The sequence below is a fragment of the Martes martes genome, assembly GCF_963455335.1.
Source record: "Martes martes genome assembly, chromosome: 7".
Classification (NCBI taxonomy): Eukaryota; Metazoa; Chordata; class Mammalia; order Carnivora; family Mustelidae; genus Martes; species Martes martes.
The window spans coordinates 41,085,025-41,145,972 of record NC_137894.1 but is presented as its reverse complement, the minus strand read 5'-3'; the positions used below and the strand labels follow the sequence as shown (position 1 = coordinate 41,145,972).

Below are 60,948 nucleotides of genomic sequence, written 5' to 3'. Positions count from 1 at the left end.
TCAAATGTAAGAGCTGGCAAAGAACTTGCAGATGATCTGGGCTAACATGTGTAGTTCCCAGATGCAGAAACTAGGATGGAGATGGTAGAATATTACAGATATGCCCGGGTCAAGACGATAGGCCTCTCAATCCATTTCTCTCTGTATCACAATCGCCCAGTGTCCTCCCTCATAGTGCTCTCTTCTGTTGTCTCTCTCTCCTCCTCTTCCTACTCTTTTGTGTTGCTGTTTGAAGAAGTGGCACAGATGATTTACTGTCGGTAGCTGCTCTTCATGTCAAGGAAGCCTGACCCTCAAGTATTGCATGTCATTGGGCCGCAGAGGGAAGCAGATGCCACTTCAGCTCCACCCACAGCCCGTCTACCACACTCCTGGCTTCCCTTCTGCTAGCTTCTGTGCTGTTTCAACTGCCAAACCTCTCCCATCCAGAGTCTGCTCTTGTACTTTGGACTTTTTAACCAGTCATGGTGTCCTTTGCCCCTCCCTTGGAACCTTGCTTAGGTCTCTCCCAGCTTCTTAAGGTCTTCCCATAGCATCCTGACATACCGCTGGTCTCTTGGGTTACAAAACTGGCTCCATACTGCTTGCTATTTGCTAATGTCCTCTTACAGAATGGGCAGGAATATTTGTACCCTATCAGTAGTGACAGCATTTGCATACATGTGTCCCCAGTGTAAATTTCCTTATCTAGTTACCTGAGTATATCGCAGGTTCACAGTATTCAAAATCTAAACTCCTCTGCAGCATTAGAAATATTCATCTGTTTTCCTATAAGTTTTATTTTGGTAATATTCTATACAGATTTATTTACTTTATTTTTTTCCATTTTATTTATTTATTTTTATTTAAATTTTGTTAGTTAACATACAGTGCAGTATTGGTTCCTGGAGTAGAATTCAGTGATCCATCACTTAACATACAACACCTAGTGGTCTCCTCAAGAAGTGTCCTCTTTAACCCACATCACCCATCTAGCCCCTCCCCCACCCACCACCTTCCATCAACCCTGAGTTTGTTCTCTGTCATTAAGAGTCCCTTATGGCTTGTTTCTCCTATCTCCTTTTTTTTCTTTTCCCTTTTCCCGTATGTTCATATGTTTTCTCTCTTAAATTCCTTGTAAGAATAAGATCATATGATACTTGTCTTTCTCTGACTGACTTATTTCACTTAGCATAGTATACTCTAGCTCCATCAATGATGTTGCAAATGGAAAGATTTCATTCTTTTTGATGACTAAATTATATTCCATTGTATATATATACCACATTTTCTTTTTTTGTTTTTTAAGATTTTATTTATTTATTTGACAGACAGAGATCACAAGTAGGCAGAAAGGCAGGCAGAAAGAGAGAAGGGGGCGGCGCCTGAGTGGCTCAGTGGGTTAAGCCTCTGCCTTCGGCTCGGGTCATGATCTCAGGGTCCTGGGATTGAGCCCCACATCGAGCCCCACATCGGGCTCTCTGCTCAGCAGGGAGCCTGCTTCCTCATCTCTGTCTCTGCCTGCCTCTCTGCATACTTGTGATCTCTATCTGTCAAATAAATAAATAAAATCTTAAAAAAAAAAAAAAAGAAAGAGAGAAGGGGAAGCAGGCTCCCCGCTGAGCAGGGAGCCCGATGCGGGGCTTGACCCCAGGACGCTGGGACCATGACCCGAGCCAAAGGTAGAGGCTTTAACTCACTGAGCCACGCAGGTGCCCCTATACCACATTTTCTTTGTCAGTTCATCAGTCAGTGGACATTTGGGCTCTCTCCATAGTTTTGGCTATTGTGGATATTGCTGCTATAAATATTGGGGTGCATGTAACCCTTCAAATTTGTAATTTTTTTAAATATTTTATTTATTTATTTGACAGATCACAAGTAGGCAGTGAGGCAGGCAGAGAGAGAAGGGAGGAAGCAGGCTCCTTGCTGAGCAGAGAGCCTGATGCGGGACTCGATCCCAGGACGCTGGGATCATGACCTGAGCCGAAGGCAGCGGCTTTAACCCACTGAGCCACCCAGGCACCCAAATTTGTATTTTTTTTTTAAATCCTTTGGGTAAATACCTAGTAGTGCAATTGCTGGGTTGTAGGGTAGCTCTATTTTTAACTTTTTGAGTAGCCTCCATACTGTTTTCCGGAGCAGCTGCACCAGTTTGCATTCCCACCAACAATGTAATAGGGTTCTCCTTTCTCCACATCCTTGCCAACACCTGTTGTTTCTTGTGTTGTTAATTTTAGCCATTCTGACAGGAGTGATGGTATCTTATGATGGTTTTGATTTGTATTTCCCTGATGATGAGTGATGCTGAGCATCTTTTCATGTGTCTGTTAGACATCTAGATATTGTGTCTATTCATGTCTTCTCCCATTTCTTAATTGGATTATTTGGTTTTGGGGTATTGAGTTTGGTTCTCTATAGATTTTGGAATCTAATTCTTTATCAGATATGTTATTTGCAAATATCTTCTCCTGTCCCATATGTTGCCCTTTAGTTTTGTTCATGGTTTCTTTTGCTGTGTAGAACTTTTTATCTTGATGAAGTCTCAGTGGTTCATTTTTGCTTTTGTTTCCCTTGCCTCCAGCGACATATCTAATAAGAAGTTATGGCTGAGGTCAATGACAAGTGTTCTTATAAGAGACAGAGGAGGAGAAGGTCCAGAAACAGAGAAGAAGGCCACGTGAAGATGGGGAAAGATTGGAGTGATCTTGCAACAAGGAATATTGACAGCCACCAGAACCTGGAAGGGACAAGGAAGGGTTTTTTCTTAGAGCCTCCAGAGGGAGTACGGCCTTGCTGATACATTGCTTTCATACTTCTTGCCTCTAGAATTGTAAGAGAATACATTTCTGTTGTTTTAAGTCATGAGGATTGTGGTAATCTGTTATGGCAGCCTTAGGAAACTAACACAGGGTACATGAGCATAAATAGCATATTTGAAAAATGTTTATTATGTATTTATCCTTGATTTATAGTTCAGATGGGTATGGAATTCTAGTTGCAAAATAGTGACTTTATATTTCTTTCCTGATACATTTGTAAGTTGGCATTCCTCTGTAAATAAGAATTTTCCTTATCCCACCTTTTTTTTTTGTTGTTGTTCATAGAGCATGCACGCATAAACAGGGAGAGCAGCACACTGGGGGAAAGCAGACTCCCCGATGAGCAAGGATCCCCATGCAGGACTTGATCCCAGGACCCTGGGATCATGACCTGAGCCAAAGGTAGATGCTTAACTGACTGAGCCACTCAAGCATCCCCTTATCCCATCTTTTGTGTGTTTTCTTAAACTACCCATTTAGATAATTCAAAGTAATGCAATAAATTTTTATCATTATTCAATGTGATGCTCAGATCATCCCAAATTTTAACTAGGAGAGGCTCCTTCTAATTGGCTTTCTGTCTTTTCAATAAGTTGTTTAACACAAAGATCACCATGTATTTTCTCTGCCCCATTTCTGGAACTGGCCCTTTCTCCTCAGAGAACTGTTTCATTTACTGGAGAATGGTATTTAGAAACTTAAGATCTGAGTGTTGAATATAATGCCATTCTTATTTCTTACCCTTCATGTATGACCTTTTAAAATCTCTCAGATCTTTTAGGAATTGCTCACTGTTTGCATCAAGTGTTCTGAAATTTCATGGTGATGGGCCTCAGGTTTGTTTGATTGGTTGGTTGGTTGATTCTATTTATTGTGTCTTTTTCAGTCTAAAAACTCATGGCCATTAGTTCTAGAAAATTGTCTTCAGTTATTTCTTGATGATTTTCTCCCTATAGTTTTGCCCGTTTTTTTCTTTCTAGAACTCCTATTATTTGAATGCTGGATTTTACAAATAGTTCTTTTTCCTTTTCTGGCCAAGTTTTTAAATACCAGACAGTATTATATACTGGTTATATATAACAAGGCTCAAAGATATAGCAGCTATATGGCTAGAGAGAGTCTAAACCATATACTGTAGAGGACTTGGGGCCAGCCTGTGTCTTACCGAAGCAGTGATGGTATGTGAAAAATATGGTGTGGTGGAAAAAGCAGTGATTTGAAAGGCAGGCTCAAGACCTCTAGCCTCAGGTCTGCCATTTACTGGTCTAAGGGTTATGGTAGATTGTCTGTACAAGTGGTTGCCAACAATTCCATCCACCCATGTCAATACATGTCACTTCCTTCATGAAGAGGTGGAATCTTTTTTCCCTTCTCTTGAATCTAGGTTAAATGACTTGTTTTGACCCAGTGGAATACAGAGGAAGTTTTGTGGGCCTGGCAGCTTCCACTTTCATTCCTGAAAGCTGTCAACCACCTTGCTGCAGAGAGGACCTTTTGGATCTTCCAGACTCTATCTGGGTCTCCCTAGGCAATCCTAAATAGACCAGAGATGAGCTGACCCAGTGAACTCTGCCCTTTGCAGAATCATGAACATAGAGTTGTTGTTGTTTTATGCCTCTGAGATTTGGAAGTAGTTTATTTCCTAACAATAGTAACTGAAACAAATTACTACCTGGATGTGGAGTATTGCTGTAACAAATACCTAAAATTGCCAGGCAGTAATAGAAAGTAGACGGTTAGTGGAGGTTGAAAGGGTGGTGAGGAAATTGCTGTAGGAGGTTGGAGGAATGGCAGCCTAGCTTATGCTTTGGCAGAATGTTTAACATTACCATTGCCTGTGATAACATGAATGATAGAAAATATGCCCCGTGAACTCTGAATCGAGCCAACGAGATTTCTAGGCAGAATCCTGAAAATGCTAATATATATATATATATATATATATTATATACACATATATATAATAGGAGAAAAGTGCATTAAAGAAAGATGTTTGGCTTTCAAGCAGAAATTGCTAGCTAGTGAAAGATTACAGAGTGAGAAATGGCCTCAGAATAAAGATCAAATTGTGTGTGGCTACAAAACCTTTTTTTTTTATTTTTAAAATTCCACATAGGGGCGCCAAGATGGCGTGGATGGTTAGGAATCCAACTCTTGATTTCGGCTGGAGTAGGGTTCTTATGGGTCATGAGATCCAATGCAGCGTTGTTGGTCTCTGGGTTCAAGGGAGTCTGCTAGAGATGCCCTCTTTCCCTCTCCCTCTGCTCCTTGCCCCCCAACTTCTGAGCGCTCACACTCTCTCTCTCTCTCTCTCTCCAAAAAAATCAATGAATAAATCTTAAAAAAAAAAAAAAGATTTCAGAGAGATTTAATGTGGTACTTTGAAGACCATCTCAGGTCTTCTAGGACTCTTAAGTGCGTTGTTCTAGCCGGATAAGCACAAAGTAGAGAGGTCTGTTTTTAGAAGGAATAATACATGGGAATTTTGGAGCATGGAGTTAAACCTCATTAAGATTTACAGAAAACCCATAATGTTTTTGAGAAAATTGTCTTGGTTATAAATTTTTGGAGCATAGAATGAACCTCAGAAGATTTATAGAAAATCCACATAAAGATAAGTTTTTTTTAAATAATCATGTTAATGAAAGAATTGACAGCTTTGTTGGACACAGAAACAGGACACAATGAAAAGTCTCTGGATCTTTGTGTTTCTACTGGCATGAAGCAGATTGAGAGAACTACTCAGCTACAAATATGGGCCATTCTTAAGGAAAAGGAGATATTTCAGACAGTAGTGAAGAGGACAGAGGGCAAAGCCCAAAACTGATCAGATTTGAAGCAGGGATCTGCAAATTACAACTCATAATGCCAATCCAGCCTGTCACTGTTTTTGTATAACCTATAAGCTAAGTGTCCTGGTAGCTTCAGCTTTTCTTCTTGAAGAGCCACACCATTACTGCTCTGGTGTAGAGATGAAGACTATTCCTCTCATCTCGAGGATGAGAGACTAAAGACAGAGAGGCCAAGCCTGCTCTCAGACATTCTAGCAGCTGAGTCACAATGGTTAAACCCCTTTTGATCCTCCAACCCCATATGAGCTGCCCCACTCAACATCATGTGGAACACTCAGGCTATCCCCACTGAATCCTGTCCAGATTGCAAAATCATGAGCAGAGCAAATAAACGGTTATGTATGTTTCAACCACTAAATTTTGATAGTAACTTGATACATTGCAACAAGTAACTTGAGTGCATTATTTAATCTCTGGACTGGGCAGAAGACTTTAGTTGGGTTCCAGCTTCTCCATGTATAAAAATTAAGGATTAGACAAATTAATCTGAAAACCTCTCTCTGATCTAACATTCTATTACTCTGAATTATTCTATTATTCCGTAATTTTTGTGAGTGCCTATCATTGCTAGCTAGTTACTGTTAGCAGTGTTCAGATATGATAGACAAAGTGTAAATAAAATAGAGGCTTTAGAGGACAGCATGCAGAAGAGTAGACATAATCTGTGATCCATTGTAGTAAACATTCTCCCCAGCTATGGGGGGAAAAAGAAAAGAAAAAGAGAATCTTTTCACAAAGAGATTAAAAAGCTCTTTTATACTGGCAGAATTGGCCCCACGTTCCTCAGATAGCAAACCATGACTTTTAATAGCTTCATTTTTATAACATCAGTGTAAAGTTCTGGAGCTTGAAGCAAACTGGCTATTTCACAGATATGTATGTCTGAATTTGCTAGAGTCCCAAGATAAAACAACAAGAACATTCTTTTGGAGACATGGTGAATTTTATGTAATGCATATAATTTGAATTGAATCTTACCTTCTGTAAAGGGCCCACCACACATAAGTAGAAGTAAGAGGCTGTGCAACCTCCCCTGAAAAGAATAGAAGGGAGGCAGAAGCCTGCCCACCATTATAGTCAGCCTGTGTTCCCCTCCTGTTTCAAAATGTTCAGACAAGTGGGCAGATAAACATGATTTCTGCCTGTAAAGCTTCCAGCCTACATTAAAAAAAAAAAAAAAAGATTTTATTTATTTACTTGACAGACAGAGATCATAAGTAGGCAGAGAGGCAGGCCGGGTTGGGGGGGGTGGGTGTGGAGCAGGCTCCCCGCTGAGCAGAGAGCCTGATGCAGGTCTCCATCCCAGGACCCTGGGGTCATGACCTGAGCTGAAGATAGAGGCTTTAACCCACGGAGCCACCCAGGAGCCCCTCAGACCAAATTGACCTATAAACATAAACCAGGGGGCTCCTAGGTACCTGATCAGTGGAGCCAGCCCCCCTTGATCTCAATAGGGTTGTGAGTTTGAGCCCATATTGGGTAAAGACATTACTTAAAATCTTTCTTAAAAATGCAAATCAGAAATTGTATTAAAAGAGTTGATTTATACAAACAAAACAAAACAAAAAGAGTTGATTTATTTTCTGTGTGTTCTGATAGGGCCCATTAGGTATCATTATAAATGAATGAACTGGGTAACCGGGAGCTCAGGGCTGAGCATCCAGAGACAAGCCCCCCCTCCCCTGCCTTGTGGGGAGTTGGCTAGGTGACCCTGAGCATGGCTAACAATGTCTTTTGGCTTTCCTTTAATTTTATGGTTCTCTGAAGGGAAATGATGCTCAACTAGAAAGTAAAAACAGACCTCAAGATAGGTGGAAGATTAAAACACATAAGCATCAGGATTAGAAGAGGAGCTAGCTCCCTGAAATGTGTGGAAGGAAGGAATTCAAAGGTGCAGGGAGAGGTCTTCAGGATTCTGAGCCAAACACTCCTGCTAGTTTGAATTCTGCGTACAGTTTTGAGCTTGTTTGCTTACATGTTGCCAGTGTGGTTCGTGGAAATAGAGAAGGGAAGAAAAGCTAGAAACGGAGCAAAACCGAGCGGAGGGAACTGGCAAAGAGGCTGCAAAAGAACGGCAGTTATGAAAGACGGAAGGAAGGTAACTTCTTTGTTGGAACTTGAGGCTCAAAGCCACCGGCCCCACCCAGCCCTGACGGCCTGCCACGAGGACGCGCAGCACTGCCAGGGCGCGGGGTGCTGAGCGCAGATGCGGGAGGCGTGGAGAGAAGCTGAGAGGACGGCGCTCCGGAAAAAACGGGCTCCTCTCGGAGCCTGAGGGGGTGGGATCTTGGAGCCTGGCTTTGGCCTCCCACCCGTTTCTCTCATCCCAACCCTGGCTGCGGGCCTGGCTGCGTGCTGTAAGGCCCGGACGAGCCAGTCTCCACAGGACAGGACCCAGCGGATTGACCGCCCCACTCTCCTCCCGGGAACTGCTTGCTGGTTAGAGGTTAAGCCAATATGTTTGGAGATGGTAACTGGGAGCTGGAACTGGATGCCAACAGCCCCTCCTCAGGGGAATCTCGATTTATGTTTCCTGGAACAATTCTTTCTCCCATTGCATCGACGCTTAAAAAAAAAGTGACTTAACCAAGCTAGGGGTCTACTAAAGTCTTGCTAATTTATTAGCCTAAGTCAGGGGCTGAGAACTCGACGTGGCGCTAAAAAAGTAAAAGGAGGGAAGGGTGGAAGAAACAAGGCCGCTGATGGGCCTCAAGGAAGCCTCCGCAGTGCTTTAATGGAGAGTAGGGCTGAGGGCGCGGGGGCCGTTCCCGCAGGTCGAGGCTCAGAACGTTCCAGGGCGAGGCCGCCCCAGTAGGCGGGCGGGCCGGGGAGGGTGAGTCACCCTGACTCCGGGTGGGAGCGGGCAGGGGGAGGCGGGGCGGGGCGGGCCTCCCTTCACAGCGAGAATGTGGCGGCTATAAAAGCCCCACCCAGGGCAGCCAGCTCCGCTCTACAACTGGGGACGCTTGCTGCTCTCGGCGCCGGGCCCAGGTAAGCGGGGTGTGCCCCGCCCTCCCGCTATGGCCCCGGGGCCGCCGCTAGCGCCGCGCTAGTGGGGCGGGGAGCAGCGGGAAGAGAGGAAGACGGCCTTACAAAGAGCCTTGGGCCACAGGAACCCGGGAGGCCGTCCAGGGACGGGGGCTGGAGGGACGGTCCGTACAGGGGTTCTGCGGAGAGCAGCGCTGTAGCAAGGTGGTCTGGGTAAGAGTGAGGGGGACTGGTTGTGCACTGGCGTTGGGGTTGCAAGGCAGAGGGAGGGGAGTAGGGGCATCCCCCCGAAGTGCTCCCAGGAAGCTCGGAGAGGGGTCCCGGGGAGGGGAACGGAGGAAGGCCCCACATTCCAGACGCGCCGGGCGCCGGGGTAGGCAGGGTGTGGCTGCTCGGGTTGCCTTGGGTCCCCAGCCGAAGAGGCTTGGGGGCATTTCCCTCCACGTTGAACAAAAGCTTAACGGCCATCTAGAAAGTAACCTCCCTCAGTTTTACTTTGTTTCAAAACAAAACAAAACAACAACCAAACCCGCATTTGTGGAACTTGTAGGACCAGCTGGAGGGAAGCAGTGAGGGGAAAAATGAGAGGTGGGAGTTTGTAGGGATTGCTACCTCTCTCCCCAGTAAAACAAAACAAAAGGAAAAAAAAAACACCTCAGCGCGTTCTCTTTTGTCTAGATTATCTTCTAGGAGAACAACCTCTGATTTCAGGGTTATCTGGAGAGTTTCCCACTTGGTTGACCATTTTTGCGTCAGGAAGTGTCCCCCAGGGTTGGGGGGAGAGGAGGAAGAGGGTTGTCACTGACTGTTACTCCACATGATGCAGTAGTGAGTCAGGAACGAGGGTGTAGAAAAGGGCGTCGCCCGGAGACTGCTCCTCGAGCTCTGAGGCGGGTCTCAGCCCTCGCTGTGGAGGGCTGGATTCCATCAACTGGCTGTTGAGAAGGTAGGGGGAGAACACCAATTTCCTTACCTGGGAAAGTGTCCTAAGGATGCCCATTCTTACCTCCACTTGCACAGTTATTGTGGTAAACGTCGAAAAACATGTTCTTTCAAAAATAAATATGTAAAGCACACTGAAATCATTGGGTGCCGTGCCACTGCAGATGGTCACTTTTATGTTGAGTTGCTCTTTTTAAGCTGTGAGTATTCTGAATCTGTGAAAGAGCAGTGGCTTCATGGGTGCACACTGGGTCTTTATCTAAAGCCTTAAGATCCTAGAGTCCAGGGGTCTGGGCATTCAGCTCTGACTGACTGTACCGATGGATTCTGTCCAGAAATATGTGCTACTGTGCTGGTCTGGAACTTGGTGGTTTGGAATGCAGAATGACCTTCTCACTGAAACAATATTATAAAGGTTTTTAGGTTCCCAGGTTAGCCCAGAAATTGTACTTGAGGTGCACTGTATCTAAGTACTGTATTGATAGTACATGCTTAATTTGGTGGTGGCGGGGAAAGGTAGGGAGGAAAGGTGGGAGGATAAGGGATGAGGATATGTGGGTAGGAAGAACAAATTTTTGAAATATTATTCTGGAACTTTCCTTAGTTTTGAGATTGACCCTGATTATTTGGAAAATTATATCTTTGCCCCCCCCACCTTTGTTTTTTCCAGCTTCCTCCTGTGTCCTTAGCATCCCTCTTCTCTAACATATTATAAAAGCCATTACTCTCATCATTTCTGCTGCTGCCCCTTCTCCTTCCCATTTCAGTGTACTTACACCCAGCTAGAGGCTAGCAATTTGAATCAATATTCAATAAGTTAGGAACGTTTGGTGGTCCTGAAATCCTCAGCAACCTAAACAGATCTGTGTTCTGTGAAATGAGGCCATGGAGTTAAGGAGCCACATAATTACAACATTGAGGTCTTGTGAATGAAGGAAGATTTCAGATGAGGCCTGGTTCAGAGAGGCAAATTCCAGAGAGGAGTCTGCTGGCCAGTGGTGTTAAGACATTCCTTCCCTTCTTCCAAGTCTATCGATTATCTAAAAACTTAAGGGTTTCTCCGAAAGTATCTATCACATCTGTAGTGCAAGGGTGTGCCCGTCAATGTGCATTTCTTTAGTTAAGGATTTATGATTTGGAGACCTAGATTTTGTAATTTCCCACAGTGCTAAATGGACTGCCTGTGGCAAATGCCCAGGAAATACTGCTTATTCACTGGCTTTGATTAGGTGCTTGTTCTTGGATTGCACCTCAGTATTTAACATCTTGTGTCTTTGAGCTATTAAAGTACTGTATTGACTGACATTAGGGTGGCTGTTGTGGCCATTAGTTTCCTGACAAATTTCTGATTTAAGTAGTTTTCCTGGCAAGGTAGGTATCCTTCTGTAATTGCTATTGATTTTGGAGGCTGTAGGCTCTTGCTGCACCATTGGGCCTAGAATCTTGCACTGACACACTCATGAGCCTCGTTCAGGGCTGTGGGCCTGCTGAGGCATTTTTTTGTTAATGGAGAATGGCCTTGTCACAAGGAGGTGTTGCAGTCTCTAGTGGTTTGCTTTGAACATCTATTCATTCCACAGTATTTATTGAGCATCTATCAGGTTCTACTTGCAGATAGAGGTACTGGTATGCAAGAGTGAACAAAACAGACTGAAAAAAGCCAAAACTGAACCAAAAACCTGCTCTGTAGACTTGAAGTCTGTTGGGGAGAGGAAAAAAAAAAAAAGACCAAGTAAGTGAATTATATAGACAGTAATTAGGTTTTGAACTTTACATTTTTCCCAGATTAATATTTTAGCTTCCAAACTTGGCAGGGTCTCATTTTCCTCTTTAATTTAGATGTTCCACAAAACTGAGTGTCATATTTAGCCTGCCTTGTGGTAGTGTTTCTTAAAGTTATTGTGACTTAACCTGCCTTCCAGATTTGATTGTGAGAGTTAAACAGAAGTGGAATGCTCCTTTTTTTTTTTTTGCACATGCGAATCTACCTCCCTCATTTTGCCTGGTGCCACACCCCATTCTAGTTAGAGGCTACATCAGGAAATTCCAGTTCTTTTAAAAAATTCTTTCCACCCCTTCACTGGCATGCTTTTCCTTCTGTTACCAGAAGCAGTCTCCATCTACTTAGTGGGAAGCAGGTCAGCAGTGGGGGTCAGGAGATGCCTAGGCTTGTTTTGGGTGGTTCCAAACTGAGATTAGCTCTGAATCTCTCTTCTGGAGTATACCCTGAAGCTTGAAGACATCTGCCCAGTCTTGTCAGAGAGAAGTCAATACATCCAAGTAGTCCCAGTTCTAATCCCAGGTTTGGTGTGGACAGTTCTGAATCAGGGGAATGGCTGTGACCTGGAGTCCTTGCTCTTTGTCTCTCTCCCACACCCAGTGTACACACTCATAGCTCAGAGGAAATTGGGAGTCCCAAGGCCACTTGCAAGTTCTTCCTCCTTTCTCCTCCTTCCTTGTATTCCAAGTGCCCTAGGAGATGTAGGTTACATTTGCATGTTGTCCAGGGGACAGAGCTAGGACCCGAGTGGCCCTGGAAGTACAGAGTTGGGGTGCTGGGGTGGGAGTGGGCTGTCTTTCATGATGAGGAAGAGGCTGCCCGTGAAGTGACCTGCCAGGCTTTGTGAAGATTTGCAAGGAAACTGGCAGCTTAAGCATTCTTTGGAACTGGAACTGCATTTAGGATGTTCATTCTGAGCAAGAGAAAGAAAATGTAGCAAGAGTGTATTGAAAAAAGAAGCCATGATGATATGGAAAGACCTCATGTGTGTAAACCATCCATAAATGCCACTGAGCACCTACTGTTTGGTAGGCACTGTGCTCTGACCTATAAGGAAACAGAAGTGGATGTGACAGAAGCCCTACGGGCAGATAAAATGGAAGACCATCTTTATATACTCATTTTTGATATTTCACAGACACACCGAAATGGGAGCACAGAGCAGGGAGAGGTGCAGGAGAAAAAGTACAGTATTTTTGTATCCTGAAGTCTCATGAGGGTGTCAGCTGCTCAAGATTGTGTGTTCCCAGAGAACCTGGGTCTTGAGGTGGTAGAACTGTGCTGAGTGTATTCAGAGGAATTACCACCCCAGTGTCACTGCAGTGTGTGCAGGTGCGCACTCGGTGTTGGGGGGGGGGGTGCTGTGTAGAAGATATTTATGGAAATGTAGGTGAAGTCCAGAGTGTGGGAGATTTTTTTTTTTTTGAAGGTTTTATTTATTTATTTGACAAATGGAAAACGCAGGCAGAGGGAGAGGGAGGAGCAGGGACTCAGTTGCAGGACTTTGTCCCAAGACCCTGGAATCATGACCTGAGTCTAAGGCAGACACTTAATCAACTGAGTCACCCAGGCACTCCCAAAGTGTGGGAGATGTTGAAGGCTGAGGTTAGGCTTTTTCTTTTCTTCTTCTTCCTCTTTTTTTTTAGATTATTTATTTATTTGAGAAAGAGAGAGAGAATGCGAGCAGGGAGAAGAGGGAGAAGCAGGCTCCCCGCTGAGCAGGGAGCCGATGCAGGGCTCGATCCCAGAACCCTGGGATCATGACCTGAGCCAAAGGCAGTTGCTTAACCGACTCAGCCACCCAGGCGCCCCGTTTAGGCTTTTTCTGTAGACACCAGGTCTCCATTAGAAACACAGTAAGTGGGCCATAAAACATTGACATTGTGCTGTAGCTCGAAGGCCTTGATTTCCCAACCCTGAAAGTGTCCCATGCCAACTGACTTCATTCTTCCTGCCAGTCTCTTTCCACCCACTCCAAACCCATGACCAGGGACTGACGGAGAACCTCTGAGAACACGAGGTTGCCACGTAGGTCTGTTGGGAGCAAACAAACACATACTGATTCAGATAAGGTAGCGAAAGGGACAAGCCAGAGCAAGTGCTGTTGTGTCCGTCCTGCTCAGTTTGATCAAGGCCACTGGGCACAATTCCAGGCTTTCTGCAGGATGACTTGGCCCTGTGACTCAGGCATTGATCAAGACCATAAATCCCAGGAGAAAAAGTTGTGTTTTCAGGAATGTTCTGTTGAATAAAAAGTGCTTGGGGCAGGGTGAGGAATAGACACAGTACAATATGAATTCCATTCCCAACCCCACTCATGCAATTTTTTTCCTCCCCTTTTGGTTTAAAATTCCAATCTGGTCCTATAGACCAGGAACGCTGCACAGGGAAGGTTTTGGTGTGGAAACCCAACCGTCCGTGCTGCCACCCACAAGCATTTTCACTTTAAAAAAATCCTCGTTTGTATCATCCAGTTCCTGATTGATTCATCATGGTTGCTAGGGCTGTGTTTTGTGGTAACACATCAACACCACGTTTAAACTGTAAAGTGGGTGTGTCAACGAAACTGCTAGACTGTGCTCAGATTTCAGATTTGCCTGTGTAGACCAGCCCATTGCAACATGTTTTTGTTTGTTTGTTTGTGTGAATTAATACTTGGGTTTTCTGGAGCTGGTTCTTAATTCATTACAGTAGAACTTGTTTTTGCTGTTTGCAAAGTGTTGACTTTTGGGTTTGCTTTGTTTGTTTCAACTCTTCTTTGCAAATTTTGTTTTACTTTCCATTTTGGGGGAGAAGTTTAATCTGTTTCCCTTGTACTATTTTTACTACCACGTGTTTGATGTGAAACAATAAAATACAAAAAAAAATAGGTAGGGTTTTAAAAAAGTAAACCTTTAAGTATCTTTAAGACAGTCCTTCCGTTAAATGTAAATGATTGTTTCTCAACAGCTGCACAGATTTTGTTAATGTCTAGCTTTGCACTCCAAGGGTTTTTCCAGTCAGGCGGCTAACAGTCTTCATTCATTAATATTTTCAAGGCCAGAGGAGAAAACTGTTCCCTTCAGGGCGCCGGGGTGGGGGAGTGGTTGGTGGTGGGGGAGTGGTTGGTGGCCGCCAGGAATGAGTGAGTGCATTCTCACTCCAGTGGTGACTTATTTCAAATCAGTTTGAAGTGGGTGTGGCTCTTTCACTGTTTCTCTATCCCTCTAGTTCTTTCCACTTTCTTTCTCTCTCTCTTTCCTTCCTTCCTTCCTTTCTTTCTTTCTTTTTTAGATTTACTTATTTTTTGAGGGGGGTGGGGAAGCAATCTCCCTGCTGAGCTAGGAGCTAGATGTAGGACTTGATCCCAAGACCCCAGGATCACGACCTGAGTGGAAGGCAGCCGCTTAACTGACTGAGGCACCCAGGTGCCCTTCTAATTATTTTCTTAAAGAAAAAAACAAACAAACAAAACAAAACTACGCACTAAAGAGCTGTTCTAATGATCTTGTCTAGTCAGCCAGTGCTTCTCTGGGAATGGGAGGTGCTGGTGTGTGCAGATACTACTCACCAACAGATTGAATTTGCTGGCTTTTCCCCCTTCTTTTTTACAAGTTGAAACCAGTTGGAGATCTGGGTGAGGTCGAAGTGCTGGAAAGAGTGATGCAGACTGCTGTTTTCATGTGCTTTGAGAACTCCGCCAGGAAAGGAGTGGTGGTTCTGCTTTTAACACACTTTAAGAATTTTACACTGTGATGAGGAGTCAGTGGGAGTGGAATTTTCACATGGCTCATAGACTTCATTTTATTCTCAAAGCACTAGGTAAACTAAGGCAAAGTTCCTGCTTATAGTAAGAAAATTCAGCCTCCAGAGCAAATGTGATGAAAAGATTAGATGAGTTCTGGGGAACTTTGGCTTTCTGGCTCTCCCGTATTTCCATAGCCACGCTTAAATTGGCACCATTCAGAAGCCAGTATTTTAGACCCCCCACGGGGCACTACAGTAGACACAGCTTGTTTTAAACTTGTCCTCTTGGTTCTCCCACCACCCAGGGACAGACACTCTCCTCCATTCTTTCTCCCCAGTCTTTCCCCCATGTTTGTCTGGCTGGAACCCTCCAGGGTAATTGCCCTTCTTAAACCTGTCAGTACCTCACCGTTGATCTCTCAGCTGATCTCCTTCATATTACTTTTATCTTTTTCTCTGTCTGAGTCTTCTTTGGAAGGGAGAACCTTTGTGGTGAAGTTGCCAGGGTGAAGACCTGAGAGCCAGACAACCCAGATTCTGGCCCTGCCTCGATTCTCAATAGTTGAGTAATCTGGGCTAACGCCTCAGGTGTCTCTCACTGCAACAAGATGAGTAGAGAGCTGGAAAGTGCTGGGGGGGTGGAGTCTGCATTTCACCATTTTGTGTGTGTCTGCAGGCCAAGAGTGTGTGCTTGTCAGGGGTTTGTTGATTGATTATTTGAAGGTTACCAGTGTTACTAACCTACAGTAGCCCTTCCAAGACTTTCTTTTACTGCTTTCAAGGGTAGCATTGCACTGACATGTTCTCATTAATCAAATATATTATGTTAATGTTTTAATAAAAGTTCTGAGTGGCAAAGCCACTTTCTTCTAGAAACTAGAAGCTCTTTCTTCTAGAGACTACCCAGTCCTCCACAAAATGACTGCATTGCCAAAGGATTGGATGTAATGAAGAAACAAGGGCCGAATTCTATTTGTAAGGTGAAAATTTGTTTGCCATTATGCTTGCATGAAATAGGAAATATTTATTGGATACCAGAGAACTTGCACAGAGCTATATAGCAAGCTTCATGGAGATTCTTTTATGGTTATTGTGACATTTTTGCTTTTCCTGTAGAATGGTTATAAATAATACAAATATAAATTTTACTATGCCAAATACCGACTTGTTTCTAAAAGTTTGCTTGGCACCTGGAGTGTGCAAAGGCTCTCTTAAGTTTGTGGGGAACCAGGATGCTGTGAGGGAGGTGAGGTAAAATATACTCCTGCTTTGAATTGTACTTAGACATTTGCCATTTGAATTCTTGGTACATGTGGGAACTCAGTACAGTGTGCTTTGCAAAGAAGTCTGGTGGCACCAGAAAGTGCTTTTGGCATTGGTAGGTGGGAGAGAGCATGTGGGATGACAGCTACAACCATCCCATGAGCAGAGGCCAGAGTAGTGGTGACCCCAGAAATGGGCACAGTCTCCTAACCAAGAGGAAAGGTGAAGGTAAGGAGATGGGGGAGGAAGCAGGGATCAGGGCACTGTGGATGAAAGGAATACAGCTTTTGGGGAGAAGCAAGTAACTATGGGGGTCAGGCCACTTTTGCTGGGGGGGTTAGATAGAAGGCGATACTGGGTTTCTGTGCCAGTCTTGGAAGGCTGGCCTGAGCTGGAATACGAGAAGACTATTGAAGGATGGGTTTTGAACCATTGGATGAGATATGTAGGGATTTAATTGATAGTAGCATGTGGGATTGATGTGATGAAAGAACAGCACAACTGTGAATGAAAAAACAAAGATTTGTGGGGCCTTTAAAAACCCCTGTTTTCTGCCTCTCCTCAGTGTGTTGTGGTTGTGGGAGGAGAATTAACAGGAATGGAGAGTGTATATTGGATTGTCTTTAGCTTATTCAGTAACAAGGGTCTCATGTGAGACAAGCTTAGGCAGCTGTCTGCAAAGCCAGTGCTCAGGGCTGGAAAGGCAGCTTGAAAGAGCCCTACAATAAAAACTTACTGTGCCTCTGTGGTTGAGATTCCCGAAACAGCAGAACCCACGTGAGGCACCTGATTTAAGAACGAAGTGGACTTTTAATCCACATTTCTTTGTGAGCAGAAACAATTCTGTTTGCAAGTCTGACTTACTGATCCTCTCTTTGGGGTTTTCCTTTTGTTTTGGCATTTTTATTTCTTAGCTCTTTACAGTGGGGACTAGAATTCTGTAAGGCAGATGACAACAGTTTACCCCTCACTGCAGACCTACTGCAGTTCTGATGAGGCTCAGGGGTGATGGTCAAGGTCAGGATTGGGTGGTTAGTATCCTAGGGAATTCATCTCCACTTTGGTGATTCTCAGGCTGATGGATATGACGAGACCCTGTGGAATATTTTTTGGCCCAACTAGAAGTAGGAGATTTCTTGCTTTTTCTGTCAAGGCAGACTCAAATTTTCTGTCCTGACAAGAAATCTCAAACTGAATTTTCACATGACCAGGCTACTGCAAATGTTTTTGGACTAGGATTGGACCATGGCACTAGGGGATCCTCTAGACCAGTGCTGTCCAACAGAAATAGAATGTGAGCTGCATTTGCCACTGTGAATTTCCTAGTAGGCCCATTAAAAAAAAAGGAAAAGAAACAGGTGAAATTAAATTTAAATAATGTATTTTGTTTTACCCAATAAAGCCAGCATATCGTAAGTACAATATATAATCAATAAAATCAAAACAGAGAGATTTTATATCCTTTTTCTCATGCTAAGTCTTCAGAATCCAGTGTGTAGTTTACACTTACAGCACATCTCAGTTTGGACAGGACACCTTCCAAATGCTTGATAGCCATGTGTGGCTGGTAGCTGCTATATTGGACAGTCCAGTTACAGAGATGTATGGCCTCCCATACCAGAGTGGTATATTTGCTACAACCAATGAACCTATATGGACACCTCACTGTCATTCAAACTCATAGCTCATATTAGGGTTCACTCTTAGTGCTGTACATTTTGTGGGTTTTGACAACTGTATAATGGCATTATAGTATCTTACAGAGTAGTTTCATAGCCCTAAAAATCCTCTGTGCTCCACCTCCTCATCCCTTCCTCCTTTCTCTCTAATTCCTGGCAACCACTGATCTTTTACTGTCTCCATGGTATTGTCTTAACCAGAATGTCATATAGTTGGAATCATACTGTGTATGTAGTACGTAGCCCTTCAGACTGGCTTCTTTGGTAATACGCATTTAAGATTCTTCCATGCCTGTTCATGGCTTGATGGTTCATTTCTTTTCAGGTCTGAATAATAATCCGTTGTCTGGATGTACCATGGTTAATTTATTGAGCAAGATCTTTTACAATCAGGATTATATCCCAGCAGTGGAACATATTTGGGGGTAGGGGTGTCTGAGAGCTGTGGGTATAGGGGTAATTGGAATAGCCTTAATTTTCTTTTTGCTTTGCTTAAAACTATGCAGTGGGCGTGCCTAGGTGGCTCAGTCGTTAAGCGTCTGCTTTTGGTTCAGGTCATGATCCTGGGGTCCTGGGATTGAGCCCCATATCGGGCTCCCTGCTCAGCAGGGAGCCTGCTTCTCCCTCTCCCACTCCTCATGCTTATATTCCCTCTCTCGCTGTCTCTCTCTCTGTCAAATAAATACATAAAATCTTAAAAAAAAAACCAGAACTATTCTGTGATCATTAAGAAGAGAGAGGGGGTGGTCTAGGAGAGGGAGCTCAGGATGAAAATCTTGCAGAGATATGTCCATAAGCACAAATAAGGGCGAATCTTCTTACATCCCTCCACCTCCACCCAACACAGACTGGAATCTGCTTAGTCCACAGTGTTCTGATAAGTTAGCAAATGTCTATGTCGAATACTCCCTCCAAGCCAATTTTACGAAAATATTTAGACCATGCAAACTGTTGGGAGAATGGAAAGCTGGATTTGCATGGACACAATTTCCTTGATCAAAGAATATTAAGCAAAGAGACTGAAGCAGGAGTTATTACAATTCAGATGTTGAATCCACAGCTCTGCTCTATTTTCCTTCTTTTGGGGCTGATGATGCTGAATGACCTATCTTGTCTCAGTTGAGATAAATTTCCTGCTGCTTGGGCACTCTTCATTGGCAGACATTGGTGTATCAATTCCGAGAACCGTGTGATTGCAAAGCTGGAAAGCCAATTCATCAGGCTATAGTGTCGCTGCCTGATTAAGTGTATTAACTGGAAGATGACTTCATTTCAGCCCTTTTGAATCTTAAATACAAGGGATTGGTTTTTCTTGGGATGAGTTGATGTCAGAACATCTGTCCATGGTCTTTTTCATACATAGCTGCATATCTTCTAGGCATTGGTGAGCTAAGAAAATAATGGATAATAATAAAGGTTCTATTTAGGAATGGGCCAGTGTGCAAATGCTGTTGATTTCAGGTCCTTTTCAATAGGGAAAATTACTGGTGAGAAACACAGAAGCAGTGGCTGGTTGGACAGGCTTATCCCCCCCCCCCCCTTTTTTTTTTTTTAAGATTTTATTTATTTCTTTGAGAGCGAGCCAGAGAGGGAACACAAGCAGGGAAGGGTGAGAAGGAGGAGCGGGTTTCCCGCTGAGCAGGGATCTAACAACCATATGGGGGATCCATCCCAAAACCCTGGGATCATGACCTGAGCCGAGGGCAGATGCTTAACAACTGAGCCAACCAGGTGCCCCAAGCTTATCACTTTTTATAAGAAGTGGAAGACTCAGTTTTATCATGTTCAAACAAGTTGCGTGAGCCTTGGGGAACATTTTGTTTTTGTATTCACAAATCACATCTACCCCAGTTCTGTTTACACAGAACACGAGAAAGACTGGCTACTTCTTCTCTTTTTTTTTTTTTTTTAACTTAAGATTTCATTTATTTATTTGAGAGAGAAAGAATGAGAGAGAGATCTTGAGCGAGGGAGGCAGAGAAAGAGGCAGGAGCAGACTCCTGCTGAGCAGGGAACCCAATGCAGAACTCGATCCCAGGACCCAGAGATCATGACCTGAGCTGATGGCAAACCCTTAACCTACTGAGCCACCCAGGTGCCCAGATGGACTACTTCTGTAGTCCATCCAAAACCTAAAGGCAAACCATCTCTCAGCTTAATTTGCCCAATCATAAGATAGGAATTGCATCTATTCGCAAAAATTGCTCTAATATCCTCAGATGAAATGGTCCAAGAAATAGAGATTAGTATAATGAATCACTGCGCTTCAGGGGAAAAGAAAGCCTCTTCATATATACTTTTGTTGTACTTTTTTCCTCCAGCTTCCTTCAAAATGTCTACTGTTCACGAAATTCTCTGCAAACTCAGCTTGGAGGGTGATGTAAGTATATCATTTTGTGTAATTTTTGCAAATTAGACGTCTCTCTAGATAACTATGCTACTCTCTTTCCTTGTACATCTAAGGACAATGAGAACAAATATACACAGTTATTCCCCTCTCTTCATTCCCCTTTTCTTCACCATTACTTTTACTGTTTCTAGTAGTTCTATTTGACAGAAATGTTATGGCACTAGAAACTTTTTTGGCATCACCTTAAAATTGGACAGGCATTAGTGACACTGGGGTGGCTGGAGTTTTATCCTGCTGTATACTTAGTGTGTCAGTGGTGGTAATTGCCATGATGATACTTGAGTTTTAATGTCATACCCTGGCACTTTATTAATGATTGGCATAAGCTACAGCCATATCAAAAATGATCCTTGTGTTTTGGACTTACTACAGTGTCTGTGAAATTATTCTAGACAAGGACTTACATGATTGTTGTTGTTTTAATTTAACACCCAGGAAATCTTTATTCTAGAAAAACTAAGATAGTTGTATGTGTGTTTTTTGTTTTGTTTTTGTTTTTGTTTTTTAGCTAAATAAATATACTAATTCATCACGTTTCCTTTTTTGCTTTGGCTATCAGGGAGCTCAAAATTATATCTAATTGTCTTTCACAGGAAATATGTGAACCTGGAAATTCTGATGCTTTGTTTTATAGTCAAAATTTTCTTAAACTATATGTGAAATTACAGGTCATTGCAAATACTTTCAGAATCAAGTAGAATATAAATTATGAATATGTAAAAATATTTAATAATTCCATACATCTTTTGGGTCATCCTGGCAGAAAGGGCTTTTACAAAAACTCAGCAGTAACCCTGGTTTGTAGGCATATCTTAAGGTACTTCAAAATGCGCTCTCACTGAAATTGAAATACATCAGAGCACTTGACAGCAGTTTGGATTAGGTGGTACTGCTGTATTCTCTCTGGTACCTGCCATCAAATGTTCAGATAGATGACGTCTATGCAGACACAGGTTGTATGGAGTATAGAGCCCATCTATTTTTAATCTTCCCTTGTGGAACTTGTACACACTGTTGCTGGCAACACTTACAAGCTGCATGTTGAGGTCCAGACAAGTCCAAGAGCTAAACAATTTTTTTTCTTAATGGATCTGATCATTAAATTGTTTTTAGTATCAAATTTCAGAAAAGGCTTTTTGTGTGGCCTTTGAAGTTACTTTAGTATAATGCATCTCTCTGTGGAGAGATGGGACTGCAGTAGAAAATGTCATATTTCCCCCCATATTTTGAAGGAAGAAAAAAAATCACTTTTCCTCAATAATTTGATTTTGAGACAGGTAGATTCTATGGGTAATAGGTTCGGTTATCCATTTAGTTTTGTTTCTAGAAGTTTTATTAAAGATATGCAAAACTTTCCTACTTCTTGTTGTTTTTGGAGTAAGTTGACATAGCACCTAGGAAATGAAGCCATATGTGATACGGCTCAATAAGCAGACTGCCTGCCTTTGTAAATAATTGATGGCATTGTTAATAAATAGGGAAATGTTTTTCTTAGATTTCCATCCGCATTTTGTAGCCACCATAACAAATAGAGTATTTCAGAATAGCCCTTTGTCCTTACTTTTTTCTGAATGTATGTTCCATCTCCATTGATTTAATCTTACTGGAAGGTTTAGTAAAATTAGACGGAAAGTACTTTAATAATCCACTGGGCTTCAGAGGTATGCATGTTAACTGGGTTCACTATTTGGCCAAGATGGTCACAAGTACATTTTGAAATACTCTGTCCTCCACTTAGATTTCTGGCTTGTCCTGGGAAACATTTGAGAGGATGTCATCTTAGTTACTTACTTATATATAACTGCACTACTAATAAAACCAAATGAATGAGTGCTGGAATGCCTCTTGATGTTTTGCCTGTGGGTGGAAAGGTAAGTCAGGGCACCTCAGGCTCTGACTCTTCCCAGAAACTGAACTAAGGCAAGGTCATCACATTACGATGGGCATTATGTACTTGGGGGAGGTTGTGGGGATGGATGAGTCTTGAAGTTGAAGGTGGATGGTTCTACTGACAATCGAAACCACGCTGTCCATCTTCGGGATTGGGTAACATCTTTGGGATTGGGTAACAGGGTGGAGGAAAGCTGTAAGAGCTCTCAAGGAAGGAGAGAAGTTAACCCTTCTGATAAAAGGACTGATGTAGACGCATACTACTGTCCTTGCTTCAGTCTGGGATGGAAGTGGGTCCATCAGATCAGGCAGGGTAATGGGCTCTGAAAAGCATTGGAAAAGGAGGAGAGTATGGTTTAAAAGGCCATAAGAAAAAAAACTTTAAAGAAAAAAAATAGGGTGATAAGAATAGGGTTAAAAGCATAGTGTTAAAGACAGTAGAGGAGAGGGAACAGAGGAGAGAGCAGGGAGCAGGAACTTAGCGAACACAGAGAGGATGTGGGCCAGGAGGCCTGACCACCTTGGTGCCCCGGCTTCCCTTACTTGTCTGATAGTCTGAAACAAGCAAGCCAGCATTTTACATTTGCATTTTGAAGAACTGTGAGCTCAGCGATACAGGCCCGGTGGAAATTCAGATGCCTGTGGCCAAAACTTGGCTAAAAACACTTGTCATTCAGGCCTTTCCACATTTTCAGCTTGTTTCAAATCGTTGCTGGCCCAGTTTAATGCTTTTCAAAGTCTTCCCAGATAAGTGGTGGTTTCCAGTGCCCAGCTTTGGGTTGTCTGCTTTTGAACTTGGACTAGAAGTAGGAGAAGTGAAATACAGATAGCATTTTCTAAACTAGCTGAGCTTTTGAAGATGAATTCTTATTAGAAACAATGAAGTTTCTTACTCTCTGTTGTGAAGGCACATTAATACTTCCCTGGTTACATAGTCTACAAATGATTTGAATTGTTTAAAGATTTAAACAATAGAAGAAATCTATTTCAGGGATATTTCAGCAGGAGGATTTTAAATGTGTATGATTTGAGTATGTTTGTCTTTTAACCTCAGCACTCCACACCCCCAAGTGCATATGGGTCGGTCAAAGCATACACCAATTTTGATGCTGAGCGTGATGCTCTGAACATTGAAACAGCCATCAAGACCAAAGGTAGGTGACATTTGTCCTTCTCTTGTCAGGATGACAATGACTGAGGCATTTTTAGTTGTCTCTTCATTCTCCCTCAAATCTCTGTTTACTGGTCATTTGAAATTGTCCTCAAGCTTTAATGGAGTGGATCTAAACCTTCCCCATCTCACTTCACCCCTCTTTCCCTCCCTTCCTTCATCCTTTCCTTTTTGCCTTCCTCTTCCTTCCTCTCTTTGGAGAGAAGACTTAAAACATGAGAAAGTTGTTTTTTTTTTTTTTTAAGATTTTATTTATTTATTTGATAGAGACACAGCGAGAGAGGGAACACAAGCATGGGGAGTGGGAGAGGGAGAAGCAGGCTTCTCATGGAGCAGGGAGCCAGATGCAGGGCTTGATCCCAGTACCCTGGGATCATGACCTGAGCTGAAGGCAGACGCTTAAGGACTGAGCCACCCAGGTGCCGTCATGAGAAAGTATTTTAACCTAGTGACAGGGAAACAGGCCTCAGCTGAGAGCTGGAGGCCTGATTCCCTGGGTGTGTGTTTTGGCCTCAGGTCTTTACTTTGAGGCCTCAGTACCTCTTGTAATAAGGAAGAGGTTGGTCATGGTGATCCCTAACTGGCCTTTTTTTCTTGAATTCCCCTGATTTTCAGTACATTTGTTGGAAAAATGCTGGGGAAAATTATACTGCTTTGCTTTTAGATCTATTGAAGAAAAAGACTCAGATTTTTTTTAACCCTACTGGTTACACCATTCCTTAGACCTGGAGCTTGAATTAGAAGAGCAGTCAGAATGAGTGTATTTCCTGGAGTTCCAGGATGAGTAAGAGAGGGCCAGAAGGCATAAGAGCTTCCCTTCGAAATAAAGCAGATAAAGCATTTGATTGGGTGGGGCTGAGTAAGAACTTGTTCAGGTCATCATTGTGCTGTTTTTTTGTGTCTATAAAAGTCAGTGTTCAGACTCTCTGGCTTATGTTAATGAAGCGTGTCTCTCTAGGATGACCCCATCCCCCAAATCCCCGGGCATTCTGATTAGTGTGGTGATGCTTGTGATTCACCACACTTTTTCCCCTTTTAGACAAAGCACTTCTTTTCACTGTGAGGCTAGTTGAGATGTGTACATGACCCAGCAGCCAGAGCAGCTGCTGATTCATACCTCTGCTAAAGAGCCATGGGCGGTTTGGTCTGGGAAGTCCGGTGTTTTAACTTACTGACACTTGTACAATTCACATACGGGTGACCGACAGACTGGGAACCTCAACCAGGATGGCTTAGGAACCCAAAAAACGAGAGTGATCACATGTCCTGGCTTATTTTACATCTGCATTATTTACTGATTGTGCCCCTTTTCACTCTCAGAATTGTTTTGTCTTTCTAAAACCCTTGGAGAGGGTCGCCTGGGTGGCTCAGTGGGTTAAGCCTCTGCCTTCGGCTCAGGTCAGGATCCCAGGGTCCTGGGATTGAGTCCCACATCGGACTCCTTGCTCGGCAGGAAGCCTGCTTCCTCCTCTCTCTCTCTCTGCCTGCCTCTCTGCCTACTTGTGATCTCTGCTGTCAAAAAAAACAAAAACAAAACCAAAAAAACTTAAAAAGCCTTGGAGAAACTGGTGACTTTGTTTCCAGAGGTAGGACGGAAAGGAGAAAAATCGTTTATGTCCTGTGGCTCTGACTGGACACAAGGATTTGCATCATCCTAAAGCAGCCTTACAGTTCCCTGGGGACATGGCAGATCTCCCAGAATGACTCCCTGGACAACTGGAGGGAGAATCAGGAAGGAAGCATCCAAATTAGACCTTTCAAAAGTCTTCTCTTTTTGATGCTTCCAAATGACCATACTTGTTAAAGGCCAGGTTGGGAAGTCAGCAAGTCAGTAATCAGAAAATGAGACTGAAAGGTGCAAGCTCATCTCACCATAGTTCATTCTCTTTGGCAGAGGTGGGGTGTAGTGGGTGAGAGATTGTGCAATCATGGTTCTTCACATCTTGGCTCTGCCACTCATTTACTAACTATCTGACTCTGGAAAAACACTTAACTTCCTTAAGCTTCAGTTTCCACATACAAAGTGGGGCTAATCAGAGTTCCACCTCACACAGTTGGGCAGTATGAAGTGGTGCCTGCCATTAGACAGTGCTCGAAATGTGTTATCTCAACACACACACACTCACACACACATGCACATACACACACAGGCGCCTGCGTGCACATGCCATGATCCACTTTCCTAAAACTCACCCTGTCTCACTATCTGGGTGTGCCTACATTCCTGGGGTTTCCCAAGAGCCCCTGCAGAAACACACAACTCCCCTCACAGTTAACTCATCTGACAGAGATGGTGCCTTGTACAAGCTTGAGACAAAGGCTGCTTTTGTCCTTGCATGAGAAAGCTTTTAAGCAACCTGGAATGTAAAGATTGCGCAAATGAGCTCTGGTCATAGCTGAAACTCCCAGGGTAGTAAAAATGCCTTCAGGCTCCTTCTGAGTTGGTTGGAAAATACTGTAGTTCCTAAACAGAGACGTCTGGAGGGGTAAGATTTGGATTCCTGCATTCCACTGTGGTCAAAAGCAGCTGACATCACCATGATCCTGGTTGCCACTATTGATTGAGTGCTCATTATAGGAAAGCATTGCACCAGGCACTTTAGGAATGCTCTTCTTAGGTGAACTTCAAATTCATCCTGGTGTAGTGTTATATCCTCTGCACAGTTTTTGGGTAAGAGAGTTTAGGTCTCTTGGCCTTGGTTTAAATTGGGGTTTGGTCAACTTTGTCCAGCCCTAGGCCTGTGTTCTTAACACCTCCATGTTGTGCCACCCACCTGAAGACCGGACTTTTTTCCTTTGCCATAAGTTATTTTCAGACATGAAAACATTTTGCAGTTGTGATTCTGTTGATATCAGATACGTGATGTATTTGTGGCCCAACTTTAGGTCCCCTGTCTTCTCTTCATACTTAATGCTTAGTGACTTCCACTTAGGACCACTTACTTATTTTTGGTGCCTAGTAATTGTAGAAAGTAACTGAGTTTTCTTGAATTAATTCTGTTAGTCTTATAAAATAATTTTTAGATTGTCAGTGTGTTTGGGAACCTTATATCCTTCTAGGAAATTATTGAGGAGAAGGAAAATCATATTCATATAGAGCTCAGTGTACCAAAGATGTTAATATCTGCATTGGTTATGGTAACAAAAAACCAGGCTAGTTGGGGAAAGACTTAATAGGTTCTGGTAACTCCCTCTGTATTACACAGAGTATCTGTAGACTATGAAATGTGAAAAATAAAATTTATGAACAATTTTTAGTGAAATATAGTTCACATACATACAATTTGCCTATGTAAAATGCGCAATTCAATTTTTTAATGTGTTTACCGAGTTGTGCAACTGTCACAGTTTTGGAATGCTTGTTTTAACATGCATTCACCTTAAAGTTGTTAGTTGTAGAGCTGATTCTTTTTCTTTCTTGTGCTTTCAGCATATTCTGTTTTCCAAATTTTCTATGAGGACATGTATCAACTTCACAAATGGAAGGCAATAAATTTAATTACAAATAGAAATAAAGTCAGTCATTGGAAAAGTAACATCCCTTTGTCCCTTTCCTCTTCCTCTTGATATTTGTAGATAACTCATTCCACTTTTAAAAATGAGCTAATTAATATTTTACCCTCCCGTTTAAAATGCCTTCTACCTTCAGTGTAATTAAGAGGGTTGCACCACACTTTCACCCCACTCCCGCCTCAAGTCCTTTACAGGAAGAACACAATGCTTCATAATTGCTGTTTCCTTGACATCAAAGAAAACAAAGGGTGAACCTCGAATACCTATAAACAAAGGCCAAAGCCCATGAAAAGATGACTCTCTGGGCCTCCAGTCTCCTAGGTAGAGTAGCCCAGTACACGTGCAAGCATGTGCCAAGTACAGAGTTCTCTGGGCATTATCTGCTCTGTCTGACCGACCATGGAATTCCCTTTGGTCTGAGTGCTCTTAGGAAGGAGAGCTGAGAGCAAGTCTGGAGGGTCCTTCCCTTACTATGAAACAAAAGATGATATACTGGACCAGGCCTGGCATGGGGGGATTAGAAAGAGGGGCCAAGCTGAGTGAGATCTGGACTGGTCATGGGGATGGGAAGCAGTTACTATTACTCCTTCCCCTCAGCCTTATACTCTCTCACCTGGGCTGCATGGCTTCTGTCCTCTTCGTGGGTCTCCTTGCTTCATCCACTGCAGAGTCTTTCTCTAGCTTCATCTCCAGGCTATTTGGAAACTTTACTCTAACAGGAGTGTGCAGCCCCCATCTCGTGGTAGTGTTAGCCCACTTCTCGCACCCAGGTGCTTCCCACTGACCTCTCAGAGTGAGCCCATACACAGCCGCTTCTCCATGCTTTCTCTGAGGAAGAGGCAGAATCAGTTATTCCTTGGTCTGTGTCTCAGATACTTCATGTGAGGAATTTACAGCTCTTGTCATATTGTGTTGTTATTTATGTATGGAATTGTTTCTCCCACCAGAATGTGAGTTCCTTGAGGGCAAGGATTTTATTTCATTGAACTTATTTAATTTTATTTACACAGCCCCTGAGACTGTGTGAAAAAGTAAATATTTAACCTGTATTTAAATAGTAGTCAAATGTACACAGATCCCATACCACACAAGGTGAGTGCAGAGAAGGGAAACACGTGGCTGGTGAGATGAGGCCACAGAGGACATTCCAGAATCTGGACAGTAGCCAGAAAGGGTAACAGTCCCCTAGTGAGCTTTGATCTGTTTTCACAAAATGAATTTAGCTTATGCTCATAAGTCTGCTTTGTTTTTAGTTTGAAGGGATCTCTGTATTTCTTGAATATGTTACCTAAATCGAATGCATGGTTGTTTTGTGTATACTCTGGCTTGAGGTAGACTATGCAATTACTTACCTTAATTTATGTCTAGTTAGAAACTGAATAAAGCCATGCAAAAGTAGTAATATTGCTTAATTAACAAGAGGTTTCTGAGACTTAAATCTGTAGGAGTCTCTTGGTCTAGATTGGCCTTGGGTTAAATATATACTGTGGAGTGTACAACACAGCTGTGAATGGTTTACCATATGGGTCCAAATAACTAGAAAGGAAAGTCAGCTAAATTAGAAAAGGATGAATCCAGACTACATAAAATAGATTGTAATTAGAAGCAGCACAACCCCAGAGTTAGTGTAAGTGCCAATAGACTGGTACAGCTTTGGTCTCTCTCTCTCTCTCTCTAAAGGGGAGGGAAATAAGTTGCCCTATTATTATTGCCAGTTTTGATTTTAGCAGTATTTGTGTTCTCCGGAAGGGATGCAAAAGCGAGTGTTTTTCCCCTCCCCTTACAAGCACAAGAGAGAAGCATAACTGCAGCAAGTTTTTGCACTTATTTTTTTCTTACACTTTTAAAATGGAACCATGTTTTCTAGCATGGCCAAAAATACGAACATCCCATGCCAGTGGAAAGCAGGCCAGGATGTGTATTTTTGGTTTCACCTGCACACCTGGAGGAATATTCGTTCAGCTGAGACAGCAATTAGGAATAGAGTCTCTTGAAGATGCCAGGAGGCAGATTGGCTCAGAAAGGTGGCTTCGCTCCTGAGGGGGTAGGGGGGAAAGCCTACCAGAACCCTTAAGTCTGAGGGACAGTGTCCTTGTGATAAAGGTCCCTGTGGCTCATGCAGCCCAGGCCTTCCCATCCTCCTGTACTGGAAAGGAGGGAGGGAACCTTCTCTTCACCGATGCCTTTCTCTTTGTGATTAAGTTTACTTTCGACTGAGTTCTCATCTTAACGGCAGTGCTGGGAACAAAGAGGGACTGGTGCTGAGTCATGGCCACCTTTGCTCTGAGCACAGATTTTCAGATTTTCCTCAAAACGATCTTTGTCTGCGCTGGTGTATAGATGCCAAACCTGAGCCAAAAAGTCCATAAAACATGGGTGAAGGAGTCCCTGGTGCCTTTCTAATGGTAGGCATTGACTTTTATTGCCTGCCTCTCAGCAACTTTTTTTTTTTTGTAAAAACCGGTACCTCTTTCCCCTGAGGAAATTGGACAGTTGCTGCCACCCAAGGACACTGGGTGTAGTAACCAGATTCTTTTCTGGTGTCTGCAGTGCTAAGGCAGTAAATAAGAACTTCTTCACTATCAATTGAGTTAAGGGTGGGGATACTGGTTTCTCTTGCATCTGTTCAGATTTTAAAATTTTCTGTCTCATGAGGCTAATAGAGTAGCTGGGCACAAAATGGTGCTTGCATTTTGCATATCAGCCTTCATTTACAATTTGATTTGGTTTGAATTTTGGATACTGGCCTACTTTGTGTTTTCCTGCTGGTCCTGTGGAATATTTCAGAACTATAATTATGCATGGAAGGCAGACAGGGTTCTAGATTATTGAAGCATACAGTCAGGTTGCCAAATAGAGGGCACTGAAATCCTTCCTGAGGGTCTCAGCAGGGGTGAGATCAGAGTAGAATGGAAATAGAAGAAATTTGATTTGGGGACCAAATGTTCTTCTCAGGCACTTAGCTAAACCACACTTGGCGTGAGTCAGGACCACAGCCACACTGTGCCAGTCTTGGGAGAGGTGCTGGGCTCCCCAGCCCCCTCCTACCCCATGCAGTCCTTGTTTTCTCGCTCATCTCTCAAGTAGCTGCCACAGCCTTGAAACCAGGCTGGTAATCTAATGTGTGCTAATGGTGGAAGTGTTCCCCAAGCCCCCATTGCCCTCCACTTTCATTGACCCAAAACAGAATGCAACCAAGAGGCAGGCCTGTGACAGAAGCTGACTGTGGAGAAGGTAGTAGACATGGTCCGAGTCATTAACTGGGTCCATCCTTTCTGCATCTGCCTGAATGTTCTCATAATCTCTTTTACAGAGTGAGAAACCAAGGCACAGGGAGGTAACTAATGTGCCCAGATAGTATAGTTCTGACCCCCACATCATTTCTGAAGCATCTGTCGCTGCCGCTGATCTAGATGCCTCCCCTTTTCATCTGTCTGCCATGTGAATGTCCAGCTTCTGGTGGGACCCTCTGGATACAGAGAGCTCATGGCTGCTGAGTGATCCCCAGGAGTGACTCTGAGAGCAGGAATTGCAGACCAGGCAGCTCTGTGGCTGAGGGTGGGAAGGATATTTTGGGCAACTGTGTGTGTACCTCTCTGTCCCTGAAGTCACTTCCAGTAGACAGATGGCTTGTTGGCGTATTAATTTTGTTGGGAGGGGCTGTCCCTTTCTCACCATGTTATTAATGGCTATCCATGGAAGAGTGTTTCTAGCTCTTTCTGTTGAAAAAACCTCAGTTGGGCTATCTCTTCAGTGGCCATGCACTATTAGTGGGTGACAAATCCTTATCTACAGATGATTAAATATGTGTATGTTTGGATATACTAAATAGTAAGTCCAGTTCTATAAACATATGGACACGTTACTGTCCCAGATCCTGTTTAGGAACTATTTGGAAGAGTGTGTTATGAAGAAGTATCAAAGTATAATTTTGTAAAGGTACCAGCATGACTCATAGAGATATGGGATGAATACATCAAACATTTATTTAACTCGAAGGAGATAAGACTGGTTCAAGGGACATTTGAAAGACTGGGTGTTAATGGGCACTGAGGGAAGAATGTTGAGATAAGATTGTTGGTGAGACCATTGGTATCCTACAGGGCACTGAAGCCATAACCTTTAGACCATAATCTCCAAGTTAACTTATAACCCCGCAGAGCTTGTGGCTCACAGTAAGTTGAGTGAGAGCATACCCTAGAGATGCAGTCTTGGATTGCCCTGTTAGCCACGCTGGGAGGCCCCTTTAGCCACTCTGTCTTCCTCTTGCCTTATTTTAAAATTTTGGGTACTTTTTTATAACAGGAGACAGGATAGCCCAATGCAGGGAGCCCGAGTCTTGAATCCCAGTTTGAGTCCCAGCTCTGCAAGTGACTTGCTTGTGTGACCTTGGGCATGTCTCTGCCTTCTGTGAGCTTTTGTTTCCTCGTGGGTAAAAATGAGGATGACGGTAACACCTGTCTCTTACGGATGTGGTGAAAGTTACATGGTAGAATTGTGTAAAGCACTTAGTAAATGCCTGGCACATAGTAGGTGTTCAGTGAGTGACTGATGCTATTATAATAAGTAAAACCCACACCCATGGATCTCCCCTCTGTGGCCTGCCACTGACCTTCGTGTTGCAGAGATGATTTCTTCTGAGGTTTGATACCCATATCCCCAGTAATCTAAGCCTGGGCATGTTTTTTCCCATCATCTAGATAAGGAATCTTTTTTTTTTGACCAGTCAGCCACGCCCTGAGGGCCTCCTGAGCCTTCATGAAACAAAATGAAATCCATTTTCTTTGTGCAGTCAGTGTGTCTTGGCAGATGTGAGTCAGCATCCTGTTCAGAATGGCCTCTTGGTTCCTTGCCATGGACAATAAAGACACATTTTCCATGGAATGCCAGATGTGGAGCTGACTTGGGGTTTCCACCCGTAGAAAGGGGGAGGAAACTCCAGGAGGCTGATTTTGTGATTTTGGAGTTAGCATTATGTTAGACTGCAAGTGTTCTTTACGTTTGAGAAATACAGTGGACGGTTTAAGGGACCCGTGACCCCAGAGTTTCCGGCTGAGCCCTGCTGTCAGCAGCGCCTCCCTGTGGTATCACTTGGCAGAGGTGTCTCTTCAGTGAGCTCGCAGGTGTTTTTTCTTGCCTGGGTTATTTGGACAAAGGGAAGCATTTCTTTCCCTGAAATTGTAATCGACTCTGCACCTCACAGGAGCAATTGGTAGAAGTGACTTAAAAGTCTTCTATCTAAGCAGCGCGCTGACTGCCTCATGTTGACTGGCATTCAGAGCAGTGACTGACCTTCCGGAGGCCCCAGTTAAAAGAGTGTTGTTGGAAACATTTTTGTAGTTAGGTGATACACTTCCTTTCATTTTCATGAAAGGAACGAATACTGATGAAATTTACTGTGTTGTTTCCCTTCAGGAGCCAAATTTGTGTCTTTGTTCCTTACCAATCTTAAAAATTTTAACTCCTATCAGTTTTGAAAAGAAATTTAAAAAAATCTGCCTGAAACACAGAACTTACTGTGTTTTCACCCACGTTCTGTAGGGACCCCTATCTACATCACTGTTTCCCATTGTGAGCCTTTGCTTAGGTTACTTTGACTTTCCACATGTAATACAAGAGGAGTGGGATGGGAAAAGGAACATTATTCAGGTTTGTTGCTTTTTTTCTTTATGCTCTTGCCCTGACCGCCCAGTTTCTTTTAGGCCCTGGACCCCTTCTGCCCAGCAGATGCTTCGTTATGCACTGAATGAGATCTGAACGTGGGAATCCAGAGGGCCAGAGCCTCATCTCCCAGGCATCTGCACCTATGTTAAAGTCATCAAATATAAAGCTTTCCCGGTGTCCTGGCTCTTGCTATGCCTTGTTGACGACGACTGTGCTGACATAGGTGGCTGAGTGCTCAGTAATCATCCTTCTGGCCCCATCCTGGGCAGAAGTGGTGAGAAACCGGATGACCCTTGTGGCTTCAACCTGCACTGAGCTATTTTCCACAGGAATAAACTGCCTCACCAATTATGATAGCAGGTTGAGAGGAAGCAGCAGTGTTCTGAAGATAAGATGGTTAAATCCCACTGGCAGAAATGTATATTCTGGTGGTCCGACACAGGACATGCCTTAAGTGGCTTTGACTAGGCAGTTGATCTGGGGGTCCATGATTCCCCCCCAACCCAGTTCCATTTGAAACTTGCAGACAGTGGTATGAGAGAAATAGCTTATGTCGGTGAGGTTCTTAGAAGGGGGAGGGGGTGTCCACTGGCAGAAATAGCTCCTGTGTCTTTGTAGTTGCTGGTATTAGCATTTGTGTAATGGATCCGATTGTTCATGTGAAGGGTCCCAGCACGTTGGATGTTGCATCTCAGCAGGCTGTTTGCTTGGTAAATAATTTAAGTAAAATACGTTTAGATTCCCTCAGACTGTCATAGTTGCTGCCACCTACGTGAGATCCAGGTTAACCACTCGGGCTCTTTACAGGGATTTCCAATAATTGGATTGAATTTTGACTCTGTTGGCTGGACGCGTAGCTGCTGTGAACAGAAAGGCAAAAAGCTGTCTCACCGACTCTAAGAGTGTGGGACTACACTGCAGTCAGTGTAGTGAACTCGTCAGGTGTTTTTTTTCTTACCTGGTTTACTTGGACAAAGGTAAGCTTTTCTGGCCCTAAAATTGTAGGCGACCCTGTCCCTCACAGAAGCAGTTGGTAGAAATGACTTAAGTCTCTACGTAAGCAGATTTCTAAAGATCTTTGCATTCCTCATGCTTATCTGTCTCTGTTGGTGATTCTCAAATAAAAAGTGACCAGAGAGCTGGTTGAAATGCTGTTTGCTTGGTCCATAGATCTAAGGAGGCTTTAATCAGTAGATCTTAGGTGTGGCCCAAAGGACTGTGTGTTAGTAAGTGCCTCGTGGGATTCTAATTCAGGTGGACTTCTGACCACATTTTGACACAAACATAAACTTTGCATTTGTTTCCAAGGGAGAATTATTTTTGTGGGTCAGTGTTGTTGGTGTGTGTTCAGGTCAGCAGCTCTAAAATTGCTTTCAGAAAATACTAGATTTGAGGTTGGAAGATATGATTGATTTTGTTGTTCTCTGGCATTTTCAGATTTAAGGAAGAAGGTTTTTTTGTTTTTTTTTTTTTAATTTTATTTATTTATTTGAGGGAGAGAGAGAGAATATGAGCAAGGGGTAGGGGCAGAGGGAGAGGGAGAAGCAGTTTCCCAGCTTGGCAGGGAGCCAGATGTGGCGCTCCATCCCAGGACCCTGAGATCATGACCTGAGCCAAGGGCAGAGGCTCAACTGAGTGAGCCACCCAGGCGCCCCTTGAGGAAGAAAGTTAAGTGTGAAGCAAAAACACATTTATAAGCAATGGTTTTCCTAACATGAAATTAGAGCCATAGAATATTTAAGAGAGAGTGAGAGAGAACACATGTGGGGGTAGGCCTACAGGATTGTATCTGTTAGTGTTTCATGGAAGCAGAACTGGAGGTCATTGTTCAAGTGCCTTACTTGTGCAGATGTAGAAACTGAGATCCAAACAGGCCAGATGTTTACACATGTAGTAGTTTCAGTTTCTCGAGCATCAGCTTCTCCATCTATAAACTAGGAAGAAGAAGGCCTATCCTTACCGGGTAGTTGTAAAGAATAATAAAGCAATCTGTGTTAGGATGTTGCAGAAACCAAAGAGAATTATATAGATGTTGCAATTATTATGCATATTGTGTTTTATTCTAATTGAAGTATGTAGAACCATGCTGGGATTCTCTCAAGGTAAAGTCACTAATTGATTCTAGATCAATGACTACATGTCATTCACAGTGTATGTAAAGAACCCTTTTTATGGCATTATGGTGAACTTTGAAAGTATATATAATCAAAAGAAAGAAACCTTTACAGTGTCCATAAGTCCATAATTCTACCACTCACATGATCACTATTAAAATTTTGATATAAAGGCTTCTATTTTCTTGTACATGCACATGTATTTTACAAAAATTGAGTTTTACTGTATATATTGCTTTGCCACGTGTTTTGTTTTGTTTTATTTTACTTAACAGCATATCATGAACATTTTTCCATGTCAGTTAATATTTTATGCCATCATTTTGAATGACTGTTGTATCCTATTATTGGGACAGAAGAACATTTATTTAACCAGACTCTTATTGGACATAGGGAGTGTTTTCCCTCTATTTTTTGATACTATATATAATGCTGAAATAAGCATCTTTGCAACTGAATCTCATATATAGCAATTGTAATTCTCTGTTGACATTGGTCCTCTAAAAATTGGAGGTAGGGTTATAGATGCTGCCCTTAAGTGATTAATGTACTGGTATGAACTCACTCTGAAATGAGTATATAAATACAAAAATAAATGTTACCTATTTTTATACCCAGAAGATCTAACTTGGCACATTCTGATCTAACATGTTTGAGAGTTGAGGGTACCTTCTCTGTCAGTTTGCTCATTGCCTCTGCCTCAAAGCATTACAGTTTTGATATTTCTGTTGCTTGGGGACTCCTGATTTCCTTTAGGTCAGGCTGTTTGCCATTCACATGTGACCTTGTGGACTTAGCTCCTTTCTCCTTTGCCCAAGAGTTACCTATCCAGTTATGGCAAAGACTCTTCCTTTTACTAAACAAAGTTTATAATCAGTCGGGAGGGAGACCTTTCATTCTCTGAATTCTTAAAATCAGGCTTTCTTCAGTTAAATGACATTTTAGGAGTATTTCTGATACAAAATTGGAAACTTTCAGATACAAGAAGGCATTGCTTATCTTTGTAAATACACATGTTCCAATTAAAATAGGTACTAAAATATTTTGGTGGCACTTCAAAACTCCCAATTTAGATTTAATTTAGATTAAAACACTTATTCTTTTTAATAAAGTTATAAAATTGATTATTAAAATTACCTATTGAAGATTAAAAGCAGTGGAACATTTATTTTCCTTAAAAAACAATTTAGTCTTCAATAAGTATGATTGTATTAATCAATTATGCTATTAAAATACAACTGCCATATTAAATCTGATTCATTTGTCATGACAGTTTCTATAATTATAGAAATTATACCTAGCTGCTCATATAGCCGTAATCCTGCAATAAATATAAATAATTGTCTCTATTAATTCAGTTCGCAGTTACTGTCTATTAAATCCCCGGTTAAATGGCAATTTGGGAACCTTCATTTAAAATCCTCCTAAATCTTTGTTGTTCCATCTGGCTGCCAAAGCCCCACAAACACACCTCCTACGGTTGATTCCAGAAACCAGTTTATGAATAAAATAGTTTTTTTAAACTCAGATATTCAAAAGGTCCATTTAGGTTTGAGGTTTATAGCTGTTAGGATAAAAATTGGGTAAACGCATTTGGTGGAGGGTACTGACAAGGAGGACAACACTTGATGTCCTGGTGTTTCGGTTTGAAAAACCGTATATAAATTTCAATTTGATAAACTGCTTAAAACCCTCAATGTAAGCCCAAAGGACTAGAGCATGTGGATGATAACTATTCCCAACTTGTATTTCCATAGGTGTGGATGAGGTCACCATTGTCAACATTTTGACCAACCGCAGCAATGAACAGAGACAGGATATTGCCTTCGCCTACCAGAGAAGGACCAAAAAGGTATGAGCAATTTCAGGGGTGGGGGGCATTCCTTTTAGAATTTCATTTCCTTAGCCATTGCTTTTTCTTTTTATGGATTCTGGTTCGTCCTGGCAAGAGCATTCTAGAACTCTTGGGTATCCAAGGTTTTCCTCTTACATCCTTGTAAGAGTCATCACTCATACTCATGATCCCTGCAGTGCTTGGAGCACATCCATTAAGACCATGCCCTCCTCCAGCCAGAGGGTGTGGAGGGAGCTCTGCTGGGAACATAAAGTTAGAAGGGACTAGGAACATCAGCAATAGCAGGTATCGTTTCTAGAATGCTTGCTCTGTGCCAGGCATGTAGTTCTCTACATGTAGCAACACAGTTCATCTTTATGACTTCTGCTAGCTCTTGATAAGATGTTTCTAATTTAATCTTAGGACACTAGCCTTTAGTTAGCATTGATCCTGATAGGCTCTCCTGACTCTTAAAAAAAAATACTTGAGGGCACCTGGGTGGCTCAGTTGGTTGGGCGACTGCCTTCGGCTCAGGTCATGATCCTGGAGTCCCAGGATCGAGTCCCACATCGGGCTCCCAGCTTGGCAGGGAGTCTGCTTCTCCCACTGACCTCTCTCCTCTCATGCTCTCTCTCTCTCTCATGCTCTCTCTCTCAAATAAATAAATAAAATCTTCAAAAAAAAAAAAATACTTGAATTCTTAAGAGGTTTGCTGCAAATGGACTTAGTAGTTCATTTGGTCTACTAGGCTATCTTCAACATGCCATGCGCCCACTATTTAAAGAGTCTTTGTGTGCTTTTTCCCTTGCTTGTGCACTAGTGGTTAAGGAACAACCCAGCATTTGTTCGTCCTTTATTTTGTTGCAGTGTTAGGAAATTTTATTTTTAAAGGATGGGATGCTTTATTTTTAACTTCTTGCTATTAAAAGCTTTTGATTTATTCTTGGACAGTGCAGTAAGCGTGGCTTCCTGCAGCTTCTGTTTGACTTAATAGCTTTCACTCGTAGCCACAGTGGAGGTGAGCTGGAAAGATTCTGGAAAAAACATTTCTTTTCTTGGGGTTGACATGACCACCAGGGTTCTGAGAGTTGCAGGTCAAGCCCTGCTATGGCTCCCACCCCTACCTACTCAAACAGTTGGAAAGGACATAAATAGGGAAGAATCCGGCTTCTATCATCTTACGTGCATTAAAATTCTTTTTCCAACTAGACTTATATAATCTTTTGTAGTGAGGCATAGAGGGGAGTGTTTTATTTCTCCAGTTTCTAAAAGGATCTGGGACCTGGTAGGGCTGAGTTCCAGTTGGAGCAAAAGGCTCACTTTTTTGGATAGTGTGCTTATAGTTGCTCCTTCATTTGTCACTTATAGAGTGGAGTATTCGAACACACTTAGGTGTATGTGTACACAGAAACACAAAAGCCTGGATCTTGATTTCAAATTAGATAGATGGAGAACAAAGCTCTTACATACTCTGTTGGATGGAAGATATTACCAGAATCATGATAGTGTTCATTGACCACACAGGCTTTGTTTGTGTTGGGGACAGCTTACTGTCCTACTGATTTTTCTTTTTTTTTTCTTCTTCTTCTTCTTTTTTTTTTTTTTAAAAGAAAGGGAGAGAGTGGGGAGGAGGGGCAGAGGGAGAGGGAAAGAGAGACTCATAAGCATGCTCCAGAGCCTGATGCAGGGCACAATCTCAAGACCCTGAGATCATGGCCTGAGGCAAAGTCAAGAATCCGAGGCTTAATCAACTGAGCCACCCAGGCACCCCTGTCCTACTGATTCTTGATGTCTCTGTCTTAGGCTAAGGAAAATTGTCCATGTATAGAAAGTCACATAAATTACTGAGATAATTTCTGAAGGAGATTTTGGAAGCAGAACATTAGTGTTTTGAATGAGTTGTTTGCATAATCAAGGAGAAAGCTCTGTGTAGAGAGTACATTGGGGTATGGACTGTGGCTGCCTCTGTCATGAACCTTGAACAGCATAGGCAAAGCTAACAGAGGTGGAGAGGAACTGAGGAAGAGGATTGGTCTTATGGTTTTTTTTTTTTTAAGGTTTTATTTATTTACCTGACAGAGATCACAAGTAAGCAGAGAGGCAGGCAGAAGGGGGTGGGGGGGAGTAGGCTCCCCACCGAGCAGAGAGCCCAATGGGGGGCTCAATCCCAGGACACTGAGATCATGACCTGAGCCGAAAACAGAGGCTTTAACCCACTGAGCCACCCAGGCGCCCCGGTCTTATGTTTTTTTTCCACATTCTATCAGATGCCAAATTTTCCAGATAAGGAATGGTAATGTTTTATTTATCAAACATTTCTAGGATTTCTGTTATATGCAAAGCCCGGTCCTAGACATCATAAGAGACAGGAATTTCAATGCCAATAGGAATTTATAATAGAAGTGGCACCCAAATGCTATTTGAAGTTTGAGCAGAGAATGAATGGGTAGAGGGGTGTCAAGGATAGGCTAAGTTTGGAATGACCTAACCTCAAATTTCCAAATTGGAAAATTGGTGCTATAATTGGAAGGTGTTGCTTTTCAAGTCCCTTTCTAAGTGCTATGTGTTACTAGGACACCAGGAATCAGAAGAGAGTAGGTGGGCGGAAGACATGGGCCAGGTGATTTCCAAGGTCCATCTCAGTTCTCACTGCCTAGGAATGATCTGAGAAGATTATCCCAGACTGCACAACACCGCCTGGCACCTGCAGATACTTCTAGGAGATAACCGTTATAGATGCCCTGGGGTGCTGCGGGCAAGCAGGAGAAAAAGAAGGGGAGATAATAGGAAGGAAAATGTGAAAAGAAAGGAAAATAATTGCAATAGGAGAATTCAGGCATCACTCAGTGCTCATGATGTGTAGGAAGTTTAAGCGCCAGTTTAAGTGGCTATAAAATGACCTATTGCATTGGGGTATTTGTCTGCATACATGGGGGTTGAACTCAGACCTCTGACATAACAGTCTATGTTGAGACAGTGGAAACTTTAAAAATTAGTACAGAGCAGGGAAACCCAAGGGGGTGAATGCAGGACGTCAGTCTCCCATCGTCTCTGTCAACTCTATCCCAATTTGATGTGGGCGGATAGATGTTCTCTCAGTCTGGGATGAAGCATTTTGCTTAGGAAAGCTTCGTGATCCAGCTTCCACCCATGGTGGGGCTTCTGGTTCCTCCAGAGACTTTTAGGAGGTGCATCTGCACCAACATCTTTTACTCTAACCACCCTCTTAGAGGTGTGGTTAGAGGCCTTGTGTGTAGAGGTGTGTGTGGAGGCCTTGACCTTGGAAAATGCCTTATCTTCATGAGTGCTTATCACTTGCAAGTGTGCTGTGAAGCACCCTCACACTCCTAGCTTTCTGAGGAATTGCATACTGCCCTGGTTTCTTTGTAATGACTGGGGGAAGATGGCTCAGTCAGCTTGGATGCTAAGGGATTTTGTCAGAGCAAAGGCCGATCTCGGATCTTGTGGCTTTTGACATCGGAGTCTGTTGAAGGGAATGCGGTTGAGACAATTGAGTCTGAGATCCCAGAGTGGACAAGGAATCACAATCCATTTTACAAACACATCCTGCTTTTGTTTTATTCACCAGTTTTAAAGGGAATATCAGTTACCAATCACATTTTCCATGTTCTTGCAGGAACTTGCATCAGCGCTGAAATCAGCCTTGTCCGGCCACCTGGAGACAGTGATTTTGGGCCTCTTAAAAACACCTGCTCAGTATGACGCTTCTGAGCTGAAAGCCTCCATGAAGGTAAACATGTGTGAGATGCAATCTCTGTCAAATCCGCCATTAATATTTGTGAATTACAGCTCTCTGGGTATAATTAGGTGATTTTCAGTTTTGTTGAATTCTCATTTGGAACCATTTTTTTTTTCTAATGAACTGAAGCTATAAGTCTTAGGATTTGTACCAAAAATATTTCAATTACTCTTTTTAAGACTGTAAAGAAATTTCATGATGCTGGGAAGTCAGTTATCCAGCTGCTACTGCTTGGCACCTGGGCAATTGGAATACCATTTGGAAAAACTACTTCCTTGATTACACTTCCTCCTTAAAAAAAGATTTGTTGTGATATTAAGGCAAAAGTAAAACTCATAGCTGTTGTCAAGTGAAACTTGCAAATTCTGCCCATGTTCTCTCGGGTATTTCTTCTTCTGACCTTCTCCTGTCAGTCCCATTGTTTAATTCAAATTTAGGCAAATCAGGACATTATAGTACATATAAAGGGTGGTTTCAGGTTGTAATTAGTACCTGTGTTTTGTTCAAAGTATTATAGCACAGATTATCTCTTTTATTTTTTGTTTTTGTAAAGTTATTTGGAATTTTAGGTTGCATTAGGCAGTAGAAATTTCAGGTTAGAAACTCCCTGAATTCTGTGTGTACCTAAAACATCAAATATTATATAAATGTGATAGAGGCATAAGCATAAATGCATTTTACAGGAAAACATAACCCTTTCTATAGTATGTGCCTGCAACACTTTGAGTAATCTGATACTGCCCTCTGCTGATGAAACTGGGCAAAGTCCCGAGTAGGGGGGAAGGCCGCAGTTTTCATTTTTTATTTGGAGTCCAGTTGCATTTTCTGTGATGCTCCTGTTTCTGAATTATGAAGAGACCAAGCCGTAAGCCTGTCACCAGAGCTGATGTCACAGTTCATGTCATCTCTTTCCCCAGAGAGCACCTCGAGAGTGAGGCAGCTTCGCATGCCAGGCGTTTCCATCGCCCAGGACTTGATAGCTTAGGGCTGCTGCAAGATTTGGGGAATCTCTTTCTTCCTTCAGTTCTCCAGCCTCACCCAAGCTCTGCTCAGTTTATTTGAGCGGATTGGCTCTGAGTTTCCCTGGTAGGCTATATTGCAGTGAAGGTAGATGATGAATGATGAAATGTCACCAACATTTAATGATCCTGCTTAATAAAAAGGACAGTCCTGAAAACCACATCTTGGGTTTTCTGGAGCCATGGATGAGTTAGCCTGTCCTAGGTTTCTTCTGACTATCATCACTTCAGATCAGTTTATCTTACTTTCGTCAAAAATCTATTTAGTTGTGATGTGTGCAATTTTACTAGTATCTATTACTCGGTATTAGTGACTTGAAATGGACCTGCTCAAGCTGTCATTCACCGCTGTAATCTCTGTAACTGGGCCCAATGAAAGGTGCTTTGACTACTGAATCTTTGACCTTGTGCCAGCTCTTCCATTAGCTATCACAGTTGAGTACCCTTCTGAAATCCATAAAGCTTGAAGTGACATTAACTGAACTATGCTTTTCAAAAAAAAAAAATCTGTTTTGACTTCTGGCAATACCAGTGGCACTATTGGCCATATGTTATGGTGGAAGTTGACCTTGTGATAGGACAATCTGTGGGAAGCACAGGCCAAGTTTTGGAAATTGCCAAGGTCACCTCTGAATACAGAGATAAAAATACTGTTAGAATCCTCAGATGTTAATACTGGTTTATCAGCAGTGAAAGAAAACATCTTATGTTGCCACACGTGTTTTACATTTCAGCAGTGTCAGAATATAGCATTTCTTCCAATGCAGTATCATTTTTAGACTATGTTTGTATCATCTTGAGATTGAAAACCTGCCCCTAACATATTTGAAGGCACTTAGTAGTCACTCTATAACATGTGTATAGAATGTTGTGTAGACCTTTTGCCCAGGTAGGAAGAAAGTTTGGCTGTGCCAGAACCTCTACATATCATGATTAAAAACTCTGAAAGAAGAGGCTTTGGCTCATAGATTAGATTAAGAATAAAATTCAAAATTAACCATTAACCTGAGGTTTAGCTTATATTATACAAACCGCTTTTCAGGGGTGTATAAACTCTAATAAGTTTAATTAATAGCTGACACACTTTTCATGTGGATAAGTAAGTTTCTTATTGTATTAACACCTTATAATTGATTTACATTTTAAACAGTTGTAATTCTACTTAGTTCAAAGTAATATTTCCATATTCGGAAAGACAAGTATTAGAGAATCCTGATTATTAAATCTTGACTTTGATCATGAAGCCAGCTTTGAAATACATGTTTCATTGAGGCCTTTCAAGCTTTCTGGCACGTTCAAAAGTGTATATATTAAATTTGAATACATCACCCATCAAATTCTTCTTCCTTAATAAAGTGTTGGTGTCTAGGTTTATTTGGCAGTTCATTATTTCCTTTTGCTTCCCTAAAATGCCCGAAGAGTGCATAGTAATCAAGCAAAAATGGAAGTACAAGAATAAAATTTTTAACATTAACCCAATTTTACATTTCAAAGAGGTAAAGCTAAAAATTTTATCTTATCTGTACATTTCCCTGGTAAAAGACTTATTCCATTCCAGTGATGCTGACTGCAAATGACAACAAACTCTCTATATTCCCTTATTTTATATTACTGAGCAGAATTGTGTAGTAAAGAAAATTTTCCCATCTATTAAAATAATTTGAAAAATAGAGAAAAAATAGGAGGAAGAAAAAGTTACTCATTCTGTAAACCCATTACCAAAAGGCAACTGTATTGACATAGTTGAGCTCAGATGTATCACTTATATCATCTTTTATTCTCGTGAAGCCTTTTTTTAAGAAACAGAAAATAACATTACATTGTGCTGTGGAATATAGGACAGATCCCCTCCACTAAGAATATGGAAAGGAGCTTGCTAACTGATCCAATCCAAGTTTGCAGTTTCCTGATTGAGATCAGAGAAGGACGCTAATGGCTAAGAGGATTTTCCCTGCTGATGTCTCTTGCCTGGTTCACAGGGATTGGGGACTGATGAGGACTCCCTCATTGAGATCATCTGCTCAAGGACCAATCAAGAGCTTCAGGAAATTAACAGAGTCTACAAGGAAAGTGAGTAGCCCTAGTTCTTTGATGCAGCTTCTCAGCCCAATGTCTGTAACCTCATCATGGCTCCCTGGATAGTGTTGGGGGCAGGATGCCTGGATTACCTATGCAGAAATGCTGTCTGGACCATCCAGGGGTTTGCCGTGGTCCAAGTCCCTCTACCTTCTTGTGGCCTGTGTTGGTAATTACATTCCACTAGACCGTCTATAAAAGGATAGGCAGGAGGGGAAAGAGGGAATCAAAAAAAATTTTTTTGTAAAGGGTCTGATGGGAGGCATAGAAAGCATGTAGTTGGATTTAATGGACTGGGTGCTTCCCACTCTCTGCTTAAGATATTCCCAGCTCTGGATTGTGGATAATTATTGCAAGAGGCATGTGGCTCTATGTGCACCAAGCACTAGAGGAGGCTATGGGTAGAATCAATGATGCAGCTTACATGTGTAGCTCTTAACTAGGTTTCAATGTAGAAGCTATTTTGAATAATAAAATACAGATTCATTGAAAAAGTACTCTAATTCTTACTAATTTTGCCATTGTACATTTTCTCGTTCAGTGGATAGCAAAGTACAGTTGGGGGGGGTGTGTGTCTGTGTGTGTGTAACCTTCCAAATTTTTTCATTTTGAAAGTGAGTTTTCATAGTTAAGTTTGGGAAACAGTATTCTAGCTATGAAAGAGGTCACTGATCAAAGGTGAGCTTGAGGATGCCTGATTTGTTCTAGCTCTATCTCCTGTCACTGATAATAACATTTGCTCTGATTTTATGAGGCTAAAAATCATAAAATAAATCATGGACCATCTGCCCTCATTTGGGTGGATATGTCCATGCTGCCACAGCTGTTTCTGCTTCTCAGAGGCTTAGTGTAGCAGGGGCGGTTGGGATGGGTGGGTGGCTGGCTGCACAGGCAGGAAGCATAAAACCAGATGTGTTGTTTTCCAAGTGTACAAGACTGATCTGGAGAAGGACATCGTTTCTGACACATCTGGTGACTTCCGCAAGCTGATGGTTGCCCTTGCAAAGGTTGGTTTCCGGTTTATTTCTTTGTCCTTGTTTCCTCCCAAGGCAGGTCCTGTACCTCATTTTATACCTGGGATCGAATTAACTCAATCCTCTGTGCCTGCATCAGAATCTCCAGCTGCATTTCTGACAGGGGGTTTGCACTGTCACTGCAGAGTTGTCATTTTTGTATAATAGGATTTCTTATCCTGGGAAACCGCATGGTCAAGTGGACTTCGGGGCCAGAGGAGGAATAGGCAGCTCTGAAGTCCTGGCCTGGATTATGTGCCAGCCCTCACCGCATGACTTGGGGAAGGTCACTTTGCCTCTGTCAGTGGCCATGTAGGACCCAGTGGGAAGGGATCCTCTTGTTTTTCTGTCCTTCTCTCTGCTCTCACTTCTTCTGAGAGGGTTTGCCTAGGTAGTCCTTTGCCTGGAGAGGGGATCTTTGTTTGCTAATGCTGACACAGAAACATGAATGAAAGGCATTTGCCTTCTGAGTCCGAGTCCTGACCAGTGTGCAGTTCAAGGCCTGTGTGCCAGAGGAAGGAAGAGAAAATATTTTCTTCAGGAACCTCAGTGACTAATGATTGACTGGTACCCTGTCTCCTGCCCGCTCACATACCTGTTACTGTAACAACTCCGTGCAGCCTTCCCCAGCAGTTCCACGCCCTGCGTCCCACCGACCACCCGTCTTCCCGGAGTCCACTTTCAGTAATTCACTCCCTTGATCAAAGCCCATTTCTGCCACCAAATCGGAACTCCTACTGCCTTGAAAACTTCCTGGACCCTGTCCCTCCCTCACTTCATCTTCCTTCAAGGATTCCTTCCTGCTTACCTTCTGCTCTAGCTGCCCTGTGGCGTGCTCAGCCTCTCTCTGTACTGTTCCTGCTGTGGGGAATGGCTTCCTCCTCCTCCCCTTTACTAGCCTCATTGACTCAGGCCTCAGTGTTCACCTCAGCCCTACACCGTTGTCCACAGACTTTGCTGACGGTAATGACAGATCTCTGCCTTCTGCATTTTATGTCTACATAAGCCATGGATCACTGTGTTGTTTTACCTTTTGTTCCATGCTGATTTTTCCATCTGGATGCTAAGCTCTCTGAGGGAAGGAATTAAATATCATTAGTGCTTTTTTTGAAGGTAGAGGGAATTCTAGAAAGTGCTTGTCCCAGGAGGGTGTTGGTGATGGTGAGGCACAGCTCCCCTCCCCCCACTTCACTGCCTCAGTTATTTACTAATCCTTGGTCTTATCTAGACTTGAAAGTGAAGAAAAATTTTAAATGTGTGTGTGTGTTCCATAAATTAAATAATGGTTTTCATGAGTTGGAGAGAAGAATGAAATTTTCAACATTAAAATACACAAAGAAACCTATTTGATGTTCTTTTGTTTTCTTCTGTAGGGTAGAAGAGCAGAGGATGGCTCTGTCATTGATTATGAACTGATTGACCAAGACGCCCGGGTAAGTATCAAGGTTCTTGTTTGAGTTTCTGTTTTCTAGCAGGTCTCTAGATAGTCTATACAGTAGTTATCGATCCTTTGTAACAATTTACCTCCAAACTGAGTGGCTTAAAACAACAACACTTAAATCTCTCAGTTTCTGTGGGGTGTGGCTTACCTGGGTGGTTCTACCTCAGGACCTCTTATGAGGCTGGGGTCAAAATATTGACCAGAGCTGCATCTTCTGAGAGCCTGACAGCTTCAAGAGGATCTAGTTTCAGGATCACCCAGCCATGTGAATGTTGGAAGGAGGCCTTGTATTTCTCTGCCTGTGCCTCTCTAAGGGCTTGTTTGAGTGTCCTTGTAACATGGCAGCTGGCTTTCCCAAGTGAGTGATCCAAGAGAGAAAGCAAGGAGGAAGCCAAATGCTTATCACCTAATTTCAGGAATCACAGTGTCACTTCTTTTTTTTTTTTAAAGATTTTATTTATTTATTTGACAGAGAGCACAAGCAGGGGGAGCAGCAGGCAGAGGGAAAGGGAGAAGCAGGCTCCCTGCTGAGTGGGGATCCTGATGTGGGACTCAATCCCAGAACCCTGGGATCATGACCTGAGCCAAAGGCAGACCCTTAATGACTGAGCCACCCAGTTGTCCCTCACAGTGTCACTTCTGTCATACTCTTAGTTAGAAGTGAGTCACTATGGTGTAGCCTATAGTCAGTTCAAAAGGAAGCAGGTGCCATTTTTGGAAGGGAGAAATGTCAAAGAATTTGTGGGCTTCATTTTCACTTTCTGGGAATAGTAGTTATTTTAAGATAATCCCTCTTGATGCTGTTGTTAATTACAGGACCAATACCTGACTCATGTGCTTATTTAGGCTTTACCTGTATGGAAGTACCAGATTCTGCAGGGTGTGATAAGACTGTGTGCACTCTTGTGTATTTGCTACAAATAAACACCAATAAACAACATGGCAGAGTGGAAGAAGACACTATATGCCCTTTCTGGTGACGGAAAAGTGGAAGAGTAACGGAGACCCTACTTTTCCGGTTGAATAGCACTTCTGCTGGTTATAGTGCTGTAATCACTAAGAACTGTTTGTTAAGCTAATTCAGATCACTGTGAACTACATACCTTTCCCAAACAGTTGTCAACTATCTCAAGGCATTTTATAAGAGTTTCAGAACAAAATTAATTTAAACTCATTTTGGTTTTAATATTCAGTATGTTTTGAGGTACCTGGATGGTTCAGTGGGTTAAGCATTCAACTCTTGGTTTCAGCTCAGGTCATAGTCTCAGGTCATGAGATCGAGCCACACTTTGAGCTCCATGCTTGGCACAGAGTCTGCTTGAGATTCTCTCTCTCCCTCTCCTTCTGCTCCTCCCCTCTTTCCCACTATACCTCAATAAATAAATAAAATCTTTTAAAAATAAAATAAAATTTCATTATATTTCACACAGCACCTTTAACAGGAAGTAGAGAAGTGTTTTAAATAAAGTAATGTTAGGTTTCACAACTTCTAGATAATGGGTGTTCACTGAACAAATATCTTATCCTTGTGTAAGTCTTTCTACCTCCCTCCTTGCCATTCTTAGCAAACTAAAAATAAGAAACTAAAAATGAGACTTCCTGAGTTTCTAAGAAATGTGGGTGTGGGTACCTGCTCTGTAGCTGTCTTCAACAGACAACCATTAGCTTATTTGCTATCGAAAGTACCAACGGAAGGAGGGCTGGATGTGCTAATGAGCGTTTGCTTGTCCTTCTGCATAGGAATAGAAGTTCTTGATTCTTCCTTTGTCAATCAAGGAAGTAGATGTGTACAGCACACACCTCACAAACAATCTAGTCTCATGCTGTGTTTGCGCCTAAGGAAGACGGCTCTTAATTAAGACTTTTGACTTAAATACAACATATTTGCCCATGTCTTCAGCACAATCATCCTTCTCGTTTGGCATTTTCAGTGTATGGGTTTTGAGTTTCTTTGCATGACATTTTTTATGACCTTACCCTGGATCGTGTAGTCAGCTTTCTTGGTTGGTTGTGCTTGTAGGATCTCTATGATGCCGGAGTGAAGAGGAAAGGAACTGATGTACCCAAGTGGATCAGCATCATGACTGAGCGGAGTGTGTGTCACCTCCAGAAAGGTGGGTTTTGTACTGAAGAAGTCTTCAAGCCTACGGATGGTCCCCTCAGCCCAGCTTGCTGGTTATCTATGTTGGGGCACGGGTCTGCCAGAACAAAGTTCACTCTCTACTTTACACCCCATAATCTCATCCATTTTCCATCACCAGATCCATTTGCCTTTCTCTTCCATTTTGGATCCTTCTTTCTCCTAAATATTTTCCATAGTTGATGCTTTAGCTGCTCCTTCTTGTCCAGGATCATTTTATCTTGCCACATTTGTTGAAGTAATGGACTTTCCTGGGCTCTATGTACTGTTTCTCATTGCTTCCAAACAGAATAGTTTCCACTCAGAATTAAAGATGGTCAAAATATGTGGCCCAGGCAGTGCCATTCAGGACAGATGCGTGGTACAGCTGTCCCAAGCCAGCCAGTGCCGTGTCAGCTCTGGTCCACCATGACAACCCCTAACACTCTAAGATGCTGTGGTCATCCTCATTTGTTTGTTTATTTTTACCATGGTGCATAAGCATGTGAGTGATCACTGACAGCTTTGATTAGTGGCTCTGTTATTATAATTGCTTTTTGCTTTTCCTCAGTATTTGAGAGGTACAAGAGCTACAGCCCTTATGACATGTTGGAGAGCATCAAGAAGGAGGTCAAAGGAGACCTGGAAAATGCTTTCCTAAATCTGGGTAAGCAAGTGTACCCCCCTACCCACCCCGGCCCATTGCTAGTGGACATCAGCTTTCAGGAAACTGTGCCACAGTGGAAGTGACCAGTGGCCATCCTCTTCATTCAAGTGCTTTTGGGACAGGTGGCTGCTTTATCTGATTTGGGTTGTTGTATAATCTTCACTGTATAAATGTAAGATACAGAACTAAGGAGGGCTTGAAGCTGGTAGAGTGAGGAATTGCCCAGGAGGAAAAAGATGACAAGAAAAATGGCTCTGTCCGGGAAACTCACATTTCCACATTGGTTTTTGCAGCCCTCAGGGTCCCCACGTTTAAAATGATGGTGGAGCTGAGTTTCAGAGGACCCCGGTTTTCCCTTAGTTTTTCCCCTTTTGCAGCCCATTCCTGTTATGTTAGGTCATCTTGTTTGCACCCTGGAGTCTGGGCCTCGGCCCTCACTGGTGAAGAAAGGAGCAGCTGACCCCTTTTCTTCTTTCCACAGTCCAGTGCATTCAGAATAAGCCCCTGTATTTTGCTGACCGACTGTACGACTCCATGAAGGTAAGGGGAGTCAGCTGAGAGGTCCATGTTTACACGCTAGGCTTTTCTTCTCTTGTGCCCCCAGACCAAGTCTCCTTGACTGGTGGATAGTGGAGGGCCCCTGCTGTCCAGGCTCAGGAATGTACTGGTCAGCCATGGTTGTGTCTGACAGGTGAGAAGACTACAAGTCCGTCTTCTCGCTCTGTCTCTTGACTACTTGAATATGTGTGTTTGTGTGCAGGTAGAAAATAAAATACCAGATGGTAATCATGTCTGATTCCTGCTTGGGTTTCTCAGGGATTGCCTTCCATTACCCCAGAGTAAAGACAGACAAGGAAAGGAGAGATTACCAAGCAATCGCCTGCCGTAGACATTGTGCTACTTATTTCATCTGAAATCATTACCAAAAAGCCCTTGTGGCTTGTGTTATTTTCTTTATAGATTGGGAGACTGGAGCTCAGAAAGCTTCAACTAGCCCGATGTTACATAGCCACATTGGAACTGGGGTCTCTCTGACTCTGAAGGCAGCCCTACAGCTATCTCTTGAATGGACTGTCTCTTCCCACAATCCCGTCCCATTTTCTATGCCTCAAATGTCCCTTGTGATTTCTGGTTTCCTGGCCTTTCTTCCTGGACCACCCCTTGTCTACTCCCATCTTCTCCCATCTCCCTCGGATTCTGTGTCAGCTAGCACCTGTTCCTTGGTGCCTCTGGTCTGAGACTCTTGAGAGTAAACTCAGTTGTCTTTACTGTTTATACCATTCAAAATGGCACAAAATGGCCCTGTGAGCCAGGGACTGTTTGTTACATATGGAAACTCGCGCACTTCTTAAACTGAGCCGTGCTGTAGTTAGGGCTCCTACAAGTTTATTGGGTGAACATAGTGGGGCTTTGTGCTGATTTCATCCTAGTGTGTTTGGAATTCCAAGATGCTCATCTTTCTTTCTCCCTCCCTCCCTCCCTCCCTCTCTTTCTTTCATTTTTTATTATTTTAGAGAGGGAGTAAGGGAGGGGCAGAGGGAGACAGAGAGAGAATCTCAAGCTTGCTCCATGCCCAGTGTGGAGCCCAACGCAGGGTTCAGTTTTATGAGCCCTGCGATCATGAGCTCAGCTGAAATCAAGAGTCAGATGCTCAACCAACTTAGCCATTCAGGCACCCCAATATGATCATTTTTCTTAAAGAAATAGTTTCATTATTACCTCTGCAGCTTCTTAGAGGGCAGCATTAAGAACTCAGATGAGTTCCATGTGTAAGAAAACTTACTGGATTAACATTGTCAGTGAATTGTAACTTGGAACATCAACTTGACTTTCAGGGCAAGGGGACTCGTGATAAAGTTCTGATAAGAATCATGGTCTCTCGCAGTGAAGTGGACATGTTGAAAATTAGGTCTGAATTCAAGAGAAAGTATGGCAAGTCCCTGTATTACTACATCCAGGTAAGCCCTATGGTAATGCGTTGGCCCTGCCAGGCCATCCAGAAGGCCCTGGCTCCGGTGGGCTGGGGGCCTGTCAGAATGATGACGAGGGTGGTGGTTTTCTAATTCATTGGGAAGAGATGCTACTCATCAGATACCAAGGGTTTATTTTGAAAGTGCCATTTGTGACTTGTCCTAGAATCTTCCAGAGACAGTCAAAGATTTTATACTTCCCACATCCGCTATTCTATAGCGATAATTGGTGTTCATGACAATAATCGTGTAAGACTGGCTGAAGAGCAAGACATCCTGAAGAGCCTGAGATCAATTAAATTTTACATTTTATTACGCAGTTCACCCTTGAACAACACAGGTTTGAACTGCACTGGTTGACTTAACGATTTTTTTTTTTTTTATAAATACAGTGTAGTACTATAAATGTATTTCCCTTCTGATCTTAATAATATTTCCTTTTATCCTCCTTACTTTATTATAAGAATATAGTATATAATACATATAACAGACAAAATATGTGGTAATCAACTCTTTATGTTATTGGTAAAGCTTCTGGTTAAAGCTTATTAGCAGTGAAGTTTTTGGGGTGTCAGAAGTTTTATGCGGATTTTTGTCAGGGTGGAACAGGGGCATGGGTTGGCACCCATCAGCCTTCCATTGTTAAACAGTCGACTATTTCCATTTTTTCAAAGTCCTCTGTGACAGGCCTGGCAATGTTTAGTTACTCAGAACTTCCATCTCTCTCATCAATTTAGTCTCTGTTTTGGAGAGACGAAGCCTTTGAATGCAAGGAGGGGCTGCCCACAGTGGCCCCCAGCTGGGTATTTCAGACAGACATTGCAGCCCCCCTTTCTAAAAGACCCTGAAAATTTCAAAGGCATGTCAGTGGTCACCAAGGATGAATTTTGAGGTGGGTTCGGTATACCCAGGTTTTTTAGGGCACACATTTCCTCACTTCACTAGCTTGTTCCCTCATGACCTTCAGAATCCCGGAAACAGCATCGTGAGGCGGGAGAGGCCCTCGTTTTCTCTGGAAGTGTTAGGGGTGGTGAGAAAAGTGGTGGTGCTTGCGGGACCTCACTGCAGGAAGAGCAGGCCGGCTTGTGGGGGCCTGATTCCTTGCTGCGTGAATCTCTAGTTCCTCACCTTCTCTCTTATGGACATGGCACTCAGAGGTCTCCCCTGGGCCAGACTCCCCGAGGGCCTGCTAATGATGGCTTAGGTCTTGTGGCTAGGCAGGTCCCGCAGAGCCTTCTCTTTGCTATTATTAGGGAAGGCTCTGTGTGCATTGAGCCTGTTCTGTGCTCTTCGCAGAGTTGGGGTCCTTGCTTTGATTACTGATTTTCTTTTTTCTCCTTGGCCGTTTGTAGCAAGACACGAAGGGCGACTACCAGAAAGCGCTGCTGTACCTGTGTGGTGGGGATGACTGAGGCCCACGACGGTTGAGCATCCAGGAGTGGTGCTCCTTTGTTTCCAGCTAACAGTTCTAGAAAATAGCTTATGACTAATAGTCCCCTTGTGCCCGTCCCCGCAGGGATGGTGTTAGTATCACCCGCTCCCCATCCTTATTGCAGTTGCCTAAGCATTGCCTGCCTCTCATGTCTAGTCTCTCCTTTTAGCCAAAGAAATGAACATTCCAAGGAGTTGGAAGTGAAATCTATGATGTGAAACACTTTGCCTCTTGTGTACTGTGTCATAAGCAGATGAATAAACTGAATTTTTACTTTATAAACAAGCTTTGTTGACCTTGCTTTCAACTTAATTGTTAAAAATCAAACAAGCTTAAAAAATAAAATAAAAAATAAAAATCAAACATGTGTAAGGGCTGTATTGTTCAGCTGGTAAAGCTGTCCCCTGGAGGAATAAAGCTCTAGAACTCAGCTGTCTGATATGGTAGCCACTATCCAGATGTGGCTGTTTACATTTAAATTAATGTAAATGAAATAAAATTAAAAATTCAGTTCCTCAGGCACACTCTCCACATTTCAAATGCTCGATATCCACATGTGGTTAGCAGCCAGTGTATTGGACAGCACAGGCACAGAACATTTCCATTACACTAGAAAGTTCTCTTGCACAGCTCTTTGTGTCCAGGGGATGATGGTACCTATGGGAGAAAACTCACATCTACTCATCTTTCTACAGGTAAATTTGGTGAAAATCAGCCATCAGTGGTGGCCTCAAACTGGGAAGAGGAGTGGGGTGGCATGGTGGGCTCTAGCAAATATTGCAGATGGATCTATAAGCCATTAGCCTTAGAGAAACAAATAACGTTCTGGCCCAACTTCAAGGACACACCTGCCAGTGAGTCAGACTACAGTATTCTTGTAAGGAGGTATAACAAAAGTGGATTGGGGGCACAGAGAAGAAAGTGATTGCTTTTGGGAGGATTGAGAAAGATGACCCAGAGGAGAAGGAAGCATTTTTATTGTGTCCGAAAATCTTGGGTAAAGTTTTTAAAGCAGGAAGCTCTGCACCAGATTCTTACGGTTCTGATAATGGAACAGGTGATTCACACTATAGGCACCAAGACTATTTACAGAAAGAATTATGTCTCCCACGCCTCCCAGCCAGCCAGGGGCTGTTCCTAGGACTGATTGGTTTCTAGCTCATTCTTTTGTGGATAGACTGAAATAGACATGATGTGTAACACTGTATCATTGTTCCTACTAAAAAGATGCTGTCCATAGGCTGCTAGCCCAGGACACTGTGGACGGTTTGCTTACACACGTTCTTCCCCTAAGCAGGATGTAGGGAGGGAGTTGATGACTACCTCCAAACCCTTGTACTGTAATTCCTCCTGGTCAGAGGATGCTGTGTCAACTGCTCATTCCTGAACCTGGCTGATATAGGGCACACTCAGTAGTCTGCAAGGAGTAAGCAGGTAATGGAAACAAATGTGTCAAATGGCTAGTTGGACAGAACGGGGGTCCGGGGTGTGCGGCTAGAGAAATGAAGACCGCCTGCCCCACTTAAAGCATGCAAATTCAGCTAGAATGACACTATGTTGATCAAACCAAGTATATCTGTGGGCTGAATGATTTGCCGTTTTCACTTTGGCAAACTTTGTGTAGAAACTTACATAGAGCATGGCTCTTGATTGGCCTATGATGTGCCTAGAAGTCCACTAAGCTATTGTTTAAAAAGTATCTTAGGCAAAGGTAGTGTTTTCTCAAATGTATCCTACCGTGCATATTCTAACTGATGCTCAAATCCCAAAATATCCTTTTCTGGGTCCTTGGGACAGTGTTCAAGGAACTGCATAAGAAGCAGGATATTTATGTTTAACCCTAAATGGTGGTAGTGAACTCAAAATTGATAGGGCTGAGCAGAGGCTGTCTGGAGTAATGTTTCATATCAGGAAGTGTTTGGGTTTTGTTTCTTCCCATCTTAAAGTGTGTTTCAGGCTGCAAAGGGAAGGTGGTAGAAGAAGGCAAGGGTGCACAGCCAGAATGTGGGGAGGCTTCTGCTCCCACCATGCCTAGGGCACCCTGGCCACTGGTCTGGATGGTTGTACCCTCCAGCAGGCATGAGGGAAAATCCAAAAGGCAGACTGGCACCAGAAAGGCTTTGGGAGAACTGTTCCAAATGCTTCCCGCTGTCTCTCCCCTGTTTGGGGAGAGACATAGCTGTTTGGAGCTATGATTATCTCATGTTATCCAAAACTGACAGAAAGGACACTTAGACTTTGGTCTCCCATTTTTCTGGATTCCAGTTTGTCCTCAGTGAAGCCGTCCAAACCATTTCTTGAAATAAATAACCATCTGGAGATTTGAATAGACTCCCAAACAATTTTACTTTGTAAAGAGAAGGAAAAGGGCACCAGGCAGACTTTAACATTTTGTCAGTTGATAATAAGAACTTTGATTTTATTCTTTGAAGAATTAAAGGCAATGCATGTAGCGTAGCCATGGAAACTTATTGACTGTAACTGTGAACAAGAGGATGTATTTTTTTCCCCCTGACCTGTGTGGTGGGACTGACATACTGTACAACTCCAGATGGTACCCTTCACATTGTAGCCTCTGTGAATGGTATCTTCTTTTCAATTGTGCAGTGTACAACCTGAGTGGCCATGTATGTATGATAGCCCTATATGGTGACCCCAGGCGTGTGTGAGATGGCCTATTAGGTCTTTTGTCACAGAGTTGGCTTCCAGATTAAAGACACATTTTACTTAGAAACAGTTGGCTAAACCTCTGAAGACCTCGATTTTTCCATAGACTCTTGATCTTTGGATATGTTTTACTTGGCTATACACTAACGGCTATGCGTATGAATCTTCCCAGCATGTGAAGTTCCTCTAGTGTAAATTATTAGTAAAGATAGCTAAAGCAGGGAAAACCTGGCTCACAAAGTGGCTACGTTTAGCAAGAAAAATGATTTGAGGACAGAACTCTTTTAAATCAATTTTTAGTTTTTAAATGACTCCAATCTCCGGCCTCTCCCTATGTTTTGACAAATGGCTTTGGCTTCTTATCCACATCAGTTTATTTGACCTCCTTTTTCCATCAACTACCAAAACGAAAACTCTGCTTCGGGAGAGAGAGGGAGCAATTTTAAACATCCCTTAGCAATGAGGCAGAACATACTATAGCCATCAAGTTCTAGTTGTTCATTCTATTTATTGAAAAAAGCCTGTAGCCTGATTTCTTTTATGCGAGTACATTTGAGCAAGCAAAGTTTATAGAGATGACTTATCTCATTACATTAGAAGAGTGATTTGCTATCTCAGCATCTATAAGCAATTTTAACAGACATTTCTGGATGAAGAAAAGCTTTTGTAAATATATGCGAAAGACGCGATTTCATCAAGCATTAAATTGGAGGTGCCCTGGAAAAATATTACATTTGTGCATTCAATTAGCTTGATTGTGGCTGAATTTTGTCCACTGAAGGCAGCATTTCTGCAGAAAAACAGAAGCATTCCCTACGTCAGCAGGTTTCCTAAAACAGAAAAGCATACTTACCCCCTTTGCAAGTCTTCTTTTGCATTTGTGCTGTTCCCAGCTATACGTCCCTAATCAGGCTGCTCAGTCTTGCTCTCCATAGTAGAGCGCAAAGGGAGAGTAAGCCAGAAGCCACTTTATTTGGTGAAATCCAAACCCAACAATTCCACCCTTAAATAACCTGGGCCCAGTCTAAGAGCTCGGCAAGCTCTGGGCAGAAATGGGACTGGTCAAGATGGACTTAAGTTCTCCAAACTTCCCTTCCTGGTTTCTGCAGGGCCTCTCCCTCCTTTATGGTCTGTGGGATACTGTTTAAACTTCGGTATGACTGTTAACCCATGTCCCTTTCCTGGGCGTGAGTTTATAGGGTCAGCCTTATCTTGGAGTGAAGGTTTTGTTTGCCTATTACAGGAATGAGAGGCAGTTGAGTAAAAGAGGGCTTTCTTGGACTCCTAAAATCACAGTGAAGAAATGAGCCAAGTATTTAGAATGATCACCAGCCCTCCCCCTTCTTGCTGATCTGTACTTGAACAATCTGTTTTCTTTTAAGAAGAAATAAACCAGAGGTGCCTCGGTGGCTCCATTGGTAAAGCATCTGACTTCAGCTCAGGTCATGATCTCGGGGTCCCGGGATCCAGCCCCATGTCAAGCTCCCTGCTCAGCAGGGTATCTGCTTTTCCCTCTCCCTCTGCCCCTGCCTCCTGCCACCTGGCTCATGCTTTCTCTCTTGCTCACTATATGTCACAAATAAATAAATATTTAAGAAAAAGAAGATGAAGGGGTGCCTGGGTGGCTCAGTGGGTTAAAGCCTCTGCCTTCGGCTCAGGTCATGATCCCGGGATCCTGGGATCGAGCCCTGCGTCGGGCTCTCTGCTCAGCAGGGAGCCTGCTTCCCCCACTCTCTCTCTGCCTGCCTCTCTGCCTACTTGTGATCTCTGTCAAATAAATAAATAAATCTTAAAAAAAAAAAAAGATGAAATAAACCAGAAAATCCGTAGTATGTCAATGGAACCTGACTGTGAGGGTGGCTGTTATTTTTAAACAACAGTTGATGACAAACTGGAACTTTCCTAGCTATAATCCGTTACAGCCTAAGGCTATTATAACTTGCAAGCACATTTCTAAGTATTAAGAATTAGGAAGGAGTTTGAAAAAAGAATTAGGAAGAAGTTTGGATCAGGAATCAAGAAATGTTTTTAACAAGTTTTAGGTTTTTATGTCAGTTTGCCAGATTTCAAATTTTACCGTGGATTCTTGGAGTTTGAGCGAACCAACTTGGTCTTTATGAATCACCGTGGTTCTTTTTTTTTTTTTTTTTTCTTTTAAGGTTCTATTTATTTATTTGACAGAGAGAGCTCAAGCAGGAGGAGCAGCAGAGGGAGAAGCAGGCTCACCACTGAATAGGGAGCCCAATGCAAGGCTCAATTCCAGGACTTTGGGATCATGACCTGAGCCGAAGGCAGACACTTAACCGACTGAGCCACCCAGGCATCCTGATCACCTTGGTTCTAGTAGATATGAACTCATATATGACTAGAAATTTTTTTTTTTAAGTTTTATTTATTTCTCTTTTAGAGAGAGAATGTGCAAGCGGGCAGAGGGAGAAAATCACAAGTAGCTACCTAGGCACTCCATGACTAGAATGATTTTTAAAGTCTAGAGTTGAGCAGGTAATATGGGACTTCAGTCACTGACTCATTCATTGGCTTACTAGTTAGTTAACAGATATACCTACCATGTGCTGGTGACTGAATGAAATACTGGAGATTTAAAGAACAAGGCAATAATGACCATGCAGAATGAAAGGTCTGAGACTGAGGAAGGCAAGGCAATGTGCTTGGGGGTCCATAGTAACTGACCCCCCAGGATAAAACATCTGGGAGGTTTCTAGGAGAGGCAATCCTCAAATAAGGATTTATATGTGGGATGGTGGTGATGGAAGGGTTGTTGTTTGTTTTTGTTTTTGTTTTTTAAGATTTTATTTATTTATGTGACAGAGAGAGAGATCACAAGTAGGCAGAGAGGCAGGCAGAGAGAGGGGTGGGGGATGCAGGCTCCCCGCTGAGCAGAGAGCCCGATGTGGGGCTCGATCCCAGGACCCTGGAACCATGACCTGAGCCGAAGGCAGAGGCTTTAACCCACTGAGCCACCCAGGAGCCCCTTTGTTTTTGTTTTTTGACGTGCAAGAGGAATATGCAATAATTGTAGAACGTTGGAAAATAAAGAAAAGCATAAAGAAGAAAATCAACTTCAACCACAACCAATCATTGTTAACATTTTGGCAGGATAACCTGTTTGAGATTAGCTCTTCTTTCCTTGGCAGTAAGCACATCAGGAAAGAAAGAGGCAACTTTTCCTCCTTCATAAGAGGAAGGGCTGGGGTTTAAGCAGTGAAAGTCAGGCTTTCTTTGCTGAAAGAGTGGAGTGGCTTTTTGATGTTTCAAAGTCTAGTTCAAGAGGATGTAGGCCTGGATTGTTCTGGGCGATGGTTCTGGGTGGGAGGAAGAAGTAAGTATCCTATACTGGGCTCGCTGGCTCTCCAGAGACTGAGCGGGACAGTGTTCAGGTGATAGGAATGGTTTCTGGCCCCCACACAGTGCATGAGAGTGTCCAAAGCTCTGATGGGGGATCAAAAACTGCCCACAACAATGTTGGTTATCTCTGGGAATGTCTTGATGACTGTGCGTGGTGAATAGGGAATGAGGCCCTGCCCAATGTTAAAATCTTACTTCCAATCTTGACCTGATTTTATCTGCGTCTTTCCTCAATTACCGGAACAGCTCAGGTCCCATGGTGAATTGCTGGAAGGGAATCTCTTTTATGTTTAATTTCTGACTTCTCTCTCTTTCTCCCTTTCTTCCTCCCTCCCTCCCTTCTTTCCTTCCTGGGATTTTTTTTTTTTTAAGATTTTATTTATTTATTTGACAGAGAGAAAGATCACAAGTAGGCAGAGAGGCAGGCAGAGAAAGAGGGAAGCAGCCTCCCCGCTAAGCAGATATCCCCATGTGGGGCTCGATCCCAGGACCCTGAGACCATGACCTGAGCTGAAGGCAGAGGCTTACCCCTCTGAGCCACCCAGGCACCCCACTTTCTGGGATTTTATGATCTACAAAATATATCTCAGATAAATCATAGTAAGTATTCCTGGCACCTCAGAGCTGTATAATTTAGATCTAACTTTGTGCTTTGAATAGCTTAAGTTAGCTAAATTTTGTAAATCAGTAAGGAAAACAGGATCCTATTAGAGTTATAAAACAAGAGAAGAAAAATGAAGAATGTGCTCTGGATATCATATTCCAGGTTTCTAGAAAAACAAACAACAAAAAGCGATTTCAGAGCACAGATTTTAAAAAAGGAAGATGTAGAATCAAACCTTTTCAGCTTATCAGTGGGGTAACTGCCAGTTCTTTTAATATGAAGTTTCCATGTAGTTACTATCTGATCTCTAATATTAACAAATACAGAGTCATGGGGCGCCTGGGTGGCTCAGTGGGTTAAGCCTCTGCCTTCAGCTCAGGTGATGATCTCAGGGTCCTGGGATTGAGCCCCACATCGGGCTCTCTGCTCAGCAGGGAGCCGGCTTCCCCTCCTCTCTCTCTGCCTGCCTCTCTGCCTATGAATGATCTCTGTCTGTCAAATAAATAAAAATCTTTAAAAAACAAACAAACAAACAAACAAACAAAACAAATACAGAGTCAGATAAGGTATGTCAGTCTTGTTCCCAGCCTCCAAATACCACATGGAAATTCAGGCCTGGCTAATCCCTGGTGTCAGACTTATGCCGGCCTGAGCATGGAATATTTAACCAGTTGTGTCTCCTGCTGCTCCTGGGAATCTGGGGGCCTCTGTGCTGTCCTGGGAAGGAGTAAGCTATTCCTGGGGCTCATGCTCTGTCCCCAGCACTGGGCCTAGCTCTGAAAACCCTGGCCCAGTAGGGGCTGAGATTGTTATAGTTTGTCTTCTCCCCCGGTTAACTGACCTCATCTCCCAGCTACCCTAAACCCTGGGTTTATACGATCCTTCTTGCTATATCCTGGAACCATTCCTTCCAATCCCAGTCCTACTTTGCTCAATTCCTTGATAAATGTCCACATAACAGGGGCAGCCATCCTTGAAGGATAAGCTCTGCCCAGCAATTGGAACATTCCCTTTATCTGAGCACTACTGTCTGTTTCCACCATCACAGTTAACTATTTGCCTCTACTTAAAACATATTCCATGGTCCCTTGCTTGCTTCGCCTTACTATGAATAACCAGCCAAGCAATGATAAATTCAGAGATGGTAACGCAATTTGTTTGTTTGGCACACACAAAAAAACCACGCTGCACAAGTTCAGAGATCAGATAATTACTTTTTCCTCTCTTCTCCCATCCTCCACCTGCTGCTGTGCCAGAAACTCCTTCCTTAACATTAGTCTTTGCATTAAGACATTGTCTCCATGCAAGCATATTAATTGGGTGGTTCTAATTAATCTCTTAGCATACTTTAGAGCCATTTATCATTTCTTTGAAAGAGAATGTGGCTCTTAAAGAATGGGGATGTGGGATGTGAGGGTTTTTTTTTCTTTTACTTTTTTTATTTTGCACTATAGACAATGACAACCAATAATATACTGCTTTTCTTCACATTAGTATGGATTTTAGGAAATCATTGCTTTTTCCCCTGGAGAACTAACTTATAGACAAAAAAGAAGTAGTACCACATTGTAAAATCTCTAAATCCCAGAAGTCAACAGCTTGAAGACAATCCCCAGGGGCAGGGAAGAAAACAAGCATCATGAGAGAGGAGACAAGTATATACAGGGAAAGTGAGCTGGGGGAGCGACTGTTTCAATGCCACTCACCCAGACGATAGGTACCCTTTTTCTCCTGGCACCCTCTGTCACCACCTTAAAGGGGTCATTTTTGGTCTATGTTCTGAAGAACTTTTCTCAGCTGACATGCTTTGAGGAGAGGCGCAATGAGAAAGTAGGAATAATAATCAAAATCCAAACTCAGGGAAGAACACACATTGAAAGGGAAACCCGGAAACGTCAGCATTTTGCTACTTGAACCAACTGCTTCCTTTGGACCCAAGAGGGAGTCTGAAAAACATCTAAGAGTTCAAATCAGCATATACAAACCCTAGAGGGTTACTTTGCTGACTTGATGGTGATCAGTTTATACCCTGAAGCAAAGGAGACGGGTACCAAGACTGCCAAAGTTTCAAAAAAAAAAAAAAAAAAAAAAAAAAAGGAAGTGGAAATTGTGTTTCCTTAGAAATGAATTGGCTTTGAAACTGCCTTTTCTCCTGGTCTGGCAAGCCCTTTCTCCATTGCTGCAGGT

At 42.8% G+C, this 60,948-nt stretch overlaps 1 protein-coding gene across 3 annotated transcripts; it reads left to right on the top strand.

Annotated features, from left to right (window-relative positions):
• The first annotated feature begins 8,533 nt into the window (after positions 1 to 8,533).
• On the top strand, positions 8,534 to 52,561 carry ANXA2 (annexin A2). Of its 3 annotated transcripts, none has more exons than XM_080808314.1 (13): positions 8,534 to 8,644; positions 20,353 to 20,411; positions 23,386 to 23,485; positions 36,551 to 36,645; positions 40,265 to 40,378; positions 43,386 to 43,476; positions 44,410 to 44,489; positions 45,869 to 45,928; positions 47,957 to 48,050; positions 48,627 to 48,722; positions 49,204 to 49,262; positions 50,558 to 50,680; positions 52,045 to 52,561. In XM_080808314.1, exons 2-13 carry the CDS (start codon positions 20,364 to 20,366, stop codon positions 52,102 to 52,104), a joined length of 1,020 nt encoding a protein of 339 aa, XP_080664440.1. In that variant the 5' UTR covers positions 8,534 to 8,644; positions 20,353 to 20,363; the 3' UTR covers positions 52,105 to 52,561. The 3 variants fall into 3 exon arrangements, with proteins under 3 accessions (XP_080664440.1, XP_080664441.1, XP_080664442.1); XM_080808315.1 differs by having other exon boundaries at positions 8,601 to 8,854; positions 52,045 to 52,458; XM_080808316.1 differs by lacking the exon at positions 8,534 to 8,644 and adding an exon at positions 15,860 to 16,069 and having other exon boundaries at positions 52,045 to 52,458.
• Positions 52,562 to 60,948: the final 8,387 nt, after the last annotated feature.

Bases quoted from the DNA above. Each gene is read 5' to 3' on its own strand.
- ANXA2 (XM_080808314.1), top strand. From the start codon at position 20,364: ATGTCTACTGTTCACGAAATTCTCTGCAAACTCAGCTTGGAGGGTGAT. The intron at 36,646-40,264 runs GTATGAGCAATT...ATGTTCTTGCAG, and splicing joins ACCAGAGAAGGACCAAAAAG to GAACTTGCATCAGCGCTGAA. The intron at 45,929-47,956 runs GTAAGTATCAAG...TTGTGCTTGTAG, and splicing joins TGATTGACCAAGACGCCCGG to GATCTCTATGATGCCGGAGT.